Source organism: Urocitellus parryii, chromosome 9, assembly GCF_045843805.1.
Source record: "Urocitellus parryii isolate mUroPar1 chromosome 9, mUroPar1.hap1, whole genome shotgun sequence".
Lineage (NCBI taxonomy): Eukaryota > Metazoa > Chordata > Mammalia > Rodentia > Sciuridae > Urocitellus > Urocitellus parryii.
In genome coordinates, this window is record NC_135539.1 from 94,375,841 (window position 1) to 94,447,929 (window position 72,089).

The window sequence follows — 72,089 nt, forward strand, 5'->3', positions numbered from 1 at the left end:
GTGCTTCATACATGCTAGGCAAGTGCTCTACCACTGAGCTATAACCCCAGCCCTAAAATTTTTTAAATAAAAAAATAAATGCTAATTGTAGAAAACAACCTATGATTCCAAGAAGCAGGTTATATTCACCCATTTCATTATCTCCTGCAACAGTTACTGAATACTAAAGGTAGGACGCTGAGTTAGATACAACAGAGAATATATTTATGACTTTTTGGAGGTTGGGCCTTATATCTATCTATTTTTAAGTAGATTTAAACATCCAAGCTAAATAGAAAGAATCCAGGTACTGGAGTTAGAATTAATCTTGAGTCTTTCACAAGTGGGCTTATCATAAAGTTAATGAAACTCAAGCTTCATGCCTCCTTATTTACATAGACTCCTTCTAAGACCCCAGAGGGGCCTTAGTAGCACATACTTGTGGTACAAAATGCCTTTAAAACCTTTGAGAAGAAGACATATCTGACTGCTGTCTTTTTGTTTCTGACTTCCCTTCATTACACTTTTGGTCTGAGTTGGAAGGTCCTGGAATGATCAACATCTTTTAGGGATCTGGCTAAGGGGACAATGATTGAATAAGGGATATATATCTTGGGTTTTAGTAGCATGCATTTAAGTGTTTTGCACAAGTTGTTAAATGATTGCTCACTGTGGGCGTAGGAATGGCTTTCTGGAATACATCTACTACCCATTCTGACAATTCAGTTAGTGCCATGCCACAAAAGTCCAGGGCCAGAGGGCAGAGAACTCTGTAGTGCCTGGCACAGGTATAGTGGAGGAGAAACAAAGATTGAAAGAAAAGGAGAATCTATTCTATAGAAATGTCTTCCAATTACCAGAAGTGAAAAATTTTAAGTAGAGAGATCAATTCTCTCAGTACTTCATCAAAATGCACGTTCTCACTGATCAGTAATCTACTAAATAATGTCAAATATACAATTTTAAACACAACATACTTATTTTGGTTTTATGTGAATCATGCAAAAGAGAATGTATTAGAATTCTTGTTCTTTCTTTAGAGAAGTTATATGTTTTATTCATGCTAATGGATCAAATTGTATGAACACAGCAGACAAATATTGTCCTGAAAAATCTCTTGAGCTCCAGTAAAACACACACACATAAACTGGACTCCATGGAACATGCCTGTAATCCCAGGGGCTTGGGAGGCTGAGGCAGGAGGAAGGCAAATTCAAAGCCAGTGTCAACCAATTAGAGGCCCCAAGTAACTTAGACTCTGTCTCAAAATAAAATATAGAGGGGTGGGAATGGGGGATGTGGCTCAGTGACTTAACTACCTGTGTTCAATCCTCGGTACCAAAACAAAAAAAAAAACACCCCCACACAAAATTGCCATTGAAGCTGCCAAACGACCTTCATATCTTAGTTTACATATGGGGAAAGTTTAATAGATTTCCCTAAATTTGACAATAACGCTAAAGAAGTACATAGGAATTGTGAAGCTCAAATTTACACTTATTAATAAAAAATTAGTCAACCATGCCAAAGACTGATCTTTCTCCTTTCTTCATAGAAAATATTACAAAACAATAATCATAGAAAAAGGTGATCAAAAGTATGCAACCTCCCAAAAATGTAAGAAAAATGATCATAAATGGTGCCCCCAAAGTCTAGAACACAAGTGATGCATCAAGAACATCTTTCATCTTTAAAAACAATGATTATTTGGGGGTTCTTGGACACCTTGTATGAGGCAGTAAAAATATTATGGTTATGTGTGTGAGATCTGTGGGTCTTGTTATTTAAAAAGGTCATTTATGAATTCTTTCTAGTTCTAAATATATTCACTTTCCTACTCTCCTGCTTCTATTGTTTTGTATTTTTTCCCCCAGTAAGAGTCCCCTAAATTACGTGAGGTTCAGTTCCTGCAAAACCAGAAGTTCTATCAATCTACAACCAACACAGAGAAGCCACTTAATTTCTCAGCAATCCTCAGTTTCCTCTTAAAAAAAAAAGTATTTGCCTTTCATTTCCTCAAAGTTTCTGTAAATACCAACGAAACTGGTGGGCAAAAAGAGCTCCTCCAACCACATAATCCTCTACAAAAAGTGAAGGGTCTCTGCCAGGGCGGGTAGGTGGGTGGGGGCGCCTGCCGGTCTACACAGTCACGCTCCCGCACTAACCCTCGCGCGGGTCTCCTCTGACCCCGCCCCTGACGATCTCTGAATAGCCGCTGAACCCAACTGGGGGACGTGGGCGGGGGGTTTGGGGGCGTAGCAGCCGCTCATAGCAAGAACTGGCATCACAGAGTGCCGGGTGATGGCTGGGAGAGGCGGTGGAGACCAGCTTCAGATGAGGCGACGGCGGGTGGTCGCGGAGGGGGCGTAATCGACGGTTCCGGAGGAGGCGGGGCACCAGGCCTCAGCCCTTCTGGGGGGCCCAGGATCCTCCTTAGCAGCGGAAGTTCCGGTGTCGGCAAGCGGAGGTCAGAGGTCAGCAGGAAGTCGATACGTGGCCGCCGCCTGTCCCCGCCGAGGAGGCGCAGCACCCGGAGATGGCGGCGGTGCTGAACGCCGAGCGCCTTGAGGTATCGGTCGACGGCCTCACGCTAAGTCCGGATCCGGAGGAGCGGCCCAGCGCAGAGGGCGCCCCACTGCTGCCGCCGCCACTGCCGCCGCCCTCGCCTCCTGGGTCCGGCCGGAGCCCGGGCGCCGCAGGGGAGCAGCCGGAGTCCGGGGAGGCGGCGGCTGGGGGCGCGGCGGAGGAGGCGCGGCGGCTGGAGCAGCGCTGGGGCTTTGGCCTGGAAGAGCTGTACGGCCTGGCTCTGCGCTTCTTCCGAGGTGAGCCGCGCCGCCCCCACTCCCGCCGCCTCTGCTCGGCACCGGGAGCCAGGGCTGTGGTCCCTAGGGTGACCGGACGAGTCTCATTCCTCATTCCTACCGCCTATGGTAGGCCCGGTGACCAGAGCAGGGCTTTCTCCTTGGGGGTACCCGAAGTTTGTCACTATTAGCTTGGACTAGGTCACACCCCTGAGGGGCCTGGAACCTTGCTTTAGCCTCCCCTAGGTTACCAGGGCATTTTACCTGATTTAGCTTCTCCTTTTTCCGTGAGCCAGGATGGAAGAATGAAACCTCTCTCCCAGAGGATCCTATTCTGGGATTGCTTTTTTTCTTTACCGATATTTTCCTTTTCCTGTTTCCCATGGTTTGCCACCTAGGATTCCACCGATTTTTACCCTTTTCCTACAGTGGAAGAAATTTTTCAATAGGTTCCACATACATACCCATTCCAGCCATTCTGGGGAACTATAGGACTTGGTCCCCTGGTAGTATTGATGAGGAAGAGAAAAAAGTAAAGTGTTAAACTCATTTATGCTTTCCACCTTGTCAAATTCTGAAGAGATGTCCACAATGTTCTAGTAGCTTCTGAATGGTTAAAATTTTATCTAGTAACTAATGTGGAAGAATTAATTCTCAGAGTAAAGCCTAAAAGTACCCTCTGTGCCTCTCGCATAATTAATTGAAATGTCTCTTCTCTTAGAACAAAATTGTTCTAAGTGTTTTATTTATTTATTTTCTTTAAAGTGGGTGATTCACTTAGTCAAATGGTGGAGAGACCAGTCACATGGGTTTGTAAATAGGAAAGACTGATGACCGTTAGTTTGATTCTTAAAGATATTTATGTCTTTCTTGGGCGGAGGGCAAGGAGAGACATCCACAAATGAAACTTTTTAAAAGTGGTTGCTAGGTTCCACGTACATTCCAGAACAGCATATTTATGACAGTTTTCCCAGAAGGAGTACCTTTTAAAGTACACATTTTTGCTGGCTGAAGTTGAGTAGTTCAGCTTAGTGATACATGTTAATGACATGTTTTCTCTCAAAATAACTTTAATTGTGCAAACTAGTGAGGCTTTCTCTTTTGTAAATCATTCAGAACATTTGAGCATTCCGAATTCATTGCGTTTTTTATTAAAAAGCTTACCCTTGAAATATTCTTTGTCATTACACAATGAATTCAGCCCTTGTATACTTGCTAGCTTGGGAAATTAATAATGGCTAATGGATTTTGGATCACTTGACCTCTGAGGTCACTGGCTTGAATTTAGAGTTTGCTGTGGTATGATATATTAACACACATGCAAATCTAGTAGTTTCTGTACACTTCGGGAAACTATGTTCTACCTTAAAATTTTATTCTTGGAATTTATTTTTCCAATCAAGTATATTGTAGTAGATACTAAGAGTAGAAAGGAATCAACTTTTAATTCTTGATTTTGCCACATGACTAAAAGCAAAATGGGTAATTTCATCTTTTTAGTTTGTCTTATTTGAAAATAGTAGTAACATCTACTTTGAAAGATTAAAGTACTGTATAAGGTGGAGTATAGCATTGCCTTGAAAGTCAGGAACCTCTGGATTCTAGTTCTTTGATATCTCAGATTTAGGTTTAGTGATCTAAACCTAACATTATTTTATTGAGTGGGAGAAATTCTAGGGGAAATCCATAATTTGGGGAGCCTAGTTATAGTCACCTTAATAACAAAAGCTTCTTTGGTAGGTATGGTTCATTCATTTCTCAAGTTTTCAAAGCAATATCCAAATACTTAAACAAGAGAAGTAACTGTTTAGCAATTAAAAGCTACCTTTCTGCATTGAACATTACATGAGATATCAATGAAGATACTGGCAGCATATGAGACATATACAATAACTGTTTAAAAAAGAAAAAGGAAGAATGTAAAAGTAATCTTGTCACAGTAGTCGTGTAAAAGTAATCTTGTCACAGTAGTCATAGGCCAATGATTGAGCCTATATGTCAACTACCCTCTTAATTTTGTGAAGGTAAAAGTTAAATAATATAGTCTGGGGTGTGTAACTCAGTGCATTTGCCTAGCATGTGTGAGGACCTGGGTTCCATCCCCAGCACTGCACAGAAATAAATTAAAAAATGAAATAATAGGTGGAAGTACAGGTAAATGTAAGTTAATACCATCTAAATTTTAGGCATTATTGCATCCTTAATTATGGTTAATATTTTAAATTAGTTTTCCACTGTAAGTGAATAGCTCATTAGGATCTATTAGGTCCTATAAGTCCTAAAGAGGAGTTAAAGACCCAGCGACAGTAGTATGAAAGATTGAGGTAGTGGTGCCATTTCATTAAATTGGGAAGGTCAGGAACCCGAATGGCCAAGTCATATGTCTGGGAAGTGACAAGTAGGAAGTAGTTTGGTGGAGAGAGATGGCTTTAGAGGTTTAATTCAGATCCTCGTAAGAGTTGAATGCTATTGTAAGTAATTGGTCCTTTTTGTCAGAATATTGGTGAAAAATCATTGAAGGTTTTTTTTTAATATTTATTTAGTTGTAGATGAACACACAGTATCTTTATATGTTTTTTTGTGGTGCTGAGGATTGAACCCAATGCCTCCCACATTCGAGGCAAGCACTTTAAACTACAGCCTTAGCCCCTCATTAAAGGTTTTTAAAGGATGGAGCAAAGTTGGCCTAATTCAATTTTAGCAAAATTAAGTATTTTGTTGTTGTGGTGGGTTTTTTTTTTGTTGTTGTTGTTGTTGTTAGAGAACTGAAGGGACTCAGAGCATATAGGTTTTATGCTTCTTGGATGAAGTTGACCTGCAGAAGTAAATTTTTGATTTTTAAGAGTTCTTATGAAGGGGATGGATTTTTCTGTCTCTAATACTTTATTGCCACATTACATTAAGTTGTTAAATTAGTTACATTAACTTAAAATTCCAAACTAATGATTGCCAATATGTTGAGCAGATGTTCACTAAATGTTAGGTACTATTGTGAAAGCTGTATACAAGATTTGTTTAATCTTCCTGTGAGCCCTTTTGTAAAGGTGTAATTCTCATTTCTCTGGTGAGGAATCTTCCTGAGCCACTCGGTTGTTATTTTGGCACTGGTATTGAACCCAGGGTCTTTTACCTCTGAGCTACGTCCCCAAGCCTTTTTAAAAATTTAATTCTAATTTTTTTTTTTTTTTTTTTGGTACTGGGGATTAAACCCAAGGATATAATACTGGGGATATATATCCCCAGCCCTTTTATTTTATTTTATTTTTTTTTAAAGAGAGAGTGAGAGAGGAGAGAGAGAGAGAGAGAGAGAGAATTTTTTAATATGTATTTTTTAGTTCTCGGCGGACACAACATCTTTGTTGGTATGTGGTGCTGAGGATCGAACCCGGGCCGCACACATGCCAGGCGAGCGCGCTACCGCTGAGCCACATCTCCAGCCCTCCCCAGCCCTTTTAAGCCCCCTTATTTAATTTTGAGAGTGTCTCCCTAAGTTGCTGTGGGCTTTTTTCCCAAGTTACTGAGGCTGTCCTCAAACTTGTTATCCTCCTGTCTCAGTCTCCCTACTACCTGAGATAACAGGCATGTGCCACCGCACCAGGCTCAGTTTTTATTTGTAAGAGGTGAGATTGGTTCTCAGTCTGACTGATTCCAAATATAGTTCTTTGCACCCCAGGAGATAAAAACAAATGGGATCTCTGTTTTCTGGTGATACGCTGAAGAGAATATTCAAAGCAACCTAGCTAGTTGCCTTATCACATTGAACTTTTTCATTATATTTACATGAAAATATAAAAGGCTAATGGAAAGATCCAAGTTGGTTTTCTAAACATGATCATGTTCTAGAAAGTCCCAAATGTCTGTAAAATAAGTGTGAGAGAATTCCTAAATAATATTGCTTTTGGCTTTGAAAATCTGAATACATTGAGGGAGAATCCTAATGGACTTAAGTAAATGTGTCCATCAGAAATGAGTCCTGCCACAGCCTCCCAAGTTATTGGGAAGGAAGGCACCATGGGCACCCAGTTTCCTTAATGAACAACATGTATAGGAAAAAAGGGGTGGGAAAGATGTGTAGATCTTATTTGAAACCTTATTTAAATGAACTGTTTAACAAATTGTAGCTTAGTGGTAGAGCATACACTTAGCTTGAGCAAGGAAGGGCCTGGGTTCAATCCCTGGCATCTCCCTCCCCTCACCAAAAAAAAAAAAAAAAGTGAGTTCTTTTATTGCTAAATTCCATTTCTACTAATATATTAGACCTTTTGGGAGGCCTACATTTAGCTAATGTAATGATGATGATGATTTTATTTGTTGTAAACTAAAAGTAGATGTAACATTTTTAATTTTTTAAATTTAAATTTTAACTTTTTACTATGGAGAATTTCAAACCTACACAAAAAGAGGTAGAATAGTGCATTGATTCCCCTTGTACCCATTACCCAGCCAGACCTGCTCCAGACTTCTCAAGCTATCTAAATATTTAATTATCTTTAAAAGATGAAGATTCCTTTTTATTTTGAAACAGGATCTTGCTAAATTGCTGAGGCTGGCCTTGAACTTGAAATCCTCTTGCCTCAATGCCTGGCAAAGACTCCTTTTAAAAAACTGACTACAATTCCATTATCACCCATAGAAAAATTTTAAATTTATAATTCTTTCGTATCAAATGTCTAGCCAAAGAATAAAATTTCCAGTTTCATAACAATTTGTTAAATAGTTTATTTAAATGATGATTCAGTTAAGATCTACACATCCGGCTGGGGATGTGGCTCAGGCGGTAGTGCGCTCGCCTAGCGTGCGTGCGGCCCAGGTTCAATCCTTAGCACCACATACAAACAAAGATGTTGTGTCTGCTGAAAACTAAAAATAAATAAATAAAAAATAAAAAATAAAAGATCTACACATCCATCCTTTAGTTCCTTTACGTTTTGTTTGTTGAAGAAATTGGGTGTTCATGGTGCATGCCTGTCATCCAGGGATTTGGGAGGCTGAGGCAGGAGGGTCACAAATTTGAGGCTAGCCTCAGCAATTTAGCAACACCCTCAGCAACTTAGCGAGATCCTGTCTCATAATATAGGGCTGGGAGGGCTGGGGCTATAGTTAAGTGGCAGAGCACTTGCCTTGCATGTGTGAGGCACTGGGTTTGATCCTCAGCACCACATAAAAATAAAACAAATAAAATAAAAACATTCTGTTCATCTACAACTACCAAAATTTTTTTTAAAAAATGTAGGATTGGGGATGTAGCTCAGTGGTAAAGTACCACTGGGTTCAGTCCATAGTCCCCAAAAGCAGAAAGAAAAAGAAATTGGGTGGTTCATTAGATTTTGTTGATTGCATCCAGGCAGCTTAAAATGTTTTTTTTTTTTTCCCCATCTGTGTATTTCCTAAAGTTAGATAGTTTAGATTCAAGTTCTGGTTTTCTGGCAAGACTACTTTGTATTGTGTGCATTCTTCATGAGGCAGATAATATTAAGTTGTATATCCTTTTGTGATGTTAAGGCCATTGATAATGTCTGGATCTGTTAATTTATTAAGGATTTTTAAATGGTGATATTTTCTTTGTCCTTTACTGAAATACTTTTCCTCATGTACTTGTTGGTTTAGGGTGGAGTTCAAATAGGAAAGATAAATATTTGTTTCTTGTTATTTACTAGTTTTCAAAATAATGAATTTTCCCCCTAGCAGCCAAAAAAAAGTTACACTTTTTTTTTATGTCATGAAGTACTCATGCGTTTACACATGTGATTTTTATTCATTTTTTTCTTATTGATAATTCTTATTGATGCTCAAATTATACTATTTTGGGCAAGGGGTAAATTGTACCTTATTTTTTATTTGCAGTACTGGAGATTGAACCCATGCCTCATGCGTGGTAGGCAAGTGCCCTTTCTTTGAACTACATCCCCAACCCTTTTTCATTTTTATTTTGAGACAGGGTCTTGCCATGTTGGTGAGGCTGTCCTAGAACTTGGAATCTTCCTGCCTCAGTTTCCCAGGTAGCTAGGATTACAGGTGTATATGTTGTGCCCTTTTTTTTGTTGTTCCAGGGATTGAACTCAGGGGTGTTTAACCACTGAGCCACACACTCAAACCTTTTTAGATTTTATTTTGAGAAAGGGTCTTGCTAAGATGCTGAGGCTGGCCTCGAATTTATAGTCCTTTTGTCTCAACCTCCCAAGCCACTGGGATTACAGGCATGCACCACCATACCCTGCAGTGTAGTATCATTTTAAGAATTTTTTTTAATATTTATTTTTCAGTTGTAAGTGGACACAGTACCTTTATTTTATTTTTATGTGGTGCTGAGGATCAAACCCAGTGCCTCATGCTTGCAAGGCAAGCACTCTATCACTGAGCTACAACCTCAGCCCTGTGTGTATTTTTTTTTTAAGAGAGAGAGAGAGGGATAATTTTTTAATATTTATTTTTTAGTTTTCGGTGGACACAACATCTTTATTTTATTTTTATGTGGTGCTGAGGATCGAACCCAGTGCCCCACACATGCCAGGCAAATGTGCTACCACTTGAGCCACATTCCCAGCCCCTGTGTGTATTTTTTAAAAAATATTTTTTAGTTGTAGTTGGACACAACACCTTTATTTTGTTTATTTTTATGTGGTGCTGAGAATCAAACCCAGGGCCCCTTACTCGGTAGGCGAGCTCTACCGCTGAGCCACAACCCCAGCACCCCCCCACCCACCCCCGTGTATTTTTTAATGTAAATGATTTTAAAATTTGCTTGAGGCCTCTCCTGTGTCACACAGAAGAAAGCATAGATTCCAAGTGTATAGCTTCTTGAGTTTTCATAAAGTGAAAACAATCATGTAGCCAACACCCAGAAAGATGTTTACTTTTATCATTTAACTAAGTTGAGAGCCACAGTCCTCAGTATTTAGAAGGTGAGCCCTGGAGTCAATATGGGTTGTTTTTTCTCCCTCCGCTGTTTAATTGTTTAAACATTTTGTGCTTTCATTTCTCAAATGGTTGTTGTAAGAATTATAAAAATTATACATATATACACAGGCACATATATACACAACACATTCTCTAAACAGTACCTGACAACTGGCAGCTGCATTTGTTGTTAAAAAGGAGGAATTGCCAAAAATTGATTGTGGGTGTGTTGAATTAATGGGGAGGAAGTCTTAAAACTTTTATTATTTAGTATGTGCTAAATAATTTTCAAAGTGTTTCATATTCCTTGAGTCAGGCATTCTGCACTATATTAGTCTTTTCTTTTAAATAGTATAAGAATTTGTGAATTACGCTTTTTCTTAATTAAAAAATGTGAAGATGTGTTTTTAATTTTTTTAAAATATTTTTTTTAGTTGATGGACCTTTATTTATTTCTGTGTAATGCTGAGAATTGAACCCAGTGCCTCACACATGTAAAGCAAGCACTCTGTCACTGAGCCACAACCCCAGCCCCATGTTTTTAATTTTTTTTTCTTTTTTTTCCATGTTTTTAATTTTAATAGGGATTTATTTTAATTAGGGATGGGTTTTATTTGAAGTCTGTTTTCTACCGGGTATGGTTGTGCAAACCTGTAATCCTAGCAACTTAGGAGGCTGAGGCAGGAGGATCAAAAATTTGAGGTCATCCTCAGCAATTTTATCGGACAGTAATTAATTATGATCGAATTAGTGTTGGCTGATTATATTATTTATAATTGGGACAGAACTTGCATTTTGGTTCTTTGAACAAATTTTTGTCTTTCATGTAGAGGCAATTATTTGTTTTCCTCATCCTCAGGTTAACTTACCCTTTTTTCTTTTTTTTTTTTTAACATCAGGACATACTTCCAACTCTAGAATCAAAAATAAAGCCAGCCAGGCTGGGGAATATAGCTCAGTTGGTGGAGTGCTTGCCTCACACACACAATCCCCAGCCCCACACACACAAATAATAATAATCCCAGTTTGCTCTGGAGGCTGAGGCTAGAGGATCACAAGTTCAAAGCTAGCCTCAGCAAAAGCCCGTGCTAAGCAACTCAGTGAGACCCTGTCTCTAAATAAAATACAAAATAGTGCTGGGGATGTGGCTCAGTGGTTAAGTGCCCCTGAGTTCGATCCCAGTACCCCCCAAAAAGCCAATTAAGATCTTTTAGAAAAAGAAAAGTCATGTCTTTTTTGCCCTTAAATTCTTGATTCAGTCTTAGTTTTCTTCTGCCCATGTGGCATCCTGGAAGTTGATTACTTTTACCTTCTGTTCTGTCACATTCCTTTTTACCCGAATCATTTGTTTTCCTTTGTTTTGCTATTTACTACACATACACTGGAAATGCATACCCACAGTAGCTTCTTGAGAAGAGAGTGCATGAGGATTACAGTTTTTGAAACCATGCCTTTCTAAAAATTTGTATTTTACTATCACATTTGTTTGGGCACCAAAGTTTAGACTGGGAACGATTTATTTTCTATAGCAAAGATAAAGCCCTCTGTTGAAATAGGAGCAAGGTAACCATCTGCCTGTTTGGGGTTATTATACAAAATGGGATAGAGAGTGGCTGTATGCTTCTTATATAGACTTTAAAACAAATTCCTGTTTATTAAGAATCTGCCTTTGGTTTCTGAACTTCCTCAGAGTTCTGTAAATTGGCTTATTTCTTTTAGTAGGATTTCATTGATGATTGGAGATAAATGTGTGTGTTCAGGCTATTATGTTAACTGGATGTTTTATTTGTATGTTTTCTAACTTTTTATTTATATTTGCATTTTTAAAACTTCCTGGAAATCATTTTGGCCCTTTGAATTTACTTCTTCCTCTAGTCTAGGGTTAACAAGCTTTTCCTATAACAGGCTAGATAGTAAATACTTTAGGGTTTAAGGATCATATATAGTGAGTGTTGCATATACTTTGTTTTATGTTTTTGCTCTTCATTATTTGTAACCCTTTTAAAAAGGTAAAAATCGTTTTTAACTTGTAGGCTTCATAAAAAATTAGCTCTTGGGGACTGGGGATGCAGTTCAGTGATAGAGCATTTGCCTAATGTGTGATTCTGGGTTTGATCCCCAGCATGGGGAATGGGAGCTGTGGGAGGAGTTGATCTAGTTCACCAGCCTCTAGGGACTTTAGTCAGTCTCCTTTAGGTAAAATAGATTTTTAACCTATTGCTTTTCAGTTTTATAGAAATGGAAAGGAACTTTTTTATGGTTGTTGCTAGATAAATGTCAGCTAGTGATCTTAGTTCAGTTGAGAAGGGCTAGCTTAGCAGTCATGCTTCTTAAGGTAACAGAAGTACTTCTTTCTTATTGATCAGAGTAAGGATCTTTTCACACTTGCATCTGAAAAATAGCTCTGTAACTTCTTTACAAACATATTTTTGTGTTTAGTTTTGGTTGCTATAGAACTAAATAACTTTGCAGTGATTAACTATCTTACCTAATTAAAAAAGACTTAAACAAACACTTGTGATATGTGAACTGGAGTCATCTGAAAAGAGAGACGCCTTTTTTCTTTTTGTAATACTAATAATTTGCCAAGCAATTTAGATGGTAAAACATTTTCTTTTTCTTATTTTGTTTTTTTAGTTGTTGGTGAACAGAATACAATTATTTTATTTATTCATTTTTTTTATATGATGCTGAGAATAGAACCCGGTGCTTTAGTGGTAGAGCTAGGCAAGTACTCTACTACTGAGCCACAACCCAGTCCAAAATGGTAAAAAGCATTTTTATTTTTCTGTTTCTTTGACGTTTAGAACATCAGTAACATATGCTATATTAAAGGTAGTTAGGATTAGCGTAGCCTCCTGGGTTTTGTTTATTCCACAGGAGAATAATTTATCTTTTCGCTTTGCCCCAAAGGTTGAAGATAACATTGATTTGACCTTTTATTTTTTTTTTGTTCCTGGGATTTGGACCCAGGTCCTTGTACATGCTAAGTATACTCTCTTCCAATGAGCCATGCTTTGACTTTTTAAAAGTGCATTGAAAAAGGAAAAAAGTTTTTGTTTAAAAGGGGCGGGGGATATATATGCTTATTGAAGAAAATTTGGGAAAATAAAAAATGAATAGAGAAAATACAATTAATCTATAATCCAGTCTTTCCAAAATAATTATTGGTATTAACATCTGTCATGTTTTCTTTTCCTTAATTTTTTTTTGAGACAAATTTTTTTCCTAATAGAAAATAATGATTAATTTGGGGCTGCGGATGTGGCTCAAGCGGTAGCGTGCTTGCCTGGCATGCGTGCGGCCCGGGTTCAATCCTCTGCACCACATTAAAAAAAAGATATTGTGTCCGCCAAAAACTTTAAAAAAAAATATTAAAAAAAATATAAGGGTGTGTATGTTAAAAAAAAGAAAAAGAAAATAATGATTAATTTGAAGATTCAGTAACAAGGTATAAAGGAATGATTATAGAACGATTCTTAAAAATAGTAAGTGTATATAAAAGATTCAGTGAAAATGCCAATGAAATTCACAAGAGTGCGGGGCTGGGGATGTGGCTCAAGTGGTAGCGCGCTCGCCTGGAATGCGTGCGGCCCGGGTTCGATCCTCAGCACCACATACAAAACAAAGATGTTGTGTCTGCCGAAAACTAAAAAATAAATATTAAAAAATTAAAAAAAAAAAAAGAAATTCACAAGAGTGGAGGTACAGTTTTGCTTGTTGTCACAAAAATTGACCCATAAAGTTGATTTTTCTTCTTCCGCCTCTTCTCTTCCCCCTCCTTTTCTTTCTTTCTTTCTTTTTTTTTTTTTCTTTATTATATCAGGGATTTGAACCCTGGGGTCCTTACCCACTGAGCCACATCCACAGATCATTTTTTTTTTTAAAGAGAGAGAAATTTTTAATATTTATTTTTTAGTTTTCGGTGGACACAACATCTTTATTTTATTTGTATGTGGTGCTGAGGATTGAACCCAGCGCCCCACGCATGGCAGGCCAGCATGCTACCACTTGAACCACATCCCTAGCCCTCCACAGATCTTTTTATTTTGTATTTTGAGACAAAGTCTTGCTAAGTTACTTAGGGCCCTGCTAAGTTGCTGAGACTGGCCTCCTGTCTCAGTCTTTCACTAGGATTGGTGTGTGCCACCATGCCCTGCTGAAGTTGATTTCTTTAGTGAGATTTGTTGGGCTTGGTTTGGTGGTTAATGCATGTGAGCAAAACATGTAGCTGAGCCCGGGGGTGGGGGGGGTATCATGGTGGTAGACAAATCTGTTTTGTGTAATCCTCAGGAGAATACTTGACCAGAGCTAACACTGAAAATATATTTAAAAAAATATTTTTCTAATTTGTAACATGTCCTTAATTCTGACAGTCATAAAAATGGGCTTATGTTAATATAACATTCCCAAGACCTAGCTCTTACCCTCCTATTGGTACTCGGGGTTAAACTGACACTTTGCTAAATGATGGGTAGTTTCCTTGTTTAATGTTCCATTTCCCATAATCCACTGCATATAGTTGGAACTACCAGATGCTTAAAATGAAGTAATTTTTTTTTTTTGAGAGAGAGAGAGAGAGAGAAATTTTTTTAATATTTATTTTTTAGTTTTCAGCGGACACTACATCTTTGTTTGTATGTGGTGCTGAGGATCGAACTCTGGCCGCACGCATGCCAGGCGAACTCGCTACCACTTGAGCCACATCCTCAGCCCCAAAATGAAGTAAATTTATCTTCTAGTGGGAAAAGGATACTCTCTCTCCTACAGCCTTGACTACCATTTATATTTATACTACTTATCAAAAAATATGACTCTAACATATGAATATTATAAGTTATTGTATAATACTAAAAAAGCTATTTTACAAATAACTTTTATGATGGTTATAGATTAAGAAAAACTTTTCACACCCACTAGTCCATCTCAGATCATCTCCCTACCACAAAAAGAATGTGTGTATGTTTGAAAATTGCCATTACTTGACCAATCTGAAAAGTGATTAGCCTTCCAGAGAAGATTCCATCTGATTTTATCTTATTTATATGTTGTTTATTTTTTCTTTTTGCAGTGCTTGGGGATTGAACCTGGGCCAAGCACTCTACCACTGAGCCACATTCACAGTTCTGATTTTATATTTATTGACAATAATTTAGGTTAATACAACCATTTTCATCAAATTTATATCTTTTTTTTTAAGAAAAGGTGAAAATACTGTACTCTCGTCATTTTCAGGCTCACTACATCTTTTTTTCTTGAATCACTAGCAAGCACTTTTTTCTTATATAAAGCTCAAAATAAAATGATATAAACTGAGGCCTTTTTTATTTTAAAAAACAAAAACCTAAGGCAGGCACCAATGGCACATGCCTATAATCCCAGCCACTCTGGAGACTAAATCAAAGGATGGCAAGTTCAAGGTCAGCCTGGGCAATTTAGAGCCTGTCTCAAAATAAAAAGGGCTAGAAATGTAGCTCAGTGGCAGAGCACCTTGGAGTTCAATCCCCAGAACTTTAAAGAAAGAAAGACAGACAGAAGGAAGCTCTGCATGGTGGCACATGCCTATAATCCCTGTGGCTCAGGAAACTAAGGCAGGAAGAATCAGGAGTTCAAAGTCAGCCTCAGCAAGAATGAGGTGCTAAGCAATTCAGTGAGATCCTATCTCTAAATAAAATACAGAATAGGGCTGGGGATGTAGCTCAGTGGTTGAGTGCCCCTGCATTCAATTCCCACTCCCCCCAAAAAAGAAAAAAGAAAAACTTTTGGTCATTAATATGTCTAAAATTAAGATGGATGGAATGAATGTTTTTGAAATTGAAGATAGGCTTTTTGGTAAATAATATAATTAGTAGCCACTATTGCTTTATGTATTTTAACAACCCAACAACATCTTATAATAGAATTCTCTATAGCTAATTTTGTAAGAAAAATATTGCAGTTTTTAAAAAATGATCTATAAGTATAGCTTCCCAATTTCTAAAAATTTTATCTTTCTATATTCTCTCTGGGTATATGGTCACATTGTAGGCATTTTACATTGTTGAAAGTGTAGCACATAATTTTCCATTCTACTTAATTATTACTTCATCAAAGTGTTCTTCATCTTATAATTGCCCTTATAAAAGGCCAATTATAAGATTTTAATAGGGTCTCACTAAATTGCCTATTTTAATAATCATTTTAATAGCTCTATAGTCTGTTCAGTGGATTAATATAATTCAAGCATTGCATTATTGTTGAATAGGTCTTTTTTCTTTTTTTTTAATTAATGAATGTAGCGAACAGTGATAACACCATTTTTCTTGATATAAAATTGAAGGCTATATTTCAGAAAGATTTCATTGGGAAGAGAAATAAAGAACAGTTTTTTAGGCGTGTTGGTTTTAGCATGAAAGATAACATCAAGGTGTATAATCTATTTTGTTTTATACCCAGTACTGTGTGGAATTTAACAGAACTACTGTCCTAACCTAATGAGTTATAATAAGTGTACTTTATTACGTATAACCCTTTTTTTTTTTTTTTAGGTCAGAAGTAAACTCTTAAAATCTTTCCTTTATGTCACTATAATTTTGTCATACACAGACACACACACACACACAGAGCTAGGTGTGGTGATACACATCTGTAATCCCAGCATATCAGGAGGCTGATGCAGGAGGATTACAAGTTTGAGACCAGCCTGGGCAATTTAGTGAGACCCTATCTCAAACTTAAAAAAATAAATAATAAATAAGGCTAGGGATGTTGCTCAGTGACAGACTGCCCTTGGGCTTAGTCCTTAGTATGGCAAAAAATATTGTGTGTATAGATGGATAGACAATACCCCTAGCTTGAAAAAAAAATTGGGGGGCAGGGGTTACTGGGGATTGAACTCAGGGGCACTCAACCATTGAGTCACATCCCTAGCCCTATTTCCTATTTTTGTTTTTTTATGTAGAGACGGGGTCTCACTGAGTTGCTAAGTGACTCACCATTGCTGAGACTGGCTTTGAACTCAAGATCTCCTGACTCACCTCCCGAGCAGCTGGAATTACAGGCATGTGCCATCACACCCAGCTCTGGGAGATATTTATATACATGTATGTATTTTTTAAAATATTAATTTTTTACTTATAGGTGGACACATCATCTTTATGTGGTGCTGAGGATTGAACCCAGTGCCTCACACATGCTAGGCCAGTGTTCTACACCTGAACTACAATCCCAGCCCTAAAAAAATATTTTAAAATGACCAAACGGTCAGGTTGTCAGGTGTGGTGTATACCTGTAACCCCATGGCTTGGGAAGCTGAGGCAGGAGATTACAAGTTCAAGGCCAGCCTCAGCAACTTAGCAAGACCCTGTATGGAAAAAAAAAGGTACTGGGGATGTAACTCAGAGCCCCTGGGATCAGTTCCTGGTACCAGAAAAGAAAGAAAATTTCCCCCACGTATCAAATGAGTTTTTGCTTAAGAATTTTTTTCATGTAGTATTTTTAAAAATATTTTTTTAGTTGTTAATAGACCTTTATTTTATTTACTTATATGTGGTGCTGAGAATTGAACCCAGTGCCTCACACATGACAGACAAATGCGTTACCGCTGAGCCCCAGCCCCAGCCCTTCATGTATTATTTAATGGGGAAACTTGTTCAGTTCCTATCCTTCAATGTTGCCAGTCACTTTTCAGAGACAGTACTTCTTAACTGTTTAGTTTGTCCTTCTAGATATTTTTCTTTGAAAGATTAAATATTGTAAGGAAGACTTAAGTTCTCTCTGACCATTTCTAATTCTTGCTTTCTCCCACTTTGTTCTCATCTCCTTAGTGTGGCTCCTTCTAGATCTTTTTCTTTGCATTTACACTAATGTTAGGTGTGTGTAACAGGTTCATCAATTCTAAGACTTACTTTAGGGGCCATTACAAAAGAAAAACTGGCTGGGCCTGTGGCTTAGCAGAGAACACTTGCCTAGCACATGCTAGGTCCTGAATTCTCTCAGTTTGAGCCCCAGCACTGCCATGGTGAGCAGGGGACAGGAAGGAGAAAAGAAAAGTAAACTGCCAGAACTGTAAAATATATATTGTAAAATCTAATCTTGGGGCTGAGGTTGTGGCTTAGCGGTAGAGCGCTTGCCTAGCATGTGCAGGGCCCTGGGTTTGATCCTCGGCACCACATAAAAAAATATAAACAAAATAAAGGTATTTGTCCATCTACAACTTAAAAAAAAATCTAATCTCACTTTAGAGATGTTAAGGGATGGGTCGGGTTGCTTAGAATTGATCAAATACATTTGTGCTATGATTATGTATAGTTTTCTGTGCTTGCCTTTCTTCACTTAGTAATCGAAACTGCTTCACTTACACCACGGTCTGAATAAACCACATTATTTCACTGGGCTTTTATTGATGAACTTTTAATTTGTTTCTAGTAACAGTGCTGCAGTGAGTTCTGATACTTGTTTCTTTCTGTATATTTGGGAGTCTTATCAAGGCTATGTAATAAAAATCTATATCATAGGGCATGTACATTTTTTTAAATTACATGTGAATGATGTATTCTATTTCAAACATTAATGTGTATACTTTTTTTTTAAAGAGAGAGAGAGAGAATTTTTAATATATTTATTTTTTAGTTATCAGCGGACACAACATCTTTGTTTGTATGTGGTGCTGAGGATCGAACCCGGGCCGCACACATGCCAGGCGAGCACGCTACCGCTTGAGCCACATCCCCAGCCCGGCATGTACATTTTTTAAAAATTATTTTTTTGTAGTTGTAGATGGACAACATGCCTTTATTTATTTACTTTTTTTTGTGGAAAGCATACATGTTTGCAATTTTGAAATATATACCAAATTGTTGATCTAGATAACTTAAAAACAGTTTATATTTTCAGCATTAGTATACGAGAGAGTGGGTCATTATTTGTCCCCTTCTTACCAACTCTGGATGTTACCTAACTTTTTTTATCTAATGAGGGAGTCATGGTATCTCATAATTTAAAGTTCCATTTCCTGAACTAGTGAAATTGAATATCCTTTTGCATATTTATTATCAACTTTTGTATTTTTCTTCAAGTTCCCTGTTCATATCTTAGCACTCTTATTTTTCGTACTAATTAGTGGTTTTATTATGGTCATTCCTATATAAATGAATTAAATGTGTAGTTCGTATATACTACTTTACCTTTATTGAAATTTGGTAGTCTGTTCTTATTGGAATCAACTAATAATTAATGTTTCCATTTATCAAAGAAGCAGTATTCTTCAAAGACTTCCCATTTTAGCCAGGCTTGGTTATGTACACTAATTCCAGCAGCTCAGGAGACTGAGGCAGGAGGATCTCAAAGCCAGCCTCAGGAAAAGCAAGGCACTAAGCAACTCAGTAAGACCCTGTCTCTACATAAAATACAAAATAGGGCTGGCTTAGTGGTCAAGTGCCCATGAGTTCAATCCTGGTACCCCACCCCACCCCCCGCCCTCCAAAAAAAAGATTTCTCATTTTTCCAGCCCCCGTTTTGTACAGCTTTTGAATGTTGGTGGAGGTTAAATCTTCCCAAGTCAAACTGGCTTCACTCTTTTTCTTATTGATTGATTGGTGCTGGGGATTGAACCCAGGGATGCTCTTCCACTGAGCTACATCTTTTTCATTTTTTATTTTGAGACAAGTTCTCAACTAAGTTGCAGAGGCTGAACTTAAAACTTGTAGGTAGTCCTCTGCCTTCAACCTTCCAAGTTTTGGGGATTACAGGTGTGTGCTACTGTACCCAGTGTTGGCTTCAATCTTGATTCTCTTGGAAGTCTGCCATAGATAACAATAATATTGAAGGAAGGCAAAATATGTAATAGTTATTATTAATAATAATGTCCTAGTACCTTGAAAGCAGCAGTATGACCCTCACTTTCTTGATGAACAAACTGAGAGGTTAAATGAGATTTAAAATTATCTAAGCTATCTGATTTTAGAGTTCCTTGTATCATATCATGTCTATCTCAGTAGTTGGATATGTTTTGAATATAACCTTTTAAACTGTATGTATGCTCGTTGCTTAATAATATTAAAAGTAGTTGATGTAAACTTATTTTTTAAAAACTGTTTTAGGGGCTGGGTAGAGCACTTGTGAGTACATGTGAGGTACTGGGTTCAATCCTCAGCACCACATAAAAATAAATAAATAAAGATTGTACGAACTACAACTAAAAAAACTCTTAAAAAATGATTGTTGGGCTGGGGATATGGCTCAAGCGGTAGCGCACTCGCCTGGCATGCGTGCGGCCCGGGTTCGATCCTCAGCACCACATACAAAGAAAGATGTTGTGTCTGCCGAAAAACTAAAAAATAAATAAATAAATAAATAGTTTCTCTCTCTCTCTCAAAAAAAAGATTGTTGCAGGTAGGTGTGGTGGCACATTCCTATAATCCCAACAAGTCAGAAGGCTGAGGTAGGAGAATCACAAGTTTGAGTCTAGGCCCAATATCTTAGCATGATCCCGTCTCAAAATTAAAAATTATAAAAGGGGTTGGGGATGTAGATCAGTAGTAGAGTGCCCCTGGTTTCAATCCTCAGTACCAAAACCGACAAAAAAGATTGTTGCACATTGTTTTGTTTTGTTTGTTTTTTGGTACCAGGGATTAAACCCCAGGGGTTCTTAACCACTGAGCCACTTTCCAAGCCTTTTTTATTTTTTATTTGAGATAGGGTCTCAGTAAATTACTTAGGGCCTCAGCTTCCTGAGTTGCTGGAATTATAGGCTGTGCCACCATGCGTGGCTTGCACACTGGTTTTTTTTGTGGGGTGGGGGTGCTAGGTATTGCACTCAGGGGCACTTGACCACTGAGCCATATCCCCAACCCTATTTTGTGTTTTATTTAGAGACAGAGTCTTTACTGAATTGCTTATTGCCTCGCCTTTGCTGAGGCTGACTGAACTTACCATCCTCCCGTCTCAGCCTCACGGGCCCCTGGGATTATAGATGTACACCACCTCACCCAGTGCACATTGTTTTTAATATGTGTAAAAAAAGTGTTAAGTGGTACATTTATTTATGTGTACCCCACTGCAGTTTGACAGATGCATTTCTCTATAGTAAATATTGCCAGTTGTCTTTGAAGAAATGATTCACATTTTATGAAGGATTTAATAGTTTTTACATCTATTAAAGGCAGTTCGTGACATACCTTATAGCAAAGCTTCAACATATTATACTGGGAATTATGTATTTTGTCAGTGCTAATTGTTTCCATTGTATTTCTCTTTTGTTATAGAAAAGGATGGCAAGGCCTTTCATCCAACTTACGAAGAAAAACTGAAGCTTGTGGCACTGCATAAACAGGTTCTTATGGGCCCATATAATCCAGACACTTGTCCTGAAGTTGGATTCTTTGATGTGTTGGGGAATGACAGGAGGTAACAGTGTTTTGTTGTGTAATAAATGTAGTAAGAACAAAGCTGGGAAAAAAAACAATGTAAATTGTTTAAGATGTAAATAATTGGTCTTTAGTTTAAGACCTGGAGCATTTTGCTTGCAGCTTCTGGAGTCTTCAGATATTAATTCTACTTTTTGGCTTAGAGATGTTTATGGCTAAATATTAATGTTTTCTTATCTGATTATGATCATAAGACAAGTACAATTTCATTTGCCTCTTCCTAAATATTAAAAACAGTTCTTTATAATTCATAGTAATTGATTCCTTTATTGAGTTGTGCCAGAAAAGAATACACAAAGTATTTTGTTCAATTAAGGCTAAAATACGATATAAGGAAAACAAAATATAGACAACTTTTCATCATATGGGAATTAACAGCAATGAAGTTAAATTTTAGATTGTGGCATAATTTATTAAGTCAATACATGATTGTTGAAACTTGGGAGTTTTGAACCTTTTGCTCACGTTAGAATCATTCTTTTAGTTATAATTGAAAAAATTTCACTTTGTGGTTTAAATTAAATCAAGTTCTTATTCTGTTAAGGGGAGGTAACTTTTCTTATTATTCTTTATAGGAGAGAATGGGCGGCCCTGGGAAACATGTCTAAAGAGGATGCCATGGTAGAGTTTGTCAAGCTCTTAAATAGGTGTTGCCATCTCTTTTCAACGTATGTTGCATCCCACAAAATAGAGAAGGAAGAGCAAGAAAAAAAAAGGTGACATTTGAGAGCATGGAATGTATTTTACCTAATATAGCCAATATGCTGATACTTTTGTTTTATGGAGTATCTTTCCGAGTGTCCCAATTTTAATGGTAGTTGTTCAAACTTCTTTATGTGAACAGGTATTTATGCTTGAGTTTTGAAGGGTGCTGCTTCCTTCTGGCTATACCTTTTAAGTTACTTCCCATCCATCATGGCAACGTTTCTTTTGTCTTTTTAAACTATAAACTCTGTCATAAACTCAACCACGACTTTCTCCTTAACCTTAGGTCTATATACCCTTTGCTACTGTCTTCCATGAGCTTTTAGAATATTCATATTCCATTTCATGTTCTTAACCGCTACATGCTAGACTTTATGTAATCTTATATATTGGCTTTGTCTCCAAGATGGCTTATTAATTATTTCCAGGGTTTGGAGAAGGAGCTGCAGAATGTGCTGTTTATGTTTTAGGGATTCTCTGTTGTAAATTACAATTATAATTAGCACCTTGTTTATCTAGAAGTTCTATTTTTTAAAAATGTTTGTTTGTTTATTCATTTATTTATTTATATGTGGTGCTGAGGATGGAACCCAGGGCCCCACACCTGCAAGGCAAGTGCTCTACCACTGAGCTACAGCCCCAGCCCCTAGAAGTTCTATTTTTATAACAACTTTGACTTTTTAAAATTCTAGATAATTAAGATTATTCGGTGAAGCCAGATTACATTATACTTTAGAAACAATTGATTCTCTGGTTTCCTACCTTAACCTGGACTAGAAATAACAGGAGGAAATAGCCTAAAAGTAAGGGGGGAAAAAATGAAAATAGACAAAAGAATTACAAAAGCTTGCCAGTCAGAGGATATTTAATATCAAGGTGAATTTTTCTATCAAAAATTGTGACACAGGGGCTGGGGATGTGGCTCAAGCGGTAGAGCGCTTGCCTGATGTGTGTGGCCCGGGTTCAATCCTCAGCACCACATACAAACAAAGATGTTGTTGTGTCCGCTGAAATTAAAAAAAAAAAAAAATGTGACACAGTACTACTTTCATGTTTGTAGTCATAACCCAGAGTTATCAAGAGGCAGAGCATCAGATGTAATTTATTCCTGTTTAAGACCTTAATTACAATTTCAAAAGCTACTTATGCAAAGTAGGATATAATTTTTTAATCCAAAAGAAAAGTTTCTATTCTTACGAGAATGGAATAAGATTGCTTTAACTGGAAAATTGATTGATGTACTACAAGTCCATTGTGTAGTAATGTTGGATCAGTGAGGTATAGCTACAGTGTCCTTGAAAATATATATGCTTTGCTTTAAGTTTTTTTTTTTGTTCAGTTGTAGGTGCACACAATACCTTTATTTTATTTATTTATTTTTATGTGATGCTGAGGATTGAACCTAATACCTCAAACGTGCTAGGCAAGCATTCTACCACTGAGCTACAACCCAAGTCCCCTATTCATTGCTTTTTAAGTTCTTATTTTAATAATAATTATAGTATATCTCTTAAGTATTGTCAAAAGTTATTTATTCTTGTTAACATTTTGGGTAGATTTCAGAGATATATGTTTGTTTTTTGTAGTGCTGAGGATTGAACCCAGGGCCTCACACATGGTATATATGAGTTTGTTGAGTGCTTTCCAGCATTGTGCTGAGCCCTAAGGATGTAGTGGTGTAAGATAGGTAGTCTTTGTCCTTATGGAGCGTGTATATTTTTGTACTGGAAGCTAAATTCAGAGCTTTGTATGTGCTAGGCAAGAACTCTACCACTGGGCTACATCCTCATCCTTGCGGAATATATATTTTAATGGGTAAATCAGAAGTATTGCTAAATTTGTCATACAAGTTTCATTACAACTACAGCAAGAATTATGAAGGGAAAGCGTTTAGTACTAATAATATATATCAAAGGGGATCCTTTAGGATATAGATATGTCATCATTTAAGTAGTACCTTATTGATGGACACCTCTCTTTCTAATCTCCCCTCTCACCCTCCACAGTACTGGAGATTGAACCCAAAGGTGTTTTACCACTGAGTTATATCCCCATCCTGTTCTAAGTTTTAATTTTGATATAGGATCTTACTAAGTTGTTAAGGCTGTCCTTGAATTTATGATACTTTTGTGTCTCCTGAATCTCTGGGATTATAGGCATGCGCCACCATACCTGGCAGCAATAATTATTCTTGATGTATCTTGTATATTGTTAGATTCACTTCATAATGTAAGATTCTACTAGCGAAGTGTATGTGATTTATATTTCGATGGGGATTGTTACGTCATTCTCTAAAGAGATTGTTTCACTCGGCTTGGGTGGTATGTGCCTGTAATCCCAGTGATTTGGGAGATTGAGGCAGGAGGATCCTCAAGTTTGAGGCCAGATTAGGTGGGACCTATATCAGAATAAAAAGGGCTAGGGATGTAACTCAATGAGAGAGCACATCTGGGTTCAATTCCTACTCCAAAAATGGATGAAAGGATGGGTAGATAGATAGGTAGGTTGTGTCAATTTTTACTGGGAGATTAAATTTCATTGATTTTTAAGCAAGACTCATTATGTGGGGTTCATTCTCTCTGGTCTTTTAGGAAGGAGGAGGAGGAGCGAAGGCGCCGTGAAGAGGAAGAAAGAGAGCGTCTACAAAAAGAGGAAGAAAAACGTAGGCGAGAAGAGGAGGAAAGGCTTAGACGGGAGGAAGAAGAAAGGAGGCGAATAGAAGAAGAAAGGCTTCGGTTAGAGCAGCAAAAGTAAGCTTGTTGTATAGCTTATATTTAAAAATGAAAAATGGGCTACCATACTGTTGTTACCTGAGTTTTTACCATTGTGTGTCTTAGAATAATTCTGCAATTTGTGTGACTAATACTAGCTATTTTTCATTTTTACCAGTGATCTTTTATCAGAGAATATATTGGAAGGATTTGTTATTAGCTTGCAAAACCCAGAGACTAGACGTAGGAACTTGAGGTTGCCTGGTTGCTCTGTTCATCTCTGGATCCACATGACCTCTTGTCTACTTCTCAGCTTGTGTGTCTGTTTCATTCTTCCTGATACATGCAAAGTGTCACTCTGCTCTGGCATATGCAAGGTTATCCCGACTTGGATTTTTGTGATTAATTTTTCCCTGTTATCTAATAGACTGACTGTAATCTGTGATACCCAGTAAAAATTCTGAGGACAGACACTAGTTGATCCACTGTATGTATCTGGGGTCCATCCCTAGTTACTATTACAGGACTTGGAGGCTGAAACTATTTCGTATTCAGTAAGAGCTGTGAGGGCAATTATCTCAGAAGGAATCATTCTTCAAAAGGGAGATGTAAGTACAAGAAGGAAGTGATTAGTACATGTTAAACACTGTGGGAGAAGGCCTAAGGTTCCAGGGCTGGCATGGTATATAGGTCAAACCAGATAACATAAGGGTCCATTACTTTCTCCCTATTATTACCAGGTAGTTTGTCAGAAAAAACTTTAGTGCTAGTCTTAGACTGATCCAGGGCCTCATTCTACTTTGGAGAGAGATTAAATGCTGCTCTTTTGGGGGATGGGGTAGAGTGCCCTAGGTTGGCCAGTGTTATGCTCTATTTAGGATTCTATGAGATTTTTGTTTTGTTATCTGTTTCTTTCTTTCTCTCTTCTTCTTCTTCTTTTTTTTTAAGTTGTAGATGGACACAATATCTTTATTTATTTTTTTGTGACCTGAAGATCGAACCCAGTGCTAGGCAAGCGCTATACCACTGAGCCACAACCCCATCCCCTGTTTATCTGTTTCTCAATGAATGGCTTTAAGGTATTCTGTTAAATGATCACATAATCTAATTATAAAGCATGTGGTTTCTCTATGAAAGAAAATAGAATTGTAAGAGTTTATAGAAGTTGGTATCTGTAGACCAAGTATGCCCTGATACTATTATTAGTGTTTTTCCTTTAATAAAGACAGCTTTAAATTAAGTGCTACAGACCCTCAGATTTTTAAATTTATCCTTGTCAGGGGTAAATAACATCTTTCAACTATTCTTCTGCCTTTGTACTATTATTTGTCATGTTTTTAGGTAGAGAAGTCATATCCAGCATCTCTGCCCAAGTGATAGTCCATTAAATTACAGCATAATGGTGAATTAGTATGGTCTCTGGAGCCAGACTGTTCTGATTTGAATCCTGGCTCTGGCATCTACCTGCAATAGAATCTCAGTCAAGTTACCTAACATTCTCCTAGGGTTGTTATGAGAACTAAATGGATTAGTACATCTAAGTGCTTTGAACACTACGTGGCACATAGTAAGGGCACAGTAAATGTTAGTATAATTATGGTGATGGTGATGGTGATGATGTACTTCTCCATCCCAAATTTGCCATGAAAAATCTTAGGTGAAAAATGAGAGGCCAGATTTATTTTCTTAAATATTTCTTCTGGGGCTGGGATATTTGGTGATTGATATACATTACTAGCTTAGTCACTTTTAAGAGTTATGAACTAAAAAATAAATAATAATGACATTTTTATTTTTGTCATGAACAAAATCTCCTGTAGTCAGACTAGTCTATATTTTTTAATGTTTTTAGGCAGCAGATAATGGCAGCTTTAAACTCCCAGACTGCCGTGCAGTTCCAGCAGTATGCAGCCCAACAGTATCCAGGGAACTACGAACAACAGCAAATTCTCATCCGCCAGTTGCAGGAGCAACACTATCAGCAGTATATGCAGCAGTTGTATCAAGTCCAGCTTGCACAGCAACAGGTACGATAGACAACCCCAGAATTCAGCCTTAGAGAAGATATTTAATTTCATTGGAACCAAATTTCTTTTTTTTTTTTTTTTAAACAGGTACCAATGAATTTTTTGCATTAGTTAGCCTCTAAGGTATAAAATAACTTTTAGGTGATCTTTTAGTCAGACTTCAGCATTGCACTGGCAGTTATGAGAGAAAATAAATGATTTTGAAGCAACAAATGATGAGACCATTATTATAATGTCATAAGGGTATTTGGGAGTTGTATGGACCAAGTGTTATTAAAATGAATCTGGTGTAGACCCTAATAGTTGTCCTGAAACCATAAGAACCTGGTAGCTAGCCTTAATTCAAGGACATCCTTCAAGAAAAGCACTGCCAGAGGCCAGAAACTTCCAGAAAGAGGATTCCCTTAGGGCCATAGGCGGGATCTGTATAGCTATATTAAATCCACAGTAGTGCTCATGACAACACATTTGTGTACTTCCTCCAACTCCCTACCCTTAAGTATTTTGTTTTAACACGGAGGAAAGTGGTTTAGGTAAAGAACATGGGCCTAAGGGGTGTCTGGTAACACTTGGATTCTTATCCTGGCTTTGTCTTCATCTTGTTTTCAGACATGTTATTACTGCTCTGATTTTCTGCCTTTTATCCTACTCTATAAAAATAGAATACAGAATCAAGTTTCCTATTCTACCAACCTCTCAGGGCTATAAGAGAAATAAAGTGAAAAAATAGTTATTTTGTGTGTATGGAAGATGGTGATTTTTTACCTTTGCAGAGGCATAAAATGCTTCCTTAAACATAACTGTGTTAGTGTATTTAATTTTCACTAATAAAGTACTTACCACCTGTCAAAAAAACTGAACGAAGCAAAGCGTTAGATTATAGGTACGTGGCATTTCTTATTACATGAGGTAATTTTTTTTTAATTTTAATATTTATTTTTTAGGTGTAGATGAACACCACACAATGCCTCTATTTTTATGTGGTGCTGAGGATCGAACCCTGGTCTCGCCCGAGCTAGGCGAGTGCTCTACCACTGAGCCACAATCCCAGCCCATTTTTGTTGTTTTTGACAGGCTGTTTTTATTTTTATTTTTTTTTTATTTTTTTAATTTTTTTTATTTTTTATTTTTTTAAAGAGAGAGAGAGGAGAGAGAATTTTTATTTTTTAGTTCTCGGCGGACACAACATCTTTGTTTGTATGTGGTGCTGAGGATCGAACCCGGGCCACAGGCATGCCAGGCGAGTGCGCTACTGCTTGAGCCACATCCCCAGCCCCGACAGGCTGTTTTTAAATTCCTTGAAGATGTATGTTATCTAAAAAACTGCACCCCCACCCCTGTTTTGAATAATCCATAAGAGGAGGAAAAAGATACTAAACCAGAGCTCAAGATAATAAACAATGTTTTTGAGGAATGTTTTTCTGTCTTCTATAGCTTGTTTCTGCTTTAGCATATTGCTTCCCTTTTTCTGCTTTTTGAATAGACATTGAGATAGTTTTTAGTAGAATAACTCATATACACTATACTCTTTAAAGGTTGCTGTCAATTAGGAGAAATGCAGTCTAGGCAAATCCAAGGGCAGTCTTGGAAACAGAAAGTCACAATTGGGATTAGAATGATCACACTCAGTTTATCAAATTGATTGGTTGCCTCTGGGAACAGTTATGATAAATAGGGCCAGAATTGAGCCTTAAAGGAGGTTTTCAGTTTCATTGCTACCCAAGTTCTTTTTTAAGAGTTGTCAGTTAAAACACCCACCCCCTGAGAACCCTGGGGTATTCTACCACTGAGCCACCACATCCCCAACCCTTTATATTTTTTATTTTGAGACAAGATGTAAGTCTTGGTAAGTTGTCCAGGCTGGCCTTGAACTTGAGATCCTTCTGCCTCAGCCTCCCAAGTTGCTGGATTAGAGCTGTGCATCACTTTATCCAGCCTTCCAATAAATTTTGCATGAGGAGAAGAAACAAAGGGAACTTTGCCCATGTAAAGTATTAATCCTTATATAATATCAAGCAAAATGACAGGATGGGAGCACTTGTTAACCTTCAGGTATGGTTACATAAATGGGTGTCTTGCTACATCTTTCTTTCTTATTTATTTATTTATTTATTTGGTGCTGAGGATTGAACCCAGTGCCTCACACTTGTAGGCAAGTGCTCTACCATGGAGCCACAACCCCAGCCCTTTTCCTTTATCTTTCTATGCTTTTTTAAACTTCTGAGTGTATAAAAGAGTCATAAAAGGGGGATATTTGCACAGGACCTTAAAATATTTATTTATTTATTTGTTTGTTTGTTTATTATTTATTTTTGCTTTCCTGTCATGCAGTCAATGTTCTGAGCATACTGACTTGTTTTGGTTGTGTATACTTTTTCCGGATGCTGGTACTCTTTCTGAAAGACTAACGTGGAGATTATCGAGAATCCAGGTCTTGGGAAGGGGTGTTTTAAATTAAAACCCTCAGTGTATTACTAGCCTACCAGTGCTAGAAACAGAGAAAGATGTTGCTGTCCCTTTAAATAATTGGCTTGTAAATGAAACATTATTTGAAATGTGTATAAAATAAATGTTATCCCTAAACCATGGCATTATAAAGTTCTCTCATATATAAATATATACATACATACACACACCTGTGTGTATATATGTTTGTGTATACTTATATAATATTTTAATTGCAGTGAACACACTATGCTTACTTGTGACTTAGTTTTTTAGTTTGAAAAGTGCTTACATGCCCAAGTGCTCATCAGCAGTAGGAAGGGTAAATAAATTGCATATTTTCACAGTGAACTATCCTAGAGCAATGCAAACAACAATTTACAAGTATTTATGACTTTATAGCTGAACCTTAACAGAAGTAATGTTGAGTGAAAAACAGATATAATTATATAAAGTTTAAAAACAGACAAAGCAAATTAAGTATTATAAGTCAAAATAGTTGTTGGTCTTTGGAAAAGGTATCTGGGAAAAGGGAACCAGGAAGGATTCTAAGATGCAAATAATGTCTTGATCTGAGTGTTGTTGCATGAATGTGTTTGATTTATGAAGATTGATTGAGCTATATAATTTATTATCTGTGCACTTTTCTATGTAAATTCAGTTTAAAGTTCCCCAAAGTTGTTAGATAATTACATAGATATTTCAATAGCACTATTGTTGTTGTTAATTTATTTTTTGTAGTACTGGGGATTGAACCCAGGGTCTCACATGTGTTAGGCAAGTGCTTTACTACTTAGTTACATTCCCAGCCCTTTTTATTTTTCATTTTGAAATAAGGTCTTGTGGTGTTTCGCAGACTTGCCTCAGACTTGTCATCCTCCTGTCTCCATCTCCCAAGTAATATTACTCCATCTTGATTTAGAAGAGAAATGTCCCTTAATTGTCATCTGGGCAAAAGTTACTTCTTATTCTCCCATTTTCATTCAGAGAACATTTTGATTTTGTATTTTATACATTTTTTATCCTAATTATGAAAACTGCCAAGTTTTCATTGAAAATATTTTTATTTCAAACTTCCATTTATAAACCTATTTAATTCTTAGGTCAATATAATTTTTACAACATAACAGTTTTAAATTTAAGGATGTCAGTTTTTCCATGAAGATACAATTTACTGATGTTTTATCCATGTCAAAATAGTCCTTATAGATTATTGGTTTCATTAGGGGCTTGCATCAGATTTTATCAGTTAGAATTTTTTTGTGAATTTTCTCCTGTGATCACTAGTTTCTATATGGTATAATTTTCCTAATTCAAATTTTATGTAATTGAATTTTACGAAAAGATTTTTTTAAATCAATTTTAAGAAGACCTGTTACTGAGCCAGGCCTAGTAGTAGCACACACCTGTAATCCCATCAACTCTGGAGACTGAGGCAGGAGGATTGAAGTTTGAGGCCAGCCTGGGCACCTTAGCAAGACTCTGTCTCAAGAAAAATAATAAGGGATAGGGGTATAGCTTAGTGGTAGAGCATCCCTGTATTCAATCCCTGATACCACACACAAAAACAAAAAAGTTATTCTTTTCAATTTTTAGCTGGAATAGTTTTATTTTGGGTTGATTGTTTCTACCTATTTCAATTTTTCCTTGTTAATTTTTCTAATGATGCTCAGATCAGGAAATGTGATCCTCAGTTATAGTGTTTTGTCCATGATCATTTTTATCATTTTTAGCTATCAGTTGGTATTATACAACTAATATTCTTTACAGATAGGATAAAAACTGATAAAAGTTTATTGGTAATTTCTTGGGGTAGAATGCTTTGGTAGGGCACAAGCATGGAGAATATACTCCAAGGCAGATATTCTATTTATTAGCCTTCCTGGTCAGTGTATCTTTACTTTCTCTTAATTCATAGGCAGCATTACAGAAACAACAGGAAGTAGTAGCTGGAGCTTCATTATCTACATCATCAAAAGTGAATGCATCTGTTCCAAGTGATATGATGTCAGTTAATGGACAGGCTAAAACTCACACTGACAACTCTGAAAAAGAACTTGAGCCAGAAGCTGCAGAAGAAGCCTTGGAGAATGGACCAAAAGGTATGGTTCACCATGTGCATTCCTCCACCCATGTGTTCTAATTCAGGTGTCCTAATTCAGATCCCATGAAAAAGGAAAAATGAGGAAGGCATGCTCACAAGCTTTTGAGAGCAATTACATATTTTGAGAGTGGAGCACTTTTTCACTCTTGTGAGTTTGAATTGATGCTTCTGGTGATCCTTAGAGTAGTGTAGAAGAGCAAATCAAATGTGTTTTGGACAGTTAATGTCAAGTATTTAATGCTATGTAACACATTGTACCCAAATTTAGCAGCTTAAAATAACAATAAACAGCCAGCCTGTGTGGCATATGCCTGCAGTCCAAACAACTCAGGAGGCTGAGGCAAGAGGATCACAAGTTTGAGGCAGCTTAGTGAGACCCTAAGCAAATAAGTGAGAGAGAGACCCTGTCTCAAAAAAATAAAAAGGACTGAAGATGTGGCTTTGTAGAAAAGCACTCCTGGGTTCAGAAGTACCTCAGTACTAAAAAAAAAAGTACTGAGAAAAGTAACAGTAAATAATTCTTATGTGGCACAGTTTCTGGGGGTCAGGAATTCAGGAGCAGTACATCTGAATGGTTCTGGCCCTCTGTCTGTCAAGAGGTTGTATGTAGTCAAGATGTTGGCTAGGTCTGTCGTGCGAAGACTTGCCTTGGACCAGAGAATCTGTTTCAGAAATGCTTTTCACACATGGCTGGCAAGTTGTTGCTAGCTATTGGCAGGAGGTCTCAGTTCCTGGCCCCAGGAAGCCTCTTTAGTGTCCTCAGCACAGTGACTGACTTCTCCCAAAGTACATTATTTAAAAGAAAATAAGACAGAAGTGGCAAGGTCTTTTATGCTCTGACTTTGGAAGCAATGTATCAGTACTATAACCATATTTTGTTGGCCACACTTGCCACCCCTAATGTGTATAGAGGTGGAGACTTTGAAAGTGCATGAAAAATCAGATGAGGATCACTAAGGGCCATTTGGAGGGTGGCTACTATATATTACAACATTTGTAACAGCCTTTTCAAAACTATACTAGCTTTCTGTGGGCAGCTTGTTCATTCATTCAGCAATTGGTTGAAGGTTCTCTGAGTGCTAGGAGAAAGGTGGTGTGACAACATACATAAAATGTAAATTGTAACTGTAATAAGTCATACGAAGGACAAAGAGGTACATTTTAGTGTTCTTTTTGACTTCACTAGAGGCTTTCCTGAGGAAGGGACAATTAGGCTGACAGATCTGAAGCAAGGATAGGAGTTAAGTAAGAAGGAAGAGTGTTTCAGTGGGTTGGGGGTGATGGTATGGTTCCTAAGAAGCTTTAGAAAGTACCTTGAAGGGCTGGGGTTGTGGCTCAATGATAGAGTGCTCACCTAGCACGCTTGAAGCACTAAGTTCGATCCTCAGCACCACATAAATGTAAAATAAAGATATTGTGTCCACTTAAAACTAAAAAAATAAATATTTTTTTAAAAAAGTTCCTTGAGGTGTTTGGTTTACCCTCCCCTCACTTTTTTTCTTATCAAGAGTTTATGCCAGTGACTAATTCTGGAAAACCTGCTGAGTGGTCTAGTGCACATACATACTTCTCAGTAATAAGACTTTGTACCTTTTCTCAATCCCCAGTGGTTCTATTTAAGAGAGAGAGAGAGGATTTCTTTTTTTTTCTCTTTTTTTTTTTTTTAAAGAGAGAGTAGGAGAGAATTTTTTTTAATATTTATTTTTTAGTTCTCGGCGGACACAACATCTTTGTTGGTATGTGGTGCTGAGGATCGAACCTGGGCTGCACTGCATGCCAGGCGAGCACGCTACTGCTTGAGCCACATCCCTAGCCCCGAGAGAGGATTTCTTAATATTTATTTTTTAGTTTTTGGTAAACACAACATCTTTATTTTATTTTTTATGTGGTGCTAAGGATCGAACCCAGTGCCCCACACATGCCAGGCAAGCGTGCTACCGCTTGAGCCACATCCCCAGCCCCATCCAGTGGTTCTATTTTTGTCCACATTTTTTATTCCTTTGAACGCCTTCAGAAAAGCCCCTCCAATTTTGGGTCAGATCAGTCCTTTTTTCAAGAGATGACTGAAATCATAATTTATTCCAAGTTCCAGATCTTTCTTCCTTGCTAGATTTTTCCCGTAGGTCCAGTTAAGGAGTTTCCAAAAGTTTTCTTAAGTCCTCCTACGTAATTAGAGGGTTAAAAAAAAATCACTTCCAAGATTGTGGATTCCATTTGTTATTTGAAGTAGTATGTTGACCTCTGAGTATTTGTGACCTTGTTAAATGAATGTAATAATTAACTTGGGGAGAGACTTACATGAAGAGGCTTTTATATTCCCCTCCACCCTTGGTCTTAGTTATACCATACTGTACTAGGTGCCTGAGTGCCTTAGGAGGTGGCTCTATGCAAATATTGCTACCTGCAGGGTGAAGCCTTTTTCTCTTTAGCTTTTGTAATTCCTGTTGCCTTTAGAATCTCTTCCAGTAATAGCAGCTCCATCCATGTGGACCCGACCCCAGATCAAAGACTTTAAAGAGAAGATTCGGCAGGATGCAGATTCTGTGATTACAGTGGGCCGAGGAGAAGTTGTCACTGTTCGAGTCCCCACCCATGAAGAAGGATCATATCTCTTTTGGGAATTTGCTACAGACAATTATGACATTGGGTTTGGGGTGTATTTTGAATGGACAGACTCTCCAAACACTGCTGTCAGCGTGCATGTCAGCGAGTCCAGCGATGATGATGAGGAGGAAGAAGGTTGGTAGAGCCATTGGTCCATATTCAGTAGCTGCCATTTGTTTGTTGGCAAAAATGGTACATATTCCTATATCTGTCAACCTTATGCTTCATGTAATACTTCATGGTCAGGAAACAATCTCTTTATTAGTGGTACCTTGACTAAGAGGCTATGAGAGATGCCATCCTCTTATAGGAGATCAGGGTCTGAACATAAGTCTTTCTAAATGCCAGGAATGTCTGTTTGGCAGTTAGCTGTTTTACTGCTTTTTAGATATTGTTTTACTTGTAGCCTTGTGTGTTGAAAAGCTAAAGATGTGAGATAACTTTGAACATTATTAAAAATTATTTATTTTTTAAGGTGGTGGTCTTGCTGTGTTGCCCAGGCTGATCTTAAACTCCTGGGCTCAGCCTCCTATTTAGCTGGGGCTACAGGTAAATATCACTGACCTCCAGTTTGAAAAATTTTAAAGGGGCAAGTAAAAATTTATATTTTTGTTAATAGGTTTTTAGGTCATTATTCTAAATTTTTTTAAATGAGAATTCAGAAATTCTCTAGAACATCCTATCTAAAAAATTTTTTCAATTGTTCTTCCCTTTGGAAACCACTAATTTACTAGAGCATAACTATCTGAGTATATAGACAAAATCAGGTGTTTTTAAGGGCCGTCTAACCTACCTTGCTGTAGGAAGCAGATTATACAGTGTATTATATTTTGAGAAGAAGGTCTTCTTAATTTTGTTACCTAGGAAAGTTTGAGCTTGAGCTGGGTACAGAGGCTCACACCTCTAATCCTGGTGGTTTGGGAGGCTGAGGCAGGAGGATCATCAGATCAAAGCCAGCTTCAGCAGTTTAGCAGTGCTCTAAGCAACTCAGTGAACCCCTGTCTCAAAATAAAACATGAAAAGGGCTGGAGGTGGCTCAATGGTTATGCAACCTGGGTTCAATCCCAGGTACCACACAAAAAAAAAAAAAAAAAAAAAATTGAGCTGGAGGCTTTTATACATACCTAGTAAAGGCTTATTTGTTTATTGATTTGATTGGGAGTGATTGAGAAGGGTATTCAAACTGTCAGGATGGAAAAGCATCATGTCTCAGTCCTCTAGGAGTAAATGACCTTAGGTGACTTGTAAACAGAGTGCTTGTTCTTGAAGAGAGTTGGTAATGTTTGACAGGAATTATATTGGGATAAATTTAAAGAGATTCTTGGAAGTACATGAAGTGACCATGAAGTTCAGTCAGCATTAGCGGTAGACGATGATGATGATTATTTATTTATTTATTTTTTAGAGAGAGATTTTTTTTTTTTAATATTTATTTTTTAGTTTTTGGCGGACACAACATCTTTGTTTTTTTTGTATGTGGTGCTAAGGATCGAACCCGGGCCGCATGTATGCCAGGCGAGTGTGCTACCGCTTGAGCCATATCCCCAGCCCTGGTAGATGATTATTTAATCATATAGCCACACCATGCTGCACTCTGGAGCCCCTGAGGTCATGTAATGGTGATGAAACGCAAAGCGTGTATGCCATAGCATTTCTTGAAATTAGGTTTAACATTCAGTTTCACAGTTAATATTTAATAGTAATCAGTATTTTAGCTCCAAAGAATTTTTATTCCGTACCATTGTCTGTATGTACCATTAGTGTCCCCAGAATTAGGGTATATCTTGCAAATTGATTCTCTTCCTAGAAACAGATTTGAAATCCTTTATTACATCACAGGTCCATATTTGGGCTGATAAGTGTGGACTCATGTGCTGCTTTGTCTTGCATGGCATTTTGTTCTCACCAGCCTTTATTCCTAAGTACCACTAGCAAGGTAAAATGTTGCCTATAAATACTGCCAACTGGCCAAAAAGAACAAATATACAAAAGTGAAAAAAAAAAAAAAGAGGTGAGGAGGGTGTGGCTCAGTAGTAGAACTCATGCTTTGTTTGTGGGAGGACATGGGTTCAATTCCCAGCACTGGAAAAAAAAAAAAAAAAAAAAAAAAAAAAAGCTCTATTTAGAAGTTTTAAGGTTAAGGTAATGCATTTCTCCTGTCCTGCCTGTAGGGAGCTTCTAAAAAGAGATCATTTCCAAAGGTGAGGACTTTGATATCTTCAGCTCTAGCTTTAATATATGTCCCTCCCAGGGGAGATGGCATTACCTACCCTTGTGCCATTCTTAATCATAAAATAATTTGCAATTAATATCACCCATCAGAACCTCTATATTAACAAGAACAACATTGAGAGTTTATTGCTCCCAAGAATTGTTCACTAGGAATGGGCATAACTTCCCCATTTGAAGATTCAGCTCATGAACTGCATTTGTACATATGCCTTAGGCTGCACTGTGTCTTGTTCATAACGTGCATTTAGAGTTCTTTTGGCTTGATTTCAGTAGAAAATGAGCCCAGTTTTTATTTGGTGATTGGTTGGTTTGGTTAGGTCTTAAAGGTAGATATTTATTTTCTTTGAGGAAGCATGGATAGTTACCCATCCTTTGGGCAATTCTCCTTTTTTTTTATACTATTTCTAGGTCCCAAGGTTTTGGTGAAAGGTACATTGTTCATCTATCCCAGTAATCTTTAGTTTTGCAGAATTTGAACAAAATTGGATTTTGAATTAATGGACCAATCTGTTGCCTTAATCTCCTTATAGCCAATAGTATAATACCATTTTGAGGAATTTTGTATTTCGCCTTTGCTCTTGAAAGATGTTTGATTGTAGGTATTTTATGGTAAAGCAAATTTGATTTGTACCTACTTTTATATGAGTTCCATCTAGTTTTTTTCAATAAAACTTTTAATTTTAGAATAGTTTTACATTTACAGAAAATTTGCAAAGGTAGCACAAAGAGCAGCTGTATATCATCTGTATATTCTGCTTCCAGTTTCCCCTGTTAACATCTTACCTTGTACCATGGTATATTTATTTTATATTCCAGTATTGATATATTACCATTATCTAAAGCCTATATTTATTCAGATATCTTTAATTCTTTCCTAAATGTTCCAGGATCAAATCCAGGATGCCACATTATAGTTTCATTTCCTTAAATTTCTCTAGACTGAAAGTTTCTCAGACTTTCCTTGTTTTAAATTCCTGATGGTGGACATTGACAAGTATTACCCAGTTAACTCATGTCACCAGAACTCACTCTGCCAAGTTATAACCCTGAAAGACTTTTAAAAAATCTTCTATTAGGAATATTCCCTTCATCTGTTTTCCTTCAGGCCATTTATTTTAATATACTCAACTGAGACTTAAGCTGGCATAATTTTCTCATTCCTGTGAGTTCCTAACCTCATGTCATTACAGTTCAGAGAACTTCACTGGAGAAACCAATGATCAAAACTCATTTTTTGCCACTTGAATCATCTCTTGGTTAAGTAAGCCTACTGAAAATAATAATTTGTAGAGCATCTCAGAATGCCTACCACTTTATTATGGTTTTTAGAAATTTTACCCTTCCTATTTAGGACATACAGAAAGTAATAGTCCTCATAAACTACTTTCCCCTTAAAGTGGGGAGGACTCTTATATTGTGGGAAAGGATTAAATCAGAGCAACATTTCTTTGGTCTTACTCAGAAGATCGGGGTTCCTTCTATTGGGGAAGAATTTGGAATTGAATGGATATGGAAGGGTAAAAATGGGGCCCAGAAATGGGAGCAGTGGTAAGACAGAAGGATAGCATGCAGGTTGTATTGCTACTCGAAGTTCAACTACTGGGCTCCCAAGTTCCAGAACAGTACTTGGTACATAGCAGGTTACTCGTGTATTTGAACGAATGAATGAATGAATAATATATGCTCACATGCACATAAGTTGTAGAATCGTTCAAGAGTATTCCTAACGAGCAATATCTCAAAGAAAGAATAGAATTTAACTGCTTGATGCAAAGACAATTTTCCTGGATCTGTTCTTTAACTTGTTCCTACCTGTTCTTTCCTCACAGAAAACATCACTTGTGAAGAGAAAGCCAAAAAGAATTCCAGTAAGCCTCTACTGGATGAAATTGTGCCTGTGTACCGGCGGGACTGTCATGAGGAAGTGTATGCTGGCAGCCACCAGTATCCAGGGAGAGGAGTCTATCTCCTCAAGTTTGATAACTCCTATTCTTTGTGGAGGTCAAAATCAGTCTACTACAGAGTCTATTATACTAGATAAAAATGTTACAGTGTCTGGAATCTAGGGTTGGCAGAAGATGGCATTGAATTTCTTTTGACATTTGTGGAGCTTTGGAGTCGTTGTTTACCCTATTGATTTTGGTCTGATGATTTGTGAACTCTTGCTGGGAATAAGGGATTTCCTTGAGACTCTTTAGCTTCAATACTTTGGGGTTAAAAGGGATTCCTCAGACTCATCTAGCCCTTGGGTGCTGACCAGCAGAGTCACTAGTGGATGCTGAAGTTACATGAGTTACGTGTTAAATATTCAAAGTCTTCAAAATAAAACATCCCACCGTTGACCCCACCTGGCTGATGGTTAGTCCATTGCTGCCTACTCCATGTGTTTTTTTTGAAGCCCATACTTAACAGTACCCTCTGATTTGAAATGCTTATGTTAATAATCTGCATCAAATGCAGCTGGTTTTGATTGAAGGTCGCTTTTTTTTTTAATTTAAAAACTCAAGACCTCACAGATTTTAGTAAAAAAAGAAATTGTGTCCATTAGATCTTATTCTGAATTACCCAGATTGTTTAGTTCCAGAGTTATATTACAGAGAATTATTTTCTGAGATAATCATAAATTTAGAATATTCAAACCCAATAGATAATTGAAGTATCAGGATACATAGATAGAACGCTTCAAACATCCTTCTTAGTGAGTCTCCACAAACTCTCAGGCTTTTTCTTTTCATTTGGTATTCATACACCAGTAGCAAAGCCAAAACTCGTTTTTCTCTTGATTTGGCTTTATAGAGCATCTCAAAACTTTTCTGCACAAAACATACAGTTAGGGATTTTGTAAACTCAAATTGGCAACCTACTGAATTAAAATCTGTAAAGTCATTTAAATAATATTCAGCATTTGGGGAGTACCATTGCACTAATATGGAAGTCACTGCCAGATACAGTCCATTTTCTTTTCATTTGTTACTAAGGCACAAATCCTACACGATTCCCATTTGAAATTACTTATTGGAATTGGAAATGCCCATGCTTAAATTTTTTAACTTTAATCTGTATTATGTCTTTATTGATGAGAAGAGGCACATCTTTGTTTTTCTTACTGAAAACAAATATGAATTAATTGCTTCAAATTTGTATTAGTGATAAGTGTAGAGATTCTTGTTTTCATAAGGAATGGTGGAATAGACAGAAACTGACAAAGATGGCAATAGTCACTTAATGTTGTTATTATATGTTGTTACTGAAAGAGTTATTAGATTTTTAAAATTTCAGGTCATAAATCACTTCTTACAGGAGGGATTCCATTGATTAGCTGCAGTAATACAGTTCACTACATATAGGCTGTTTGAGTTTTTCTGTACTGCATTTCTTTGTTTTTTAATACCCAGTTTTGTACGTATCTAACTTCGTTCTCTTTTGTTTGTTCAGAAACTGGATTATTTTCTCATAAGAAGTGCTTAATTTGTTTTTCAGATTTGATTCAAGAGTCCCAGTGTCCATACTGTTACATCCAGAGCATTTGTTAGGCTGTCCCACAGTTCTCATGTACATAGGTATAAAAACCATGGAGTTAGGCACTTCCTGGCTTTTTTTTTTTTTTTAATGAGAAAAATACTGTATTTAAAATGTAAAATAAACTTTTAAAAAGCAGGCACTAATATATATTTCTTCCAGCCTTTGATTACAAATTTGTCCTTGCACATATTAAGATGAAGTATCTTCTAAAAATTTTGTTCTTGGGAGCAGTGTATGTTACTTTACATAGCAGTTTTTCTGTCACATATTCATGTCAACATTTTTGGTTTTAAACTTTTTTATTGCCTTTGGCTGTTGATTAGTACAGTACACGTGCGATTTCAAAAAGATCTTGAAAGTAATATATTTAATCAATTAAAATGTTTATCTGTAACTTGTTGATGTTTCATTAATACAGTTACTCTTTGAAGCATTAGTACAGTATCATCATTGGGGTAGAACAAGAATAAATGTTTTAAATGATCTTTTCACTTTATCAAGTTGAGGAAAAAAAGACTTTCTGGCTGATTAGTTTTTGCTGTGAGTTACCTTGCTGAGTTAAAAGAGATTTAAAATTTTCTAGACTTGATGCAAAGAGGGGAAGTACCAACTTTTCTTAGTGAAAGTAACTGGGCTAAGCTGAGTGGGTGGCATATGCCTATAATCCCAGTGGCTCAGGAGGCTGAGGCAGGAGGATCACAAGTTCAAAGCTAGCCTTGGTAACTTAGCACTGCCCTAAGCAACTTAGACCATGTCTAAAAATAAAAAGCACTGGGGATGTGGCTCAGTGGTTAAGCACAACTGGGTTCAGTCCCCAGTACTAAAAAGAAAGTAAATAAGTAAGGCTATAAAATGTTTCCCTATAGTAACAGACTGTGTTCTGTGATATACATGGAGACAATCTGTTTAAAATTGTCTACTGAGGAATAGCCCTTGCTCAGGGTGCATGATTACAGAACATTAGTTCAAAGGAATACCTGAAACTAGGTATTATTTGTTCTTGGGAGCAGTGTATGTTACTTTATATAACAGTTCTTCTGTCACATATTCATGTCAACGTTTTTGGTTTTAAACTTTTTTTAAAGGAGAGCTGTTGATGTCAATACCCCTTGTGAATCATGCTGTGGCGTTTTCACCAACTTTCATATGGAAAAGGAGAAGCAATCAGTTCAAAATAATAAATGTTAATGATTCACTGGGCTTAGAGCGTAACAGCCTACAACCTAAAGCATTGTTGCTTCATTCCCAAGCTTTTTCTCAGTTCATCAGTTATGTCGGCAACCTAAAATATGTGTGCCTGTATATCTACTTGGGGTATATCTTCATTATCATTCACTAACTTTTCAAAATGGGTTTGAATCAAGTATTGAATTTTTATCTCATATATTTACCTAGGATTCAACTTTCTTTGGACATTTTTTTAAGACTGGAGGGTTGGGGATATAGCTCAGTTGGTAGAGTGCTTGCCTGGCATGCACAATGCCCTGGGTTCAATTCCCAGCACTGCCAAAAGAAAAAAAGACTGAGTGGAGCCAGGTGTGGGTGGTGCATGCCTGTAATCTCAGTGGCTCAGGAGGCTGATGAAGGAGGATTGTGAGTTCAAAGCCAGCCTTTAGCAACTTAGTGAGGCCCTAAAGCAATTCAGTGAGACTCTTTGTCTCTAAATAAAATATTAAAAAGGGCTGGGGATGTGTCTTGATTGAACTCCACTGGGTTCAATCCCTGGTACCAAAAAAAAAAAGTGGATTACTGTCCTTCAGTTCATTATTTTACGTGCTTATTATTTTACTTGGTTTCTTTTATAATGAAAGGCAGACACACTACCTCCATTTTACTAGTTACATGTCGGAAATTTCCAAGTTGTGGTTTGTAATATTGGGTACTTAATTCGTACCAGGAAACTTAGTGGCTGACTTTTCTATAACTGACATTGGTGATGGGTTAGAAATATAAATTGAAGCAGTTAATTAATTTCTTTCAGCTACAATAAAAATTTCTGTGATTGCTCAGTTAAACGTGTGATAAATTGATAATTCACAAGTTTATTTCTGGAAAGAGCCAAGGACACATTGGATTGCAAATGCTGATTTTTTTTAAACTTTAATAGTATATCTATATAATACTCATTTTTATCCTTTCCCCAAATCGTTAACTTAAATATCTCCAGTTGGAGATATTTTTTTTGGCAGAAATGTGAACATATTTTTTATAAGGTCTATATTTGGCAACTTTTTGTATTCTAGGTTGTCTTGAAGGACTTTTCTTAATAAGTACATGTTGAGTATCAATATCCTAAATGCTTGACTCAAAAGCATTTCCAGTTTTAAGGATTTTCTTTTGGATTTTAAATTATTTGCATAGACTTATTAAAATATCTTGGGATTGGGACTCTAAGCATGAAATTTGTTTTATACACATAGGCTAAATGTGTATAAAATATCTTTAGTGTGTCTGAGTATTTTATTACACCTGTCCAACATGTGGTCAGGCATAGAATTTTCCACTTTTAGTTTCATATATATATTTTTTTTTTTTTTAGAAAATATTTATTTATTTTTTAGTGTTCGGCGGACTCAACATCTTTGTTTGTATGTGGTGCTGAGGATCGAACCCGGGCCACACGCGTGCCAGGCGAGCGTGCTACCGCTTGAGCCACATCCCCTGCCCTCATATTATTTTCAAAAAGCATTTGTCTTTTTGGATTAACGATGCTCAATCTGTATTGGTCTGTTGTATTCTGTTAATCTGTGTGTTATTCTGTTATTCTTTGTCTTTTTTTGTTGTTGTTATTGAACATTTAGGTAACCTCTGGGATTGGTATTATTACAAGTGATATTTCAATTATATGTCTCTGCAGATCTGCATGAGTTTGTCAAAAGCAGATACTGATAAGTGGATGGCCAAATCATAAGTTCTATTCATTTTTAATTTTAATAGACAACATTAAATTGTCTCTCAGGATGGCTGAAAACCACTCCCACCGTAGTATGTGAAAATACTTCTTTTCCCTAAATAAAATATTAACACTTGATGTTATCAAGACAAGTTTCGGTCAGCTTGTTAGATGAAAATGAAGTTTCACTATAATCTGTTTTTCCCTGATAAATAGTAACAAGACTACTAGTTATCACTTTTGGATTTGGATTTGGATTCCCTTTCCTAAAAATTGCCTTTGAATCCTTTATCCATTTTCCAACTTTGTAAATTTTGATATGATTTATTGACTTTAAAAAATATATAGTTTGGGCTTGGTGCAGTGGTATATGCCTGTAATCCCAGCAACTTGGGAGGCTGAGGCAGGAGAATCTTGAGTTCAAAGCCACCCTCAGTAATTTTGTAAGGCCCTAAGCAACTCATTGAGACCCTGTTATATAAAAGAGGTGGGTGTGTGTGTGTGTGTGTATACACACACACACACATGAATATATAGTTTGTATTCTATTTCTGTATTTTCTCCCAGTTTACTGCTAGTCTCTTATTTATGTGTGTATTTATTTTTTATTTTTTTATGTGATGCTGAGAATTGAACCCAGTGTGTCTGTCACACATGCAAGCACTCTACCACTCAGCCCCAGCCCCAGCCCTGTTTTGTATTTTATTTAGAGACAGGGTGTCACTGAGTTGATTAGGGCCTTGCTAAATTGCTGAGGCTGGCTTTGAACTTGGAATCTTTCCCCTTTAGCCTCCTGAGTTGCTGGGATTACAGGTGTGTGCCACCACACCTGGCTTCAGTAGCTGATTTTTAATGTGAGTTTAGATTGCCTTTTAGTTTTCTTTGTTCTTAAATGGTTATCTTCAGCAGAAAGAGATAGAAGGTACTGCCCTTAAGAGGTCTTTCTTTTAGTTAAGACATTGGACAATTTGGGGCAATAGAGACTAAAAGGAGTTCGTATAAGATTGTTTGCTTTCATACACAGGACAAATGAAGCAAATGTTGCTGGACTGGTCGGCTCCGGTGGTTCAGGAAGTGGTTTACAGCCTCAAATTGCTTTTCTATTGTTGCTCTCCATCCTAAGAGACAGTGTTGTTTCCATATGCATGGTTAGAAGCTGCCTTGCTAGTATCACATTTCCTATTTCAAACCTTTCAGGGAATGAAGAGTGCAGGTGTGCCTGCCCAGTTTTAAAACGAAAACTTGACTTCTGTTCACATTTCCATTAGCAAGTATTTAATCACATGGCATTAGTTCCAGTACTTCTTAATAAGCAATTAGTCCCTTGTCCAACTCCAACTGACTCAGAGGCAAGTGTCAAATATGAAAAAGTGGACTCTAATGCACAGTTAGCAGACAGACTGCCTTTATCAGGTGAGTTTTAAAATATATAACTTACATTGATTTTTTTCTCCCTCACTATAAAAGCAGTATACCAACTGGGTATAGTGGTGTATGCCTGTAATCCCCGCAATTTAGGAGGCTGAGGCAGCAGGATCACAAGTTCGAGGCCAGCCTCAGCGATTTAGTGAGGCCCTAAGCAACTTAGTGAGACCCTGTTACAAAAAAATAAAAAAGGACTGGGGATGTGGTGCAGTGGTTAAGTGCCCCTGGGTTTACACCCTGGTGACAAAAGAAAGAAAAAAGCGATGTACATAGGTGATAAGAATAAATAAAATTATAAGCCTGTAAGTAAGAAGAAATAGTTATTATTTTGGAAATTTTCTGGTGTTTTTTTCCCCCTAACTTTCAAATATCTCATAATTTGAGCATGTAGAAAAGAATAGAGCATAACGTAAGTGCTTAGGTACCAGCCACATTGGTCACCTTTGCAGTTTGCCCATTTTGCTTCTGGTCTTATCTAAGTAGAACATTAATGAAAGAGTTTGAGCTCTGTGTGCTTTCTCCTATTACTAGTCCCATTTCTTCCAAAGATAATCACTTTCCTAATGTTGATGCTTATCATCCTATATGGTGTTTATCACAAATGTAAGTTGCCAGAAAAAGTAGACAGTGTGGTTTTACGGAATGTTTTAAAATTTTAGATAAAATTTTATGCAGTTGTATGATTTTTATTCTGATCTACATTGTTTTTAATGAATAGATTCATATAGCTTTGCATTTAAAATGGTACTCGCTACCATATGGATACATATATCACAGTGTAATCATTCTGCTGTTAGACAGTTAGGGTCTTTTCCCAAGTTTCTACCTTTATAAACGTCTTACTTGAGCCTACTTACACTCCTGTACAAGAATTTTAAAAAAGTAGAAGTGTTAAGTCATAATCTACATGGAACATCAATGCAAAATGGCACTTCGAAGATTGTGCCAATTTAAATTCCCAGTAGCAGTATACAAGAGTCCCTGTGTGGGCTGGAGGCATAGCTCAATGGTAGAGCACCTGCCTAGCATGCACAACACCCTGGGTTCAATCTCTAGCACTACAGAAAACAACAAAGAATCCCTGTGAACCACATCTTTGTCAACAGTTGTCAGATTTGGGAATTTTGCCAGTTTGATGGTTATAAAACAAGTGCATCTGTGGTTTAATTTGCATTTTCTTAACCAGCGAGGATAAGCATCTTTTCATATGTCACTGCCTTTGTTGCATGTTTTATATCCTTTGTTCATTGTTCTATTGGGCATTTTAAAAATTTGTACTTTATTCTGAGTACTATAATTATTGGTGGGGGAGGGGGCAACATGCATTATAAATAACTGGTTCCACACTTCAGATTGTCTTTTTCCTCTGATATGTCTTATTGGTTTTCTAAATTTTAAATATATTAAGTCTTCATAGTTTGTGCTTTCTGAATCTTTATTTGATTCTGAAGTGTTTTGCCCAACCCTGAGAATATCATGTTTTATCTTTTTTTATTCTATTTGTTTATTTATTTTTGGTTTGTTTTTTGAGGTGCTGGGAATGGAACCCAGGGCCTCACCAGTGGTAAGTAAGCAATCTACCACTGAGCTATACCTCCAGCCCATGGAATTTTTCCCTTTCTTTCTTTTTTTTTTTTTTTTTGTGGGGAGAGATACCAGGAATTCAACCTCACTTAACCACTGAGCCACATCCCCAGTCCCTTTTTATGTTTTATTTTGAGAGGGAGTCTAGCTAAATTGCTGAGGCTGGCTTTGAACTCTTAATCCTCCTGCTGCCACCCCCTGAATTGCTGAGATTATTACTTTTTAAGTTGTAGATGGACATGAAACCTTTATTTTTTTATGTAGTGCTGAGGATCGAACCCAATGCCTCTCATGTGCTAAGCGAGTGCCCTGCCACTGAGCCCCAGCCCCAGGCAAGTGTTTTAAAAGTGTACAATTCAGTGGCATTTGGTGTTTTCACAAAGCTGTGTAGTCACCACCTCTCTAGTTTTCAAAAGCTTAATAGCTCTAGCAGAACACACCAATCCATGGGAGTAGGGATCATTCCCCATTCTTACTTTCCCTTGGCAACTACTAATTCAATTTCTGTCTCTGGATTTTTCCATTCTAGACACTTCATATACGAAAATATTTTGTGTTTTCTTTCTTTCACTTAATGTTTTCAAGGTTCATTCAAGTTGTAGTGTATATCAGTGCACTACAATTGCTTTTTATGGCTGTGTCATAATCCAATGTATGTATCTACCACAATTTATTCATCTGTTGATACACATTCAGATTGTTCCCCCTCTGGCTGTTAACATTTTTACATTCATACAATTTACATTTTCACCAGCATTGTGTGAAGGTTCCTATTTTTAATGGCCACTGTAGTAGTTCGAGGTAGTATTTCTGTGTTTTATTTTATGGGGCGGGCAGGGTATTGAACTCAGAGCCTAGTGCATGCTGGGCAAGCACTATCCCCAGTCCTTTTAATTTTTTTTTTTTAATTTTTAGCTGTAGTTGGACACAATACCTTTATTTTGTTTGTTTATTTTTTATGTGGTGCTGATGATCAAACCCAGCACCTCACATGCACTAGGCAAGCATTCTACCGCTGAGCCACAGCCCCAGCCCTTTTTAATTTTTTTTTAAATTTTTATTTTGAGAGAAGGTCTCACTAAGTTGCCCAGGCTAGCCTTCAACTTGAAATCCTTCCTCAGCTTCCCAAGTAGCTGGAATTACAGTCATATGCTTCCCCTACCCTCACATACACGCCTTACTGTTGTGATTTTGATTTGTATTTCCTTAATACCCAGTGATCTTGAACACCTTTCCATGTATTGGTCATTTTTGTATTTTCTTTGGAGAATTATGTATTCAAGTTCATTTCTCATTTTTAAATTAAGTTGGTTTGTCTTTTTTATTGAGTTAAGAGTTCTTTTTATGTTCTGGACATGAAATCCTTGTTAGATATGTGATTTGCAACTATTCTATTTGGTAGGTAGTCTTTTCACATTCTTGTTAATGTCTGTTGCTGCACAGGTTTTCTATTTGTATGAAGTCCACTTTACTTTTGTTCCTGTGCTTTTGTTATTAAATCTCAGAATCCACTGCCAAATCTAAGGTGTTATGTTCATTTTTAATAGTATTATCATTTTAGCATTTGCATTTAGATAATTGATCCATTTTGAGTTCACATTGTATTTGGAGTGAGGTAGGGATCCAACTTCATTTCTTGTTTTTTTTTTTTTATTTTTAGTGCAAATGTCTCCCTTATTTTTAAGTGTATTCAATTTTTTTCCTTTTTTATTGGTGCATTGTAATTACACATAATGGATTCGTTATGTCATATTTGTGCATGCACATAACAGTTTGAACCATCTCATTCCTCAGTATTTTCCCTTTCCCTATTTTCCTTCCCAGTTCTGCTTGCTCTGTTCTTCTGATCTCTTCTATTGTTATTTTAATTAGTTATAATTAGATGTATAGACCTCATTGTGACAAATTTGTACAAGGTACTTCAGGTAATTTCATTCCCCAGTACTTCCCCATGCCCTCCGCCCCCCCTTGATCCCTTCTTCCATTGGTCTCCCTATTTTCATGAGATTCTTCCCAGTTTCTTATTCTTTTTTTCCCCTATCTCCTTCCTCCCAGGCTACCCTCCTAAGGATCCAACTTCATTCTTTTGTATATAGTTAGCCATTTGTCCCAACAGTGTTGAAGAGACTGTTCTGCATTGAATGGTCTTAGCATCCTTGCCAAGCCAATAGGGTGGACACGATAGTGCATGCCTGGAATCCCAGCAACTCAAGAGGCTGAGGTAGGAGGATATCAAGTTTGATGCCAGCCTCAGCAGTATAGCAAGACCATCAGTAACTTAGCAAGATCCTGCCACAAAATAAGAAAGGGACTGGGGATGTGGCTCAGTGGCTAAATGTTAAATGCCCCTCGGTTCAATTTTTGGTACAAAACATATATGTTTTATATATACATATATATATGTATATATAAAACATAGATGTTTATTCTTTACCTCAATCTCATTTTCTTGGACCAGTGGATTTTACTGCTTACAATACATAGGTGTTTCCAGTATTTTGCTGCTAGAATTTGTGACAAATGATTATGTACCTATATCATTTGCATATACATCTCAGTGTAGATTCATAACATTGGATATCTTTTAAGTCTGATATTTTTATGCTTTAAAGATTTTTTTTTTTGTAGTTTTGTGGATTGGTTACTGTGTCCTCTATTCTGTACCATTGGTCCACCCGCCTGTTTTGGTACCAGTACCATGCTGTTTTCGTTACTATTGCTCTGTAGTATAGTTTGAAGTCTGGTATCGCTATACCGCCTGATTCACACTTCCTGCTTAGTATTGTTTTTGCTATTCTGGGTCTTTTATTATTCCATATGAATTTCATGATTCTTTTATCTATTTCTACAAGAAATGCAGCTGGGATTTTGATTGGCATTGCATTGAACTTATAGAGAACTTTTGGTAATATCGCCATTTTGATGATGTTGGATCTGCCTATCCATGAGCAGGGTATATTTTTCCATCTTCTAAGGTCTTCTTCTATGTCTTTCTTTAGGGTTTTGTAATTTTCATTGTATAAATCTTTCACCTCTTTTGTTAGGTTGATTCCCAAGTATTTTATTTTTTGGGGGGATATTGTGAATGGAGTAGTTGTCCTCATTTCCGTTTCAGAGGATTTGTCGCTGATATACAGGAATGCCTTTGATTTATGCGTGTTGATCTTATATCCTGCCACTTTGCTGAATTCATTTATTAGCTCTAATAGCTTCTCTGTAGACCCTTTTGGGTCTGCTAGGTATAGAATCATATCATCTGCAAATAGTGATAATTTAAGTTCTTCTTTTCCAATTTTTATCCCTTTAATTTCTTTCGTCTGTCTAATTGCTCTTGCCAGTGTTTCGAGGACTATGTTGAACAGAAGTGGTGAGAGAGGGCATCCCTGTCTTGTACCAGATCTTAGAGGGAATGCCTTCAATTTTTCTCCATTCAGAATGATGCTGGCCTGTGGCTTATCATATATTGCTTTTACAATGTTGAGGTATGATCCTGTTATCCCTAATTTTTCTAAAGTTTTGAACATAAAGGGATGCTGTACTTTGTCGAATGCTTTTTCTGCGTCTATCGAGACTATCATATGGTTCTTATTTTTTAGTCTATTGATGTGGTGGATAACATTTATTGATTTCCGTATATTGAACCAGCCTTGCATCCCATGGATGAATCCTACTTGATCATGGTGTATAATTTTTTTGATATGTATTTGAATCCGGTTCGCCAGAATTTTATTGAGAATTTTTGCGTCAAGGTTCATTAGAGATATTGGTCTGTAGTTTTCTTTCTTTGAAGTGTCTTTGTCTGGTTTCGGAATCAGGGTGATGTTGGCCTCGTAGAATGAATTTGGAAGTTCTCCCTCTTTTTCTATTTCCTGAAATAGCTTGAAAAGTATTGGTGTTAGTTCCTCTTTAAAGGTTTTGTAAAACTCTGCTGTATACCCATCCGGTCCTGGGCTTTTCTTAGTTGGTAGTCTTTTGATGGTTTCTTCTATTTCTTCTATTGTTATTGGTCTGTTTAGGTTGTCTATATCCTCCTGGTTCAATCTGGGCAGATCGTAAGACTTAAGGAATTTATCTATGCCTTCACTATCTTCTATTTTATTGGAGTATAAGGCTTCAAAATAGTCTCTGATTATCTTCTGTATTTCTGAAGTGTCTGTTGTGATATTGCCTTTTTCATCCCGTATGCTAGTAATCTGGGTTCTCTCTCTTCTTCTCTTCGTTAGCATGGCTAAGGGTCTGTCAATTTTATTTATTTTTTCAAAGAACCAGCTTTTAGTTTTGTCAATTTTTTCAATTGTTTCTTTTGTTCAATTTCATTAATTTCAGCTCTGATTTTGATTATTTCTTGCCTTCTACTTCTTTTGCTGTTGTTTTGCTCCTCTTTTTCTAGGATTTTGAGATGAAGTATGAGATCATTTATTTGTTGTTTTTTTCTTTTTTTGAGGAATGAACTCCAAGCAATGAATTTTCCTCTTAGGACTGCTTTCAATGTATCCCATAGATTCCGATATGTTGTGTCCGTGTTTTCATTTAACTCTAGGAATTTTTTAATTTCCTCCTTGATGTCTTCAATAACCCATATGTCACTCAGCAACCTGTTGTTCATTCTCCAAGTGATGCTTGATTTTTCCTTTCTTCTTTTATCATTGATTTTCAGTTTCATTCCATTATGATCAGATAAGATGCATGGTATTATCTCTACCCCTTTATATTGTCTAAGAGTTGCCCTGTGACATAATATATGGTCTATTTTTGAGAAGGTTCCATGTGCTGCTGAAAAAAAAGTGTAACTACTTGATGTTGGGTGGTAAAGTCTATATATGTCAATTAAGTCTAGGTTATTAATTGTGTTGTTGAGTTCTATAGTTTCCTTGTTTAACTTTTGTTTGGAAGATCTGTCCAGTGGTGAGAGAGGTGTGTTGAAGTCTCCCATGATGATTGTATGGTGGTCTATCAGACTCTTGAACTTGAGAAGAGTTTGCTTGATGAACACCGCTGCACCATCTTATATTTGATAAAGGGGCTAAAAGCATGCAATGGAGGAAGGATAGCATCTTCAACAAATGGTGCTGGGAAAACTGGAAATCCATTTGCATCAAAATGAATCTGAATCCCTATCTCTCGCCTTGCACAAAAGTTAACTCAAAATGGATCAAGGAGCTTGATATTAAATCAGAGACACGGCATCTGATAGAAGAAAAAGTTGGTTATGATCTACATACTGTGGGAGCAGGCTCCAAATTCCTCAATAGGACACCCATAGCGCAAGAGTTAACAACTAGAATCAACAAATGGGACTTACTCAAACTAAAAAGTTTTTTCTCAGCAAAAGAAACAATAAGAGAGATAAACAGGGAGCCTACATCCTGGGAACAAATCTTTACTCCACACACTTCAGATAGAGCCCTAATAACCAGAATATATAAAGAACTCAAAAAATTAGACAATAAGACAACAAGTAACCCAATCAATAAATGGGCAAAGGACCTGAACAGACACTTCTCAGAAGAGGACATACAATCAATCAATAAGTACATGAAAAAATGCTCACCATCGCTAGCAGTCAGAGAAATGCAAATCAAAACTACCCTAAGATACCATCTCACTCCAGTAAGATTGGCAGCCATTAGGAAGTCAAACAACAATAAGTGCTGGAGAGGATGTGGGGAAAAGGGCACTCTTGTTCATTGCTGGTGGGACTGCAAATTGGTGCAGCCAATTTGGAAAGCAGTATGGAGATTTCTTGGAAAGCTGGGAATGGAACCACCATTTGACCCAGCTATTCCCCTTCTCGGTCTATTCCCTAAAGACCTAATAAGAGCATGCTACAGGGACACTGCTACATCGATGTTCATAGCAGCACAATTCACGATAGCAAGATTGTGGAATCAGCCTAGATGCCCTTCAGTAGGTGAATGGATTAAAAAAATGTGGCATTTATACACAATGGAGTATTACTCTGCATTTAAAAATGACAAAATCATAGAATTTGGAGGGAAATGGATGGCATTAGAGCAGATTATGCTAAGTGAAGCTAGTCAATCTTTAAAAAACAAATACCAAATGACTCCTCTGATATAAGGGGAGGAAACAAGGACAGGGTAGGGACGAAGAGCTTGAGACGAAGATTTTCATTAACAGGGTTGAGAGGTGGGAGGGAAAGGAAACGAGAAGGGGAATCACATGGAAATGGAAGGCGATCCTCAGGGTTATACAAAATGACATATAAGAGGAAAGGAGGGGTAAGACAAGATAATTCAAATGGAAGAAGTGATTTACAGTAGAAGGGGTAGAGAGAGAAAAGGGGAGGGGAGGGGAGGGGAGGGGAGGGGGGATAGTAGAGAATAGGACAGACAGCAGAATACATCAGACACTAGAAAGGCAATATGTCAATCAATGGAAGGGTAACTGATGTGATACAGCAATCTGTATACGGGATAAAATTGGGAGTTCATAACTCATTTGAATCAAACTGTGAAATATGATGTATGAGGAACTATGTAATGTTTTGAACGACCAACAATAAAAAAAAAAAAAGATTTTTTTTTATAATTTTTTTTAAGAGAGTGAGAGAGGGGGGAGAGAGAGAGAGAGAGAATTTTTAATATTTATTTTTTTTAGTTCTCGGCGGACACAACATCTTTGTTGGTATGTGGTGCAGAGGATCGAACCCGGGCCGCACACATGCCAGACGAGCGCGCTACCGCCTGAGCCACATTCCCAGCCCTTTAAAGATTTTTTAAAGACATTTTGTATGTGTTTATTTTAAACTTTTTTGAGATAGGGTCTTACTGAGTTGCCCAGGCTGGCTTCAAACTTACAATCCTTCCCCAACCTCCAAATTGCTGAGATTACATGTGTGTGCCACCATGTAATTTTTTTTTTCTGCTATTTTTTTGTCACTGGGAATTAAACCCAGGAGTGCTTTACTACTGAGCTGCATCCATCCCCAGTTCTTTTTATTTTAAGACAGGGTCTCGCTAGGTTTCTGAAGCTGGCCTTGTAGTTAACAATCCTCCTGCCTCAGCCTTCTGAGTCAGTGAGTTTACAGGTGTTTCATTTTTATTTTTCAAGTGTCAGGTTTATTGAGGTATAAATTATATACAGTGAATGCACCCTTTTTAGATGTATTGCTAGATGTCATCATGCAAGAAACTTTTTTCTTGTCCCATTGGAGTCCATGATAGGGAGCAGACAAATGTGAATGATGGGAACATGAGATTAAGGGAATAATTCTATAAACTGGTTTACTGTGCTGACGCTTATGTGCTTTCTTAAAAAAAAAAAAAAGAAATTCTTTTTCCTGCATCCCTGCCTGGCTTAAGTTGATAAGATGTTACATTCCTCAGCAAACTACTTGTTATCTGCAGAAACAGATAAAATTGCCAAGTGCTGTGGGTGTGCACCCATAATCCCAGTATGTGGATTGCATTGAATGTATGGATTAATTAGTGGAAAGTTGACTAACAATAATGGGTCTTCCAATGTGTGAACAAAGTATATACTTCCATTTTTTAAGTCTAATTCTTCTCAGCCATGTTTTATAGTTTGCACTGTAAAATCTTATCCATATTTTTTTTAGATTTATTCATAGGCACTATGGGTTTTTTTTTTTTTTTGTATTATAAATGGTACTTTTTAAAAACTCCCAATTTCCAGTTGCTGGGTTGGTTGACTTTAAAATATGGAATTTGTACTTGAAAATGTGCTAAACTTTTGTTACTTAGAATGGCTTTTTTGTAGTCTTTAAGACTATTTATGTAGAAGGTCATGTCCTGTTAATTTTTTTTAATTTTTTAATATTTATTTTTTAGTTTTCGGTGGACACAACATCTTTACTTTTTTTTATTTTTATGTGGTGCTGAGAATCGAACCAGCACCCTGCGAATGCCAGGAGAGCGCATTATTGCTTGAGCCACATCCCCAGACCCCTATTAATTTTTTCTTTTCCAATTTGTATGCTTTTCATTTCTCTTTGTTGCCTTATCACACTGGGTAGGCCCTCTAGTGCAGTGTTAAAAGGAGTGGTAAGAGTGGACATCAGCAAGGCCTGGGGGTGTGTCTGAATTTGATCCTCAGCAATGCAAAAAAGAGAGAGAGAGAGAGGACATTTGTATTTTATTTCTTCTTAAAAAGAGTGTAAAGACATTATCTATTAAGAGTGATAATAATAGGTATAGGGTTTTTTTAAATGAAGTTTATTTTTTTTTAATTTTTTTTTTGAGAGAGGAGAGAGAGAATTTTTAATATTTATTTTTTAGTTCTCGGCGGACACAACATCTTTGTTTGTATGTGGTGCTGAGGATCGAACCCGGGCCGCACACATGCCAGACGAGCGCGCTACCGCCTGAGCCACATTCCCAGCCCTAGGTATAGGTTTTTTATAAATGCCTTTTGTCAGCTTGAGGAAATTCTCTTCTAAATTTGCTGAGTTTTTGAAATAGGGTCTCACTGTGTTTTCTAGGCTAGCCTTAAATTCCTGGACTCCAGTGGTCCTGCCTCAACCTCCTCAGTAGCTGGAACACCAGCACACCCTGCTCTGGCTTGTGATATGGTGAATGACATAAGTTGGTTTTCAGATGTTGAACTGGCTTCACATTTCACAGATAAATCCCTGATAATGATCCTTTTTACATATGCTAGATTTTGCTTGTTAATATCTTATTAAGGATTTTTACGTGTTCATTCATAAGAGAGATCAGTATGTAGTTTTGTTTTCCCATAATACGTTAGTTCGGTTTTGCTATCAGAAGTTTACTGTCTTCTGGCTCTCTTTCTGGAGATGGCCTCTACTGCCCTTGTTTATTTCTTGTTTTACCCCACAAAAGCTTCTCACTCTTAAAATAGCCCACATTCTTTCTTGAATGTACCTCTGCTTTCTCATAATCAAACCTTTGTTTAAAAGAAAAAAAAAAGGAAATCCACTGGAATTGCTGGGATTCATTTAGAGGCACGTACCACCATGCCTGACTTATTTCATTTGTTATTAATATCACCACTTCAGCTTTTTTTGTCAGGGGAGGTAAACTGGAGATGGAACCCAGGGCCATGTGCCTGCTAGTCTAGTGCTCTACCACTGAGCTGTATCCTCAACCCCCATCTTTCTTTTTATTAAAGTTTACATGGTATATCACATTCTTTTTACTTTAGTCCATTTGTGTCTTTCTCCCTCTTACCCCCCTCCTTTGGTATCAGGGATTGAATCCAGGGATACTTTACCACTGAGCTACATCTCCATCCCTTTTAATTTTAAAAAATTTGAGACACTTTCTTGATTAAGTTTCTTGAGTCCTCATTAAATTGCTTCAAACCTGTGATTCTCCTGCAAACCTCCTGCCTCAGCCTCCCATGATGGCAGGCTTACAGGCATGTGCCACCCTGTTCAGGGCTCGTTTATGTCTATGTATTAGTGGATTTCTTTCTTTATTCTTTCTTTTTTAGATATTGATCGACCTTTATTTTATTCAAATATTTATATGTGGTGCTGAGAATCGAACCCAGTACCTCACCACACATGCTAGGCAAGACTCTACCACTGACCACAACCCCAGCCCTACTCCTTTCTTTTAATTGAATATTTTTTATTCCATTTTATCTCTACCATTGACTTATTAATTATTATTTTCAGGGTTTTGTTTGTTTAGTGGTTGTGTTGGGATTCACAATGTACAGTCCTATCAGTGTAGACTACTTTCAAATATATTATGCCATTTGATATACAGTTTGAAAACATTACAACACTATACTTTCCATTGTCTCTCTAGTGGCTAAAGATATTTTTACCTAGCCTTTGGAAGTGAGAAGTTTTGCTTCTCCTCTCCAGCAACTTAGGTTTCTGTTTTATAGGAGAGAAGCATTCCAGAGAAGTAGTTGGGTTTTTATGCCTGTCCCCAGGGACTCCTGCAGTCCTGTGCTGCCAAACATGGATCTCTTCAGCCTCCTGTCCTGTTCCCTATGGAGGTTCATTTTAGAAAAGAATTTGGGAGCATGAGTTTACCTTGTCTGGCCTCTCAGCTGACACACTAATACACAGTTGGCCTTTAAGAACTTATTAAAATTTCACTCCTTTTTTTTTCCATATCTCTAGTAACAGAATCCTTCTTCATCCTTGCCCAACATAACAAGGTATGCTCAGTGCATCCCTTTCCTGTTCAGATGGGATTTTTGCCCTTTGGAATTCAGTTTGGTTGCTTTGCTACAACTCACAGATGGGCCAAAGAAATGTTATAATTTTGAATAGTGTACTTTTTTTTTTCTTCATTAATCGAGAAGCAACATTCTCTTGCACTTTTCTACAACTTAAGCAGAAGTGTGATCTAGATGAAATACCTTGTCTTGTAGTTTGTTGATAATTGTTTTTCATATTGATCTTCTAACCCTAGGTATTTTAGAATAAATTATTCCATCCTGGAAGGATTTTACCTTTTGACACTAGCATTGACACCTGGCAATATTTAGTGATGATGATGGTGAAATCAATTGTACCAATCTGATGACAAGTTGCTCTTCACTTTTTTTTTTTTTAAATCAGATATTGAACCCAGGGGTGCTTAACCACTGAGCCACATCCTCAGCTCTTTTTAAAATTTTTTTATTTTGAGACAGACCCTGGATAAGTTGCTCAAGGGCCTCACCAAATTACTGAGGCTGGCTTTGAACTTGAGATCCTCTTGCCTCAGCTTTCTGAGTTACTGAGATTACAGGTGTGTCCTGCAGTTGTTTTTTGTTTTGTTTTTCTGTTTTTGTCACTGACATTAGAGGCATACCCTGCAGGGGTTTGTTTTTGTCTTCTATTTTGACTTTGCTGGGGATTGAACCCAGGGCCTGGCATAAGCTAAGCAAGCACTTTACCACTGAGCTTCACCCCTAGCCAAGTTTTTTTGGATATACCTAGAAGTGGGATTGCTGGATCATACGATAGTACTATTTTTAATTTTTCAAGGAACTCCCATATTGTTTTCCACAGTGTTGTGGTTTTACATTCCTTCAAGAGTATACAAGTGTTCAGACCTCCCTACATCCCTCCACTTCTGTGTGTGTCCCTGTGCATGCATCCCATCCTAATGGGTGTGATGTGGTATTGTGGTTTGGGTTTCCATTTCCTTAATGATGTTGAGCATCTATTCGTTTTTCGTATATGTTGAATATTACTTCCTGAACAGAAATACGTCTTGCAAATCTTTTCTCCCATTCTTACAGGTTGAATAAATTGTTGTTTTTGTTTTGAGGTTCTGGAGATGGAACCATGCTAGGCAAGTGCTGTATCCCTGAGCTACATCCCCAGCCCTGTTTTTGTTTCTTCTTTCATTTTTGCATATGGTGCTGGGGCCTTGTGCACACAAGGCAAGCACTCTACCAACTGAGCTATATCCCCAGCCCCTGTTTTTGTTTCCTCTTAAGCCTGCTGCTTTTCTACCTATCAGCATGAGCAGGATTGCTGAGCTTGTTAAACAATAAATGTGGAGGAGCTAGAGGTAGAGAGAATAAGGTGGATAATATTCTGTATATTTACCCCTTGGGGCTTCAGGATTATACTGAGAATCTGCTTCACAGTCAGGGTCTGGTGAGGACAAAGTGTTGTCATATTCAGTTGGTTATTATACCTTGAAGTGTGCATTCACAGAAGTGTCTCCATGGTGGTCTCAGAGACCCCATTTACCTAACTCTTCTGGGGTTCTATATGCCCCCCCACACATACTTTTCTTCTTTAACACTCCCTTTATTGAAACCTATGAGGAGACCAAGGAATTGTTTGGAATATAGGGGATATAGTTCTGCATTGTCCCTAACAGTGATTGCCAGGAACTCCTCTGGGTTCATACTGTGCTATATAAGACAGCCAGCAATAGCTGGAAGCCTTAGTTGTCTCTGGAGGCAGATTCCCATCTCCATAGACCTTTCACAGTAAACTGGCTGGGAGAGGAGTACAGAATCTTTTCTGCAGAAGAATTATTTAGCTCTTTGGTATAATTAAATCCTTTAAAAATAATAGAAGTCCTGTGGCAAATGCTGTCTCTATATTCCATCTGTTAATATCCCTTTATGGCCTAAGGGATTGTGCACCTGTATCTGGAGTCTTGGGAAAATCTTTATATTTCATAAGGAAGCATTGAGTATACATACTAACAGCCAATCCTGAAAGATTATGTGAAATGAAAGTCGAGATTTTTGTTTCTTCTGGCCCCAAAAGGTTGTGCCACAGAGTCCCTGTAATACTTTTAGACATCACCTACCAATTGCTAGTGTCTGAACAGGCTGCCTCCTTCTGTTCTCAGATTCCCCTAGGACAGACAGCCCCCTGCCCCAACCCTGAATGTGTAGGGCGCATACTGACACCTACTGTGAGGCTGATAAGCCACTCCACTTCTCTGGGCCAGACTTGGGTTTCTTTGCTGTGACCAGATGCATTGATCTCTCAGGCGTCTATGACAGTATCTTCCTCTAGGCCATTCTCACATGCTGGGCAAGACATCATTCCTTCTGGTACCCCTACTAAGAAGATTCTCCACCTTGGCCAAAAACAGACCCAAATTCCAGAGACAAGGTTAAATTTGAAGGAAGAGTGTCTTGCTAAAGCCAACTGTAGCAACAATCACAATCCCCAGAATTTGGCAGCCATACCCAGGAATGCTCACTGCCACCATTGGGGTCAAGGTCAGACTCATCAGGCTGAGCCTCTATGGCCATTCCAGTGGTTGCTGACTTACAGAAATTTCTCAAGCTCAAAGCCTCACACCCAGGAAGTCTGCAGTTATTTGTTTTCATCTTCTTTAATAAATTTTTTTTAAAAAATGAATTACCACATTTACCTAATAGGTAGCATGTAATCATTTTAAGATTTTAAGCCATCTTGCATAGAAACTTTTCTTTTTATTTTATTATTTTTCCCAGTCATTTTGTGGGGCCTTAATAGGTGCCTTGATGGGATTAGACTATTTTTTCCTATAGATAATAGCCTGTGACCCCCCCTTTTTGTTTGTCTGCTAGCTCTGTGATAGACATTTTTCCTGTCTATAACACATGCCCACCATTGGTGTGTTTTGTTGATCTTAGAGTTGTCCCGTTAACAAAAAAGTAAGGTTAGAACAGCTGCTACCTCTGAGAAAGGAGAATTTTTAGGAGGAGAAAACCCCTGCAGTCACTTTGGACACTTGGGTTATCAAGGGCTGCTCTAGAGGAAGTCTCCTACTTTCTTTTGGGCGTGGGGGGGTGTTGGTCTGGGCTGTGTTGAGCTCTGCAGTCCCCTTCACCAGCCTTGCACTCCCTGGTTCCCTGGTAACCTCCTTCAGCCCCTCCAGCAAGTAAGCTGGCCTCTACCTACAGGGGAGAAGGCCTTCCTCTCCACCCTGCCCCACGCCTTCTTGCTTTTTTGGCCTACCTTGCTTCCTTACATCCCATCCCATGCCCCCTCAGAGTCCTCCCTACCCTAAGTCCTGCTCCTGGTATGGCTGCCTTCAGACTTCAGCATATAAGTATGTTCCAATTTCAACTTGGAAAAATGCTAATGTTTCTGGAGCCTGGTGCCCACCAGCGTTTGCCCCATCTTTCCATCACACAATGCAGGCTACTCAGGAAGGAGTCTTGGACTTCTCACCTGTCCTTCAAGCTGGCTTCTGCCCCCCGAATACCACCAACAGTCTCTATGGAAGAACACCTTCACATCCTGGGCCTGTGCAGTATGACTCTGGGTGCTGTTCCTTCCTCCTTGAAAGTCTTTGCTCTACTAGCTTCCAGTAACTTTTTGGTTTCCTGCTGCTTCTCTGGGCTTTCAGCCACCTTCTTCCTGGCTCTGACTTCTCCATCTGTCTCTAGAAAGGCCAGTGTCCTGGGAATCTGACCACAGCCCTCTTCTCCCTCCACTATGTCTCTAGTGGGATTCTGACCACAGCCCTCTTCTCCCTCCACTATGTCTCGTGGTTCTCTGGTCTATGGGCTTCCTCTTTTGTGCTCAGGAAATAAGAGCTCATCCTACAAAGCCTTACAGGATTAAGGTCTTGTGCGTAAAACACCAGGGAGCAATAAACAGTTGGAGCAGTTTAGAGACTGGGGGAAGGAGGGCACTTCATTTGGCCTTTGGACTCCATAGATGGGTTGTGGGGTACATGACCCCCTTAGAAACCTGTATGCAGGATGTACATGTGGGCTTTTTCTCAGTGATCAACCTGTTCCCAAAGGACTATAGACAAAGAGGTTGCTGGCCTGCACACTCTCCGTGGTCTCTCCCCTCCTCCACTCCCACCAGCTCCTAGGCCCAACTTCAAACAGGAGTAAGGAGAGGGTGGTTCTCCTATAAAGAGAATCATTTCCCCAAAGCAGGAAGTGGGATGGACTTTGGCACTGGGTAAGGAGAAAGGCAGTGGCAAAAGGCCAAGCCTGGCACAGAGGTGGCAGTGACAGTGTATCCTGGCCTAGCATTGGGCTGCATGGGAGGAGGTCAGCTGGGTGCTCAGAGCTGCAGCATCCTAGTCAGCCTATGTAACAGAAACCAACTCCCTCCTTACCCACTAAGTGCTGCCTCAGGGACAAGGATGTCACCAAGCTGTCCAAATGCCAGGGTTTAGAAGCATTGTGGACCAAGTTCTCTGCTGCATTCAATAACAGTTTGTTGAACATATACCACTTGAGCACCTGCTGTCCCAGTGCCAGACACCAGGATGTGGGGGAGCCCAGCATGGGCCCTGCTGTTAGATAACTGATACCTGTTGTGCAGAGACCATCAAGTCAAAGTGATGTCAGATGATGAGTGTTGAGAGTAAAAGGTGAAGCAATACTGAGACAGGGGTCCCCACCTTAGCTTGGGAGTTCAGGACAGGTTCTCTGAGAAGGGGCTATTTTGTTGAGTGCCAGGTCAGCAGATGGAGATCAGAGCCTTTGAGGAAGAGAACAGCTGGTGCGAAGGCCATACGATAGGAAAGCAATTGGGTGCATAAAGAAAGGCCACAGGTAGAGGTAGGCATTGGGAGAATGGAAAGGATAAGATCAGGGAAGGCAGGGTACTCTGTTGACTAGGGAAAGGGGTAGCCATTCTACTGCAGGTACAGTGGGGGCTCACAAGGGGAGAGAAGTGATCTGGTTTATATCTTGAGATTTTTCTGGTTGCCATACTGGTAGTGGGGGCGTAAGAGTAGAGCAAGGAGCCCTGTTAGGAGGCTGAGCTGATGGTTGAGGAGGCTCAATGGTAGCTTGGACAGGGTGGTGTGGTAAGACAAGGGAGTTGATGTAGGATACATTTTGGAGACAGAGCTGGCAGGTGACATGATGTCCTAATATGGACAGGACTACAGGGCCACAATTCATACTGATGTGGGAGCCTGAGCTGTGCTAGCAAGGCCTTTGGGGCTTGAGACTGTGATGACTGCACCCTTTACAACACCCACTGTTTACACTGAGGAGGTTTGGGAGTCATGGTCATATGGAAGAAGACTGCTGACACTAGTGGGAAGGAGGTTAAGTGAGGTCCTTAAAAATAATGGGGGTGGGGACTGCCACTCTTGCTCACAGAGGTAAAGGCAGATGCCCCAGTTACACTCAGACGTCCAGGTTCCTCCTGGATTCCACTGTGGAGTTGGTGGTTGAGAGGCTCCACTGACATCTCAATTTGGTGTGTCCAGAACTACCCCACAACAGCTTGAACCCCCATGTTGGTGACCTCTGTCCTCTTTAGATTCTCCCTTATCTGCGCCCACATCTTGGTGCTGATGTCTGAAGCCAGCCCTGTGGGACTTCAAATGAGCCTCTCTCTCTGCAGAGCACCACTGGTTCCTGGTTACTGTGTCTCTGCTGTGGTGCTGCCTGGGCCCTATCCATGCTGCAGCACAGCCAGAGAGCTTCCAGATAGGTTGGCCTAATCATGTCCCTTCTCAGTTTAAAGGCTTCTGGGTCCCCAGAGAATTTTAGACAAAAGCAAACAGAGTTAATTCCAAAGTTCAGCGACATCCAGCTCCACCTCCTTCCTGCCTCCTCTCTTACTGCTCCCCACTGGCCTCTAGGATGAACCCCCAGAGTCCATCAGTAACCCTCTGGGCCTTAAGGGAATGCCTCTCTCCCCTGGCTAACTCCTCTTGACCTTCAGAACTCTGTCCTCCTTCCATAACGGCTTCAGGACCCCCTCTTCTGCCCCTGTCCTCACTCTGCCTCACACCGTCACCCTGACTTTGGAACCACAGTCAGTATTATCTGCCCCTCCTCCACCAAGAAAAGAGAGGACCTGGAGGGCAGGGATGCCGCCTTCATCTGTATCTCATATGGTTCCTGCCGCAGTGATGGGGATACATAATGAAGTGAATACCATTCCCTTCTCAGGAAAGAAGGCAAAGGTCCAAGGAGAGAAGAGCAACAAATCTGATCCTTGACAGACTCTTGAGAAGGTGTGCTGGGTAGCAGTGGTTGAAGGGGCTGAATACAATGGGTCAGGAGCAGGAGCCACCTGGAATAGATTCCCTGCTCACCATGGCCTGCCCTCCAGTGGTGCAGGGTCAGTGCCCTCAGCCTGTGCCCACAAAGCTGCTCTCTTAATATGAATCTGGGCAGGATGTTGGGGAAGGAAGGGGCAGAGGTGGTTCCTTCATCCTACCAGCCGGTATCCCATCAGCAGCCTTTGTTCCTTCATCTTTATTCAGCCTCAGTCAATCACTGAGGAAACCTAGACAAATTACTTGAGGCTCTGTATTTGTAAAATGGTGATACCAACAGGACCTATCTTAAAAGTTGTTCTAAGAGTGGGCTGGGGCTGAGGCTCAGCAGTAGAGCACTTGTCTGGCATGTGTGAGACACTGGGTTCGATCCTCAGCACCACATAAAAAAATAATAATAATAAATAAAATAAAGGTATTGTGTCCAACTACAACTAAATAAAATAAAAAATGGACTCTAAAAGTTGTTCTAAGGAGTGAGGAGTTAATACCCAGCAGGTGCTTGGCAGAGGGCCTGGCATGTGATCAGCATTCTGGAACTGGGGCTATTATTTATGATCATGATGGACTGTAGACTGGAACTGGCCTCCTGAGTTTCTTCTGGAAGGAAGCTGGGCTTAGTGGACACCCAGCTCAACACCCTTCTTGTCCTGATTGGCTGAGCCCTCAGTCAAAAGCATGACTGGATTTGCCTTACTGGAGCCAGGAGGTAATGATTCTTCTTGTTTGGTCACATGTTAGGGGAGTGAGCAAGAGTCACCTCAGTCCTAGGATTGTGACCTCCCAAACAGAAACTATCCAATTTCAGAATCAATGTTACTGATTTTTCCTATTGCTTTAAGCTCCAATATGCCTCAGGCTGATACTGTGACTGGGTTATTCTTTATTTAAAATTTGATATTTTATTTGCATTTTTTATTTTTAAAATATCTAGTTCAATTACTGATTTTCTTGGCTTCCCTAAAAATTTGGGTGTGAGGTAAGTGCTTTGCTCAGCGTCATCCTAGCCCTCCTCAAGGGCTGCTTAGGTGTCCCCACAATATGGCAGTTGGTATCCCCTAGAGCTGGTTGATCTGAGAGAGAGCAAGGAAGAAGCTGGAATATGTTTTGTGGCCTTGGAAGATACACAGTCACTTCTGCAATGTCCTACTAGTTACACAGTTCAACCCTGCCCAGTGTGGAAGGGGTACACAGAACAGGAGTCATCATGGGGCCATCCTGGAGGCCCACTACACATCAAGACTCTAGCCCAGAGACTCAGTGACTGGGAGCAGCCTCCACACATTTGAATCAAGAATCCAGTAAAGGTATAGGGGGAACTGGGGAGATGTTAGATATAAAACTTGAGTTAGAAATAAATTCTGGAGGGGCTGGGGCTGTGGCTCAGCAGTAGAGCACTTGCCTGGCATGTGTGAGGCACTGGGTTCGATTCTCAGGACCACATATAAATAAATAAAATAAAGGTCTATCAATAACTAAAAAATATTTTTAAAAAACTGACAGAATTAATAAAAAAATAAATTCTGGAGATGTAATGGATATGTTCATTAGCTGGATTTAGCCATTCCACAATGTACATGTGTCAAAACATCCTTGTACACTATAAATATGAACAATTTTTATTTTTCAATTAAAAGGAAAAAAAATCATCCAGGGCTTTCCCCTTCTCTATCACACTTTCTTTCCCGTAGACCCTAAGTGGCACTAACCCAGGGCCTGTCCCCACTCTGCAGATCATGGTTCATTGGTCCTGGGAGAAGCCCCTGATGTAAGTCATCCCTCCCCCCGGGGTTTTAAAATTTGTGATCTTAGATGCTTCTCTGTTGGCAGTTGTAGCCTGTGGGTGATTTTTCCAGCTGGATGGGGAGATCAGCCAGGAGATGCAGGAGAAGGCATTCCCTGTCTCCGCTGCCATTGTACATAAGGCCAGTGAAGCTTTGCTCTCCTTGTCCATTGTCTAAGGTTTAAAACCAATGCGTTTCCCCTTCCTCCCATGCCCACTTGAGTTGGGTTTCTGTCACTCATCAGCTCTTCCTGGGTGGCCTTCTGTGCAAGATGATGCTAAAGAGACTTTTCTCAGCATGAAGGCAATGCCACGTTGGGCTTTTGTTGAAAATGTGCCACCCTCCAAGTCTGAAGACTCTCTGGCTATGGGTTCCGGGAATCAGGTACTTTAGCCCTGACTATAGTTATGACTGTGTTTGGTGAGGATGTCAGGTGACAGCCACAGCACCTTTTTCTTGCCAAGGTCTGTGGGTCATGTTGGCTGGTGTGGGTGTAGGTCAAGAAATCCAAAATGACAGGGGCTCATGAGGGGGACATGCTAAATGGCTGGGGTGGGGGCATGAGCTCACAGCTTTAGGGAACCATGTGGTGAGAAAAGCACCGTGGGCAGCCCAGGCTGAGGTGGGGGCCAGAGTTTGAGATGGGAAGGAGAAGTATGGGGAAGGTGGTTGGGAGAGGGAACCTTGGGGGCACCTCATTATCAACAGGTAAAGTTGACAAGTCCTGTCACAGCCAGCTGCCTCCCCAGCTGGAAGAGGAGGTTGGGGCTGGGGGCGTGGCTCAGGGGTAGAGCCCTGGCCTAGCAGGCAGAAGGCCCTGGGTTTTTTCATCCCTAGCACCACAAACAAACAAAATTGAAGACCTGGGAGATGACTGATTTCCTTTCCCAGAAGGCTGGGTCCTCAGGGTGTTCAGGGTTGTCCTCTGAGGGGTGGGGCCCGTCCCCACCCCCAGAGGCTGAGTTCTACCCTCTGGGTTTGTTTGTTCACTTCATTGCTCCCTGGGGCTCAGGTTCCTTCTGGGAAACTTCTGGGCTGAGCCTTGTTGCCATAGCACCACTCTGCCAGGAAGGCCCAGGGTTTCTTCTGCTTGACAGCAAGAAGACCTTGACCCCTCTATTTCCTGCCATATGGCTAGGCCAGACACAGGAGAAGAACATACTGAGACATGCAATAAACTGAGATTTGCAGGTCCCAGCCCTGACTCTTCATTCAGACCCGTCCTTCTGGAAGTTTGGGCTCCAATTAGCAGCAACAGCAAAAGTATCAGGAAGCTAGTTAGAAATGCAAAGTACTGGACTCCACCCTTGACCAACTAACTTGGAAACAGGGTGGGGTCCAACCATCTGTGTTTTAATAAATTCCCAGGTGTTTCTGGTGCAGGACTGGGATTGAGTCCAGGACCTCACATAGGCTAGGCAAGTGCTTTACCACTGAGTTACATCCCAGCATCCCCAATCATTTTTATTTTTATTTTGAGACAGAGTCTGGGTAAGTTGCTTAGGGCCTTGCTAAATTGCTGAGGCTGGCCTTAAACTTGCAATCCTCCTTTCTCAGCCTCCCAAGTTGCTGGGATCATAGGTGGTGCCACTGCACCCAGCTCTCTGTCAGTTTTAGCACCAAAAGTTGTGTGGTGGTTGTTTTTTTCCTGATGCTGGAGATGGGATGCAGGAGTCATCATACATGATAGGCAAGCACTCCACCACTGAGTCACATCCCCAGACTTGTTCAGTCTTGTGTCCTGAAAGCAAACTGGGATGGGATTTGGTCACCCCTAGCTTCAGGTCTTGTGTTTCATTATTCAATACTGTGAAACAAAACAAACAAAAAAAAACACCACCTGTCAAAATGTAGCAACTAAATATTGTTTTGCTCCTGAATCTGTTATTTGGACAGGACTAGCTCATTTCTGCTCCACTGCATGTGGCTCCAAGTCTGGGTGTGGAATCATTGGAAGGTTTGCTTAGTTTCACATCTGGCTTCTGTTCTAAGATGACTCAACCATCTGGAGACAGAAAAACTGGTCTCAGGCATCTCAAGCTCTATGGAATACCTCCAATATGGGTGCTGGGTGGATTTGCAAGACAGAGAATGGCAGATGGTGGAAGCTCTACCATCATGGAACATCACTACCAAAGCAGTCACCGGCATCCCGATTCCAAAAAAAGAAACAGATCCCACTGTCCATGATCAACTGTTAACCTCACATTGCAAAAAGGATGTGTGTATTGGGAGATGCTTACTACAAGATGGTGGTGCCATTTTTAGGAAATCCATTCAACCACACCTTAGCTCTTGCCCAAGCACAATGAGAAACAATTCTTTCTCCTCCTTTTCTTCTTCTTATTCCATGGAGTTATTGTGCTAGACCTGGGGCTAGGGGTTATTATACTCCTGTAAATCATCCATTTTTTAGATCTGAAGCCAGGTGCGGTGGTGTATACTTGGGGAGGCTGAGGCAGGAGGATCACAAATTTGAGGCCAGCCTCAGCAACTTAGTGAGACCCTAACTCAAACTTTCATGGGGGGGGGGGATAGGAGTGGGGGTGTATCTCAGTGGAAATTTCCTGGGTTCAATCCCCAGTTAAAAAATAAATAAATAAAAGTCTGAGCTCTAGCACTGGGAGCCTAAGCAGCTCTGGAAGAAAGGTCTGGTGGCTGTTATGAGTGTCTGAACTCAGGGACCAGGTAGGAAAGTGACAGGAGGGAAGAAGGGAGAGAGTTTCTGCTGCTGCTGCTTGAAGCTTTCCTGGATAAATGGTGACAAGAACCACAACTCTCCTTACCTGGGTGAGGGATTTAGGTGTTTCTCTCTCATTGCCCTGTTTGATTCCAAATTGAGTTTAGAGCAATCCCCACAACACAAAGGGTGGTCCAGTGTCTGTTTCCTCCCCGTGACCAGGGAGCATCTGTGGGGGCCCCGGGCTCTCCTAGCATCATCATTAAACCTTCTAGCAAAGGGAGCTCCCTCCCCATCTGCAGCTGCTGGCTCCTGTGCAGGTACCAGCAATACACAGTACAGGCCCCATGTTTTAACCTCCATCTGTACTGGGAGAACTTTATGAACTTGTGCAAATTAGAAGCAGCTTGTCTGGGTTGTCCCAGCCTATCCCAGAGCCTCAATTCCAGCCCCAGGGCATAACCTGTTTAACCCTCTCCCGCTCCCAACCTCCCAAGTATTCAGGTCAGGCAGTCAGTGCTGGCTTAGGAGAGAAGCTTTACCAGCCTTCTAGGAGCCAAGGGGTCACACCCAGGATTCATTTCGGCATTGAGTCTGAGCCTGGGTAGCCAGAGCCTCATATTACTGGTTTTGGCGCCATCTAGTGGATTCACCTGGGCCTACATGATCTCAGCCTTTTCTATAGCCCAGAAACAAAACCAGGGACTTAACACTTTGTGCCTTTAGAACTTTGAATCTCAAATCCCCAACCCACATTTCCGCCTGTTCAGTATGCACTGCCAGTTCCCTGCCCATCCAAGTCACCAAGCTTAAAGCTCACGCCAACAGGGCCTCAAACTGAGACTTCCCCTCAGATTCTAGCACTGGACTCAAATATATGTGCAAAGGTGGACAGTCATAATGGAGCAAAGAGAAACAAAGCAGAAGTCCACGGAGATGGGGAGCACCTATTCTGTGGAATATTGTGCTACGGGTGAAAGGAGGTGCTAGATTGGAGACCTGCAACACATCTATTAAAGAACAGTGCAGCCGGGTGCCATGGCGCTCGCCTATAATCCTAGGGAGGCTAAGGCAGGAGGATCGAGAGTTCAAAGCCAGCCTAAGCAACAGCGAGACACTAAGTGACTCAGTGAGACCCTGTCTCTAAATAAAATACAAAATAGGGCTGGGGATGTGGTTCAGTGGTCCACTGCCTCTGAGTTCAATTCATCGTACCAAAAAAAAAAAAAAAAAAAAAAAAAAAGAACAGTGCAGCTGAGGGTGGTGCACATCTGTAATCCCAGTGACTCTGGAGGCCAAGGCATGAGGATTGCAAGTTTAAAGCCAGCCTCAGCAATTTAGCAAGATCCTAACCTATTTTTTTTTTTTTAAAGAGAGAGTGAGAGAGGAGAGAGAGAGAATTTTTAATATTTATTTTTAGTTCTCGGCGGACACAACATCTTTGTTGGTATGTGGTGCTGAGGATCGAACCCGGGCAGCACGCATGCCAGGCCAGCACGCCACCGCTTGAGCCACATCCCCAGCCCGATCCTAACTTATATAGCGAGAGCCTGTCTCAAAATAAAAATATTAAAAAAGAGTTGGGGATGTGACTCAGTGATAAAGCACCCTGTGTTCAATCCTTGGTACAAAAAAAAAAAAAAGTGTAGAGTAGGGGGTGCACCTCAGTGTTAGAGTGCTTGTCTCTCGCATGCATGAATCCCTGGGTTCAATCCCCAGAACCACAGGGGTTGAGTGGAAATGGGACTGACCAGAACACATGGCAAATTAATAACGGTTACTCCTTAGGGGGTGAATTGGGGAGGGGTGAAGGAGGCCTATTATTTCACATTCCCTTATGATATCTTTTTAAATCAAGACAAAGGTAAATAAACAAGTTTTGTTGCCAGTATCTTGAGATCTGAGTCCCTGTTGCTCTCGAAGATGCTTCAAGGATGAGCAGTCCTGGTCTTCTCCCACACCCACCAAGCTGTCTCTCCTCTCATCCTTGGGTGTCCTTCTCAGCTCTCTGCAGCCTCTCCCCCACATCATCATCCTAGCCAGGTGGGCCTTTCATTTTTTATTTATTTGGTGGGGGGATACCAGGGATTGGACTCAGGGGCACTGGACCACCGAGTCCCATCCTCAGTCCTGTTTTATATTTTATTTAGAGACAGGGTCTCACTGAGTTGCTTAGTGGCTTGCTTTTGCTGAGACTTTGAGCTCTTGATCCTCCTGCCTCACCCTCCTGAGCTGCTGGGATTACAGGTGTGAACCATGGGCCCCCAGTTCACTGTCACTTTTAGCTGTAGGTACCAGTGCTTATTTCATCCAGCCTCTCGCTACTCCACCCTCAGAGGGTCCACTTTACAGGTGCCCTTACAGTCTCTGGGACCCTGCTATGCTTTGAATGATGGTGTCTCCTCCAAAATTCATGTGGAAACTTAATCCTCAAAGCAATGATTAAGAGGTGAGGCTTTTGAGAGCCCTAATGAACGGATTAGCAACTTCATAAAAGAGCTCTAGGTTGAAAGGGGAAGTTTCTTTCCTTCTTTCTTTCAATATTGTAGGATACGATTGTTTGTTTATTTATTTATTATTTTGCATTGCTGGGGATGAAACCCAGGGCCCAAGTGCTCTACTCCTGGGCCACACGCCCAGCCTGAGGACACAGCACTCCTCCCTTCTGCATGCAGCAACAAAGTGCCATCTTGGAAGTGGGAAATGGGTCCTCCCAGACACTAAACCCGCAGTATCTTAATGTTGGATTTACCAGCCTCCAAAACCGTGAAAATAAATTTCTGTTGTTTATAAATTACCCATTTTGTTACAACAGCACAAACAGACAAAGAGAGCCCCTCTGCCAGCCCTTAAGGCCTCCTCAATTTCATCTCCACTCGGCCAACTTCCTTTCCAACCACAAAATCCAGAGCCCCTGATCCTACAGCAGGTTCTCTTGCCCTGTAACCCCCTGAACTCCTGCAGGCTCAAACCATCCCGTCGGATCTTTTTCATTCTCTCTGCCCCATCAGCACCTCACAGTCAGGTCCCACTCCATCACGCAAGAACATACTTAAGATATTTTCTGAGTACCTACGTGTGTCAGCTTCTGGAGCGTGCAGGCCCTGCTAAGGGCTCCCCAGTGCCAGGGCCAGCTCCCCTACCTGTGAGGTCTCCCAGGAGCATTTGCTCAGCACCCTTTATAGCTACCTCCTGCGGCTGCCGGCTAGAGTTGCTGCCTGGACTGCTGAGCAAGGCCCAAGCTGTGCGCCTGCGCGAATCCTCCCTCTGGGTAGCCGCGGCCGCCCAGAAGTGCCTGGCCAACAGCTAGGACCTGGGACGGACACCTAAGAAGGGGCACAAGTGACCCTGTCTTCGGATTATACAGTCCAGGAAGCGGCGCCTCTGATGAATTTTATAAATAAGGGCGATCTGAAAAACCAGGGCATTCATCCGCCAGAGCTTGGAGCGACTGGATTGGCTCTTCCCTGACCTCCCGCCTTGGGCCTTCCCAGGAGCGGCGCGGAGGCTGCGGGAGGGCGCAGGAAGCCCGGGAGGTCTGGAGAGGCCTGGGGTGCCCGCTGGGGCCCAGCAGATCTGAGTTGGGTCCTTGCTGTGACTTTCAGCCAGTTCCTTCAACTCCTGGGCCACTGGCGCCAGCCGCCCTTCTCCGCGGGGACCGACCCTGCGAAGCTGCGCGGGGTCTGCGGCCGGGCGCTCCCCCAGGGCCCTCGGGCGGGGCGAGGCGGCGGAACAAAGCGGCGCGGGGCTGGGGAGCCTCGGCCTCCGGGGCGACTTGGCGCCCGGGGCCGGGGGGCGGTACTCGTTGCTTCAGCCAGGTGGGGTCCGGAGGCCGCGCGGCCAACCCACGAGCTCCTCGGGAGCACCGCGACACGACGCCACAACAATAGCCACCATTTCCGTTCCGCACGGCTGTCCCCAACCGCTCCTGCCCGGGCCACGGGCCACGAGGGCGCCCCTCCCACAAAGGGCCAGGTGTCCCCGCTGGTTTCACAGAAGTTAGGTTTTACTAAACATTCACTTCCTTTTTGTAAATAAGGAAAGGAGACAGCGAGCCCCACTAGCCCCAGCGCGCAGGGTCCCCAAACCGCGATCACCCCCACCCGCTGCGGGGCCAGAGATTTCGCGCTCCCGGCTGCCGCGCGCGGCGGCCACCAGAGGGCGCGCGAGCGCCGTCACCTTGGCCCTCCCGCGCCCCCACCCGCTGCTACCCTGCAGAGCGCGGGACCCTAGTCAGACGCGGAGGTCAGCGGCCAGCGGGTCACCTGCTGCCCTGGTAGGATAGGTAAACGGTCGTGCGTCCCTCTTCAGGACGTGAGTCAACAGGCCACCAGCCTGGGAAACGAGATGGGTCACTGTATGACTTTAGGGCACTTGGTGGCCCTCCTCCTGTCTCGGTTTCCCGCCTATCGTCCCGACAGTGGGCACTTCCAATAAGATGGGTAAAATGCCGAGGCTTCCCCGCCCGCCCTTCGGGCTGGTGACGAGGGAGAAAGCGGCTCTACCACCTTTGGAAGCCCGGGTAAAACTTAGAGCCTAGAATTCCCAGGTGCACGTCTCCCCGACATTGATTTTTGTCACTATTTGAAACAACCATGAAAAACTTTCCTTTAAGCTTTCAGTAAAAGATCTGTTCCACCCAGGCGACATGCAGAAGCTGGTGGTCTGCTTGAAAATAGGATAATTTGAAAGGGGATTTTTCTCAATGAATAAATTGTAGGCAAATCCCTTTTGTAACTAGAATATTTATAGTAGGTCAGATGATTTGGACATGAATCCTTTTGTAAAATAAATTCTTCCTTGGTAAAAAATGGCTATGGGGCTGCTATGACTTGTCTAAGGGTCCCCTAAAGGCTCATGTATTAAACACTTGGTCCCCAGCTTGGGGCCACAGAAAGGTAGGGGAACTTTTAAGAGATGGGAGGTACCAGAGGCAATGACCCCATGCCTGTAATCCCAGGGACTCAGGAAACTGAGGCAGGAGGATTCCAAGCTGGATGCCAGCATCAACTTAGTGAGATCCTGTCTCAAAAAAAAAAAAAAAAAAAAAAAAAGTTGGGAATATAACTCAGTGGTAAAGGGCCCCTGGGTGCAATTCCCAGTACCAAAAACAAACAGAGGCGGGGCCTACTGGGAGAAGCTTAGGTGACTGGGGAATGTCCTTTAAGGGGATAATGGGACCCAACCCCCACTTTGTTTCTCTTTTGATTTCCCACTGGGAGGTGCAGAAACCTCAAGTAATGGGACTAAGGATCTAGACTGAAACCTCTAACACTATGAGCCAAAATAAACCTCTTTTTTTGTAATAAGATGATTATTTTAGGTATTTATTATAATAATGGAAGGCTGACTAACACATGGATCAAGGGTAGACATGGTTGCTCCAGACTTAGCTGGTAGGTACATAGAATATTCTGTATGGAAAGACCCTCTGAACTTTGATCTTTCCCATTCCTTCTGCATCCACCCCAGCACAGAGTCAGATTCAGGCCTGGTAGCCTGCATCTGGGCCCCTTCCTGCCTCAGTTTCCCCTCTTACACTCCCACCTCCTAAGGCGGATTCTTTGGCTGCTTTGCACGTTTCAGTTGGACAGCCTAGGTGTACTGGGCCTTCCAGATTGTCTCTGGCCAGAATGAGTGTTCCTCGTGAGGGCTCTGGCTTTGCTCATCCCGCCTGGCTTGGGAACACCCTCCCATTTCTTACTCTCACCCACACATGCTCACGGCATTACTGAATTCAGCACAATATCTCTCTGGGCACTGGGGGATAGATACAATAGCATCTCTAGCTCCAGGATTCCATGGGACATCTGGATGGCATCTTGGCTCACCAGCCTGAGTCCAATATAACAACTCAAGCCTTGCCCTTCTCTGGGTCC

The 72,089-nt window shown here is 39.7% G+C and overlaps 1 protein-coding gene across 1 annotated transcript; it reads left to right on the forward strand.

Annotated features, from left to right (window-relative positions):
- The first annotated feature begins 2,465 nt into the window (after positions 1-2,465).
- On the forward strand, positions 2,466-41,048 carry Acbd3 (acyl-CoA binding domain containing 3). Its single transcript, XM_026405767.2, has 8 exons — positions 2,466-2,801; positions 20,921-21,062; positions 21,658-21,798; positions 24,379-24,537; positions 26,351-26,525; positions 30,889-31,072; positions 33,529-33,813; positions 37,740-41,048. The coding sequence occupies exons 1-8, from the start codon at positions 2,516-2,518 to the stop codon at positions 37,949-37,951; spliced, it is 1,584 nt and encodes a 527-aa protein (XP_026261552.1). The 5' UTR covers positions 2,466-2,515; the 3' UTR covers positions 37,952-41,048.
- Positions 41,049-72,089: the final 31,041 nt, after the last annotated feature.

What these genes read in the sequence shown, in the direction of transcription:
- Acbd3 (XM_026405767.2), top strand. Translation starts at nt 2,516, where the DNA reads ATGGCGGCGGTGCTGAACGCCGAGCGCCTTGAGGTATCGGTCGACGGC. An exon ending in GTGTTGGGGAATGACAGGAG is followed by an intron (nt 21,063 to 21,657) that starts GTAACAGTGTTT and finishes TATTCTTTATAG; the next exon opens with GAGAGAATGGGCGGCCCTGG. An exon ending in CTTGGAGAATGGACCAAAAG is followed by an intron (nt 31,073 to 33,528) that starts GTATGGTTCACC and finishes TGTTGCCTTTAG; the next exon opens with AATCTCTTCCAGTAATAGCA.